We start from the raw sequence: 72,089 nt of genomic DNA, 5'->3' as shown, positions 1-72,089 counted from the left end.
GCATAAATCCCAATCATCACAGAGCCAGGAATGAAGAAACCAAACAAAAACAGAACAGTTCCCCATAGTTTGTTAAAAATGATTGGAGAAGAACTAGAGCACGCAACTGAGATCTCATAACCTTTGATGCCAGAAGCATATACTTAGGAGAAAACCACACCAAAAGCAAAAGAAGCTGGTACTGACCAACAAATGACAATCAATTGCCTAATCACAGGGATAGTAATTTTGCCAGAGTAATGAAGAGGATAGCAAATGGCATAGAAACGATCAACAGCAATGCAGCAAAGGTGGAAAACAGAAACCAAGCAGAGTATCAGGTCAAAGCTGTAGTGGATTTTGCAGAAGGTCATCCCAAAATACCAGCAGTTCTCCACAGATTTAACCATGCTATAGGGCATAATGAAAAAGCCAAGCATAAAGTCAGTTACTGCCATGGAAAGGATGAGGAAATTAGCTGGGGAGTGCAGCTGTCTGAAGTAGGAGATTGAAAGTATGATTGCCAAATTTCCAAAGACTGTGACAATGATCATTCCACTTATTGATATATACATGGCTCCCCGGACACTTGCTGGCTTAAGGTTCTCAGGACACGATCCATTTCCAAATTCGGAACAATCAATGACATCTTCAGAAGAGTTGAGAAAACCCATAATTCTTAAACTGAAAATAAGAACAGTTAGTCTTAGTTGCAGAAGCTAACATGACTGATGTTCTCAGTTATACTTATTTCACAGTAAGTGATAAAACAGTATTTCTAGAAATCTGTTTAAAGATTATGCATGATTCCAGGATTATTATTATTGTTGTTTATTATTGTTATTTGTATCCTACTCTTTCCCCAAATCTGGGACTGAGAGTGACTCAGAATATTAAAAGAACAGTACAATTAAAAGTATACAAAAGTGATTAAATGATACAAAAGTAATATCTGGGACTGATTCCCTTTTATAGAAGGAAATATTTTTTGGAGTACCAATCTGCTACTAGTCAAACACTATACACCTATTCTATTTCTTCTTCCTTAATATTCTTTCTGTTTTTTTGTGGATTTTCAAACTGTGTAGCCATGTTCTAGAATAAAGCCTTCGACTTCACATTCTTTCTGGTCTTTTTAAGTGCCAGTAGCAGTGAGACTTTTCCTGGGATTGCTTGAAACAGTGTTCCAAAACCAGATGGTTTTGCCATGGAAAATTTGCCTTGATTTCATCCAGTCTTGACCTCCTCTTTATTGATGTAGCAGCTGATGGGATTGACTCTTAAATCCATTAAATGTAATGGGCTTAGTTCTCTTGATTAAGCCACTTAAACTGATTTTCAGATCAGGCTGTATAGCTAACCTGGAGACTATGTTATATTTCACAAATAGCAATATGGAAACCATGCCTTATGAGGAGAGACTTAGGGAGCTGGGTATGGTCAGCCTGATGAAAAGAAGGTCCAGAGGTGATATGACAGGCCTGTATAAGTATTTGAAGGAGTGTCTTACTGAGGCTGTAGCAAGCTTATTTTTTTGCTGCTTTGGAGAACAGGATGTGGAGTAATGGATTCAAACTACAAGAAAAGAGATTCCATCTCAGCATTATGAAGATCCTCCTAACAGTAAGAGCTGTTGGGCAGTGGAACACACTCCCTTGGAGTGTGGTGGAGTCTCCTTATTTGGAGGTTTTTAAATGAAGGCTGGATGGGGGTGCTTTGATTGTGAGTTCCTGCATGGCAGGAGATTGTACTAAATAGCCATTGTGGTTCTCTCTTCCAACTCTATAATTTTGTGATTCTATGAATAACTTCCAGGATCATAAGAGTATAGAAGAGATGTTACATATGATGCCAAGAATCAAGCAGGACCAGTGTTAAGAGTCAATAACAGAAACAAAAAACTCTTTATTTTTTCTTTCATATATGAACTAGATGTGTGTGTGTGTATGTGTGTGTATAAAGAGAGAGATTTCATAAATCAGATGATTCTGATCAGGACACCAGCTTATACCTATATAAAATGAAACCTTTATATTATTATACTTTATATAATAATATCATTATATATAGTTTCAAAATTATTTTAATATTGCATTTTAAGTGGACTGTATCTAACAGTAGTTTTGCTCCATAAGGAAATACTTCCACTTGTAAAAATCAGAAGACCCTTTTAAACTGAAACCTGCTTAAACTGTGCCTCATTCTGTTTCAGAAGGCTCCCAGTCCTCAGCAGCAAATTTGTGGGGGAGACAGTGGGATCAAGTGTGCTGCAGAGACAGATAAAAAATTAATATGCCCTGATCTGTGGCACTGGAAATTACATAAAAGCAATGCCCCATTTGGAGACAATCCACTGACAACTGTTCAGAGGAAAAAAAGGGTTACTTATTAAATGAACATTCAGAAGGCTGTATACTCCAACTTCATATCATAAGAAACCTACGGTCTGAGTAGAAACCTCACCCTGCCATTTGGGGTGATATGCCCCCTAATATCATACGCATCCAGTGCATCGGGGGGGAGGGAGTGTCTTCAGAAAGATGGCCTAAATCCAAATGTAAACTCGATTACAGTAGACCTAATGAATCACTGGAATTTATATACGTGTTGATTTATCAAGTTCTGATTGATTCTGTGGGTCTACTACACTTGAGATTGGATTTAGGTCAGTGCTAGGATCATAAATGCTCTTTGAACAACTTTTATGACATTTGATTTCAACAGCTTTGCAAATGTCTTAATGTGTTAGCGGTCAACAAAAATAGCACATTATCCTCTAATCAGCCTTCATCCACATGGAGGACGAATTCACACAACCTGTGCAGGGTACAGGAAGAATCAGTTGCATGATAACCTCCAGCTTCTTCAGACTTTTTCAAACTCTATTTCTCATGGTAACACAAGCTGAATTCAGTCTGAATCACCTACTGAGATATTAGCTCCAACATTTAAAAGGCAAGGGAGAAGATAAATTTGAACTAAATTCAGCCACTTGCTCATGAACATCCTTCTGTTAGAGTAGGCTGAAGCAGCTGGAAGTCAGAAACATTTAGACACCATCGTTGCAGATGGCTATGTGGACTGAAAAGGGAGGGTTTCTATTCCTACTAGCTTTTACTGCCACAATTTTCATGTCACACTCCTTTATCTTGTGAGATAAAAGAGAACTATTAAATCAATATCATTAGAAGCCACTATTACCTTTTCCTCTTAGAGCCTCATTTTAAACAAATTGGAACCTGAACAAGACATGTTCCAGGTGATTGTACTCTTATATTTGATATGCTATCAAATCTTATTTTAGAAAGGTTCACTGAAAACATTTAAAGGAATTTTGCCCTAAAGCCCAAGAAGCATTTCATACATTGTGGTACTTCCACCCTTCTTACTTGTCCTACCTGATAAAAGCTATTTTCAGATATCCATTTACATATTGGTGTATGAATAAGGCATCAAGAATATCCAATCCTTGCTGCTCCCCTCTTCTCAAATAAACTGGGTTATTATAATTATGCTGTGCTTTTAAGAGACAGCAGTCAGGTCCCAAGATAATTTCAAGCACAACACAAATTTCAGTTTGTGTAGAAAGGAAGGAGGGAGCAGGGAGAGAAAAAGGCAAAGTTCTGGGAGAGACTGTGTCCTTGTGAAATCACTCTTGCTATCTTTTGCTATCTACAGTGTAGGACAGCAGGTGGCAGAATTTATGACCAAATAAAAGGTGAAGTTTTTAGGTTGTAACATGATTTTAAAATTAAAAATGGATTTATTGTATGATCATATTAAATATATTATAGAGAACTTGATGCTCTTTCATGTCAGTTTAGATTATATGACTTTCAGTTATCTGCATATAAGATATGAACATGGTTATTTTAAAAAAAAATCATTTTAGGGGAGGAATAACCAAGAATTGGACCATAGAATGCAGGACAACTTAAACTTCCCTTCAAATGTTAGATATTCTGTATAACCCCCCCTCCCCCCAAAAAAAGAGATTTTGTAGCTAAGGGAGGGAAACTCCTGTGAATCCCAATTGAATATTTAGTCTTGTCATTTTGGATATGAAATAAAGGCCCAGTACAGACTGCCAGTTTGTGGTGGCCTGGGGCCAAAATTAGGGCTCAGGGAGTGTAGAGTATCCGCATGCTCCCGAGCCGTAGTGCACAGCGGTGGCACCATCATGGCGGCTTCCCATCCACACAGGGGCTGCCATGATGTAAGTGTGGCACCGCGTCCACACATCATGGTGCCGTGCTTACATCATCAACGTGCGACTGTGCGTTAATGGCTTTTAGTGAGTTCTTTTTGATGTGGAAGGACGCTGCACGGTTTGGCTGCTGCAGTGTACCTCAAGGGCAAAAATGTGCATCTCCAGCCCACCCTTTCGTGATGGTCTGTCGAGCACCAAATTTATGCTTCTAAAGGCTCTACTGAAAATAAAAAGAAAAGTCAAGAAGAGACGAATTAAACAACTTCTGTTGCCTAGCTTTTTCCTTGAACAAGCCAAGTCTCTCTATACTTTAGGTTTAAAAACAGAAAGAATCAGAGAAATCACTTAATGTATTATTTGAGCTGGATAAAATGGATACAGTTCATTGGCCATCATCCCTCACTAAGTGGTGCAGTTCAGTCCTTTCATTCCTTCCCATTCCAAATTGGGTGCTCATGAACACCGCCCATTACATTTAGTGGGACACTCATGCACACCTCTTAGATACACAGCCAATCATCTTTTTCTTTTCTGCCAGCCAGTTATGATCTTGGTGAGACTGGATTCATTCCACAACTTTTTAACACTGGCAGGAATGTATTGACTTGGATTTGAGCACATTTCAGCTGTTATTCATGGAATGTGCTCAAAGACTGAGAGCAAATCACATGTTACACCATAGTGGCTTTTGTATTTAGACACCTGTATATTTTTTGTGAAGTGGCTTGACTGGCTGGGGTGTGTTTCTTTTTAAAGGTTTAATGCATATTTAAAAAAAATAACAAGCATAATAACAAAGCCTCCCTTTTGGCAAACTCATATAGAGACTTAAATCTTCTCCTGTTGCCTATAGATGAGCTACAGTGGGTGCCTCCAGGAATAGTGCAGATCTGTGAGTTTATCCATATGGATATGAAATTAATAAAGATACATTCTTTATGGTCCCTTTGTACAAAGGAATAGATAGAGGATTCAGGAGAAGAAACAAAAATATAAGTAATTGATTGGTGCTTTTCATATTTAATTGAAGAAACTATACCAAATTATTAGAAATTTGATGTTTCGTTGCAAATTCGTACACATGAGTGGCAAATGTCAGGAAGCCTTGGATCCAAGCATTAATATTAGGAGTGGCTTTTGATTTCTAGTTTTGCAGAATGATATATTTAGCCATTGATATAGCCCTAGGAAACTATTTTGTATATCCAGATGTTAGCCTTATGGCCCAGCAACCCAAAAAGACCTGGGTCAACATATCCTTGGGTCAGTATATAAATACTGCACCTTAACTGTTATCAAAAAAGTAACCACCCCTTCTCTGATTAAAGTGGCAAAAGGCTAGAACTTAGCTTAGCGCATTCTGGGAGAACGTAAAAAAAAAAGCATCAACCCCTTTTTTCTCTCTGCCACAGCACCACCTCTGGCCCTTTTGAATGCCTGGTGGTAAAATGGAACAGGGGCAGCTCTTTGATACTTTTCCTCAAAGGAATGTCAAGAGAGTAAAGGGGGCAACTTCTTTCAGGTTCTCCCAGGACATATTGAGCTCTCACCTTTCATCACTTTACTCAGGGAAGGGAATTCCAGCAATGAGGAATCAAGCTTTGAAAGATTTGAATAATTCATTTGTGTATGTTGGTCAGGTTTTCTGGGTTAAATTCAGACAGGCTATAATCACTGCTAACACACCATAGTTATCATTTTATTTGCTTTGTCTTTACATCCTTTTTGGCATGTGCATATTTTCTTAGACCCACTTGTGCCTGGTCAGTTTACCTACACATTGCACAGCCACCATTTACCATAATTCCCTCTTCATCCATTCAATCTTTAGTGTGAGCACAAATAGTTATGCCTGCGGGAATTTTGTAAGTTTTTTGCCATTGTTCCCCCCCCCTTTTTTTTTTTGTCCTTTAGATCTAATGTTAAAACATGTCCCTAAGTTTTACCCTCAACTTATCCATGGGTCATATCAAAATCCATAATTTTGGCCTCCAAACCTACCCTCAGTTGATGTGTGAGGTTCACTTATACTCAAGTAGATATGGTAGATATCTTCTGTAATTGGTGGTTCATTAAAAATGTCATTCCTGTCTTAAAATCTGTCCAAAAAGGGAATGCTAGCTTGACTTAGCATTATTTCTTCACACAGCACAGAATTAAACTGAAATTCACTGCCAGAAGATGTAGTTATTGAAGGCAATTTGAATGGTTTTAAAAAGAAATTGGATAAATGTATGGGGGATAACAATCACCTCATAGTTGATAAACCATCATGTATTATCATGTCTGAAGGCTGCCTGTATTTTAATGAAACTGAGATAGCACCCGCAATATAACTGAAGAAGGAAAAGAAAACTAGTGAGAGTTTTCTTTCTCTTTTTAGAGTTAATAGGTGCTGTTATTAGCTGGAATCCTGTTGGAAAGTTGTGAAACTGCAGTTACGCATTTATAACTGTGTGGTATTCATGTAGGGGCTGTGAAAGTATCCCAGTCAGCACTAACTAGGAAGCAGCTGCTGTGATCAATGGGAGTCTATTCCCCTGTCACTCAGGAAGCAGCTGACCTTCCAACCTCCCTTTTCATGAACAGTCTCTGACACAAGGGGGAATTGTGACAATGACCTCACTTTTGTGTGTTCCAACAGAGAAGGCTCATTGGAGAGGATGGGAACATCAGTCAACTGCTTCCTGAATGACAGGATCCAACACTAGAATCCAACAATGTTGGTTCCATCACTGGGAGCAAGATGGCATATGAATGCAATAAATAAATAAATAATGACAATTTTTGTTAGATTAATGACAGAGAAAGAAATGTTGCTTTACAATTTACCATAGACGCTCTTGCAGATTGTAGTTGCATGGACCAGCAGACACCATTTTAGAAAGCACAGCTTGCATGCTTCTCCTTCCCAGAGGCCCATGCAGCTTGCATAGTCTTTGAAAAGGAGCAGGAAATCCAGCAAATGAGGCCATTGGCTGGTGGGCAATACCAGATGAGGCAGGCCACAGATTTCACTCCAGATGACTGATCTATTTAAGCCAGCTTCCCAGTGTTTCAGCCTTTCTCATATCTTCATGCCCAGTCTCCCTCCTTCCTTCTGTTTTTCACAGTCATTGTTTGCAGTCAGTTTCTTTTCTTGTATTTTGTCACCACTTGTGTAGTGGTTTGTCATAGGATCTGGATGTACAGGAAAGAAGACAGGTCCTGCATATTCATGAGAAGTGGGATGGGGTGGTTCCACTTATAAAATCATAGAATTGTAGAGTTGGAAGAGACCAGTAGGGCCTTTCAATCTAACTCCCTGCCATACACAATCAAAGCACTCCTGGCAGATGGCCATCCAACCACTGTTTAAAAACCTCCAAAGGAGAAGACTCCCCCACACTCTGAGGCAGCATATTCCACTGTTGAACAGACAGTCAGGAAGTTCTTCCTAATATTTAGGTGAAATCTCTTTTCATGAATCCAGTTCTCCATGTCTCTGGAGCAGCAAAAATAACATCCTTTTACATATTTAAACATGGCTATCACACCACCTCTAAACATTCTCTTCCCCAGGCTAAACATACCCAACTCCCTAAGTCTCTCCTTATAAGGGATGGTTTCCAGAACTTTCACCATTTTGGCTGCCCTCCTCTGGACATGCTCCAGCTTGGCTGTGTCCTTCTTGAATTGTGGTGCCCAGAACTGGACACAGAATTGCAGGTGAGTTCTGACCTAAGTGTAATAAAGTAGTACTGTTACGTCCCTCAGTCTAGATACTATATTATTGATACAGCCTCGAATCATATTGGTTTTTTTGGTACTGTGGGCAGCAAAGGCTACATACAGCTCAGGGGTGCCTGACCTTGTGCCTCTCCCAGATGGCAGGGAACTCTGCAATGACATCCACCCATGGAAAAATTCAGTATCTGTCATTCTGGATAGATGTCTGAGAGGTGAGCCAATTGATGAACTAGCAAGTGAGTCAGATAGTGTCTGGATCCAGATCTATGAGAGTGCCAAGCCTATCTTTAGCTATAACCAATAAAGATGTGGCTTGTTTTTATTTCAACAGTTGCTATGGAACAACCAAGTGTTAACCCTCACATCCCATATGCTTCAGTTCTGACAAAAATCATGGTACCCCAAGTCCAGTATTATGTTTCTCCAATTGATATGATTGGTCATTGAGATGGGAAAAGCTGAAAGTTTTGGTTTTTCCTGCATTCCATTGTTTTTTAAAAAAACTTCAAGCTTCTACCTCAAATATGAAGAAATTTGCAAATTCTCCTCATTTTCAGCAGCTAAATTCAATAGGTACATGTGTACCTAGTATGACTTGGTTGTACCTGTAACTGCCAGCTTATATAGAGAGAGTTATAATCCAGCACTAGCCTGGTTGAATATGCACAGATTCAAACCCAGAATTTTAAGAGTTGGTCATCCAAGCCCTTGGTGGATGAAGCTGTTAACTCTGGTTTTTCCACATTCAAATTTTTAAAGGCGCATGTGAAGATTTTTAAAGGTTCTTGTGAAGATAAATTTGTATAAAAATGAACTGAAACAAAACTTGCAGCTGTCCCTAGTTACCATTGACATGCCTAACATCACCTGATCTAGTTTGGTCCTGAAACAATGGTTCACAAAGAAGAAGAGAAAGCTACATAGAAGAAAAAAAACCAATAAGACAACCATAGAAAGAACAGTAGAGTAATGCCAGAAAGAGAAGGCTATCATTGGGGATCTGAGAGGATGACTATGGTCAGCCACAATTCCATCTTTAGTTGCCTAGTTCACTACCAGAAATTTACCAAGGCCATTTTTTCTTACTAGCCATCTATACAACTTTTATGTTCTCAGGAGTGTTGAGCATATGAGGATCTATTTGAAAAACAAAAAGAGAAGGCAGCTGGCCTGTAGAGGCTGTTCAATGAAATGAGCAATTAGATGTATGGATAGCAAATGACAGAAAGCCTAATATGGCAAATAATGCTTTAAAAGGATGTTTGTTTACATTCTCAAAGGTTAACTTTCACCCTTAGTGGGACCAGCTGAAGGCCCAAGCCAGTTTTCTCATTATTATAGCTTCTAATTTACTATACTGCTGGGGCTTTAAACAGAAGCCAAGAGACCTTATTAATACATCTGTGTTATATGTCTTAATCATAATGAGGGACAACTACAGAATAGAGCTGATTAGGTCCTAATGATGGTAAATAATACAGGACTTTATAAAAACTTTATTTCCCTTAAGAGGTTACATATTTTCAAAACAGAACACTCCTTTGGAAACTGCAAACTTTGTCAAATCAAACACCACAGGAAGGAACTATTTCTGAATTAAGTGCACCTTCAGACATTATGTTAGCATTACCTTGTGTTCTTGAACATAAACAGAACATAAAAACAAGTCTGTTACAGAGGAACTGAAATATATTAAAAGATCAATACATTTCCCTGGCTGAAGTGAAGGCCAAGATGCATGAAGAACCGGATGGTGCCTATCCCATTAACAAAAACTAGCAGAGGTGACAACTAGCTAGACACACATTGTTTTATCAACAAATGTATTGAATTGTCACATGGTAAATGACACATCCTGGTCACTTTGGGTGTCTATACAGGTTAATTTAAGATTTATACAGAGCAAGACAGGTTTTGTTTACTGAATGAGAACTCCAAAATCCCAATGAACAAAGCTTTATGCTCTCTCAGATGGTTCTAGAGCTGTATCATCATAGCTGATATTCACTTTCACCATCAATTGAAGCAAGTCTTAGTTTGCAATGTTCACTCCAGAAATAATTTAATTCTGGATGAGTCCCGCTGAAAAACTTTTCCCAGTAAAATCATCTTCAAGGCCTTTCGAAACCACAAATAAAAATATGCATAAACAATTGGGTTAAATGTAGAATTCATGTAACCTAGCCAAACCATGGCATCAATGACAATGGGTGGTGTTGTATAATTCATAAAGGGATCTGTGGCTGTACAGAAGAAGAAGGGGAACCAGCAGATGAGGAAAACCCCAACTACAATGCCTAAGGTCTTTGCAGCTTTTCTTTCTCTGCTATGGGAAATAAGATGCCTCATTTCAAATCTTATCTGTGCTTGGCTCACAGCAACCTTAATGGATCTTGCCTGTCTTTTGGCTATAGCATATATCTTCCCATAGATGGATAACATGACAAGTCCAGGAATATAAAAAGAAACCATGGAGGCAACCACCCCAGAGGTTTCATTGAAGAAGACGAAGCAGCCTCCCACACAATAGATGAGTTTATAGAATGTTTCTTTGGCTCCTATCATGTTCAGCTGCAAAAAGATCAGTCCAAAGCCAAACATGGCAGGTAACATCCAACTTATGAAGATCATGATTAGTATGACACAAGTGTTGATCTTTGCTTTATATCGAAGTGGATTGCATACAGCATAGTAGCGATCAATAGAGATAAAGGAGAGATGGAAGATAGAAGATGTGCTCAGCATGATGTCAACACTTGTGTGGATTTTGCAGAAGAACTCTCCAAAGTACCAACAGTTCTCAACTGACCTTACCATGCTGTAAGGCATGACGAGAAATCCCAGGAGGAAGTCAGCAGTGGCCATAGAGAGGATAAGGAAATTGGTAGGTGTGTGAAGCTGCCTGAAATGTGCTATTGAGATAATAACTGTCAAATTGCCAGCTACAGTACCCAGGATCACACATAACATGAAGGCATACATAGAAATTCGAATGCTAATTGACCAGCTGCTCTTTATGCAGGAACCATTGATGGATTCACAGCAAAACTGCATCCTTCCTAAAGATTCAGATTCATGAAAGCACATATCAGGTCCCGGCTGATGTTTATTGTGAGTGCAGTTCTTGTTTTATAGCAAAACCAAAGATGACGGAGTTTTGGCATGAAGCAGAAGGGAAGGACCTGGCAAAAAATAAAAGCAAAACATTAATTGATACATTAATTGATACATGAGGTTGACTTATACTCAAGTAGATATGTCTTATTTAGGGTTGAGATACCATGTGCCCCTGCCCCAACTGCACAGCCTGCTTCACAAATTATGAACAAGAACACTGTTTAAATTACCTGCCAGTACAGTCCACTACTTCTTTTTATTTTCTTTTTATTATCAACACATCAGAATGTGATTAGGAAGCAATACCTTCAGTCTGATTTAGAATCAGATGCTGCCATGTAAAGCCAAATCACAATAGCTATGAAATACAGCCATAGACAGGAGGTAAAATGCAGAAAAGGGGGAGGGCCTTTATGAAAATGCCTGGTTCCCCCCCCCCCCCCCCCAGAAAGGGTTGTTTGTGAACTTTTTGGCTCAGCTTTTAGAAATGAGCCAAAATTTTGATGGCAAAAAAAGCAATTTCTTATGTTGTTTCCATTTAATATTGTGCCTAAATAGCATCTGCCTAGAGGTCAAATGGGGAAATTTATATTCCAGACTGCAGCTTCTCTTCTGTTTGTCCTATCTTCAGATTTTAACTAAAATTATTTTTTAAAAAAATAAAATAATTTCAAGGTGCATATACTTAGAGTCTACTAAGTATGTACTGAGTTTCAGGTGTTTAGTATCAGAATCTTGAAGTGATGTTTGCAACAAACAGAAAGAAACATGTATCTGTAGCAATGTGTCTTTCTAGGGAATTTTTAATTAGCTCAAATTAATTAATGGGTTGTGTTATGAGCGACCCTTTTGGGAAAGTTTCTCACCTGTATATGGAGAGAAAAGGAATAAAAAAGGCAGAATTCTCTAAATGAAGTATTTCTTTATTAAGGGAGAAAATCACACAGCAATCCACGTTCACTCACACATACATGCCAGGACTAAGGAAAGCAGGAGTTAGCTTGGAATAGTTGGAGGGTCAACTAACAGTGATACTTACACAAGACAGGTCTTGACTCCAGATCCAATTGTGAGGGGAATGGCATGGGATATGGCCATTTGGGTGAGTGGAGGGGCGAACGGATGTACCGGGACCTGTCAGAATTCACAGTGATAGAGTGTCCCCGTGCCTTCCAACTAGCCTACTAACCAAGGATTTGGGAGATCTTTAAGAGGCAAAAACTAGCCTAAAGGCAAAGGTGTTTCTCCTGCATCAAAGGAAATCAAATCTACATTGTAAAGGATTGCTTGGTCTGGCAATATCTGGGATGAGAATAAAGTTATAAATCAGCTTTATCCAGTTTGTCCAGCAAAACATCCTTCCTCAATCACCTGTCTTTCAGACTTTGGAGATGTTAAAGTTTCTCATTTGCAACTCCCAAACTATTCTGTTGGAAGTACATATGGAGTAGTTTGGACATGACCGCGTGCCTCAGAGATTATGGTTGCCCAGAGGACAGCATCTTTTTTGAATCACCACTCCACCAAGGAAACCTACTGGATGACCTTGCATAACTAACACAATCTCAGCCTCAGAGGAAGGCAATGGCAACCCCCACACACAGAAGTTTATCGCACGGGGCATAAACCGTTCCCCAGCGCGTTCTAACGGGGACGAGCGTGGGCGCGCATGGAGCGCGATGGGCACCGGATGGGGCCCAAAATGCGACTTTATCGCACGGGGGAACGCCGCCGCCACCGCCGCCGCGCGTTCCCATTGCGTCCCAATTCTGTTCCAGAGGGCGCCATTTCTGGGGACTGTTTCAAAGCGTCCCCAGAAATGGCGCCCTCTGGAACAGAATTGGGATGCAATGGGAACGCGCGGCGGTGGCGGCAGCGTTCCCCCGTGCGATAAAGTCGCGTTTTGGGCCCCATCCGGTGCCCATCGCGCTCCATGCGCGCCCACGCTCGTCCCCGTTAGAACGCGCTGGGGAACGGTTTATGCCCCGTGCGATAAACTTCACACACACACACACACACTGAACAAATCTTGCCAAGAAAACTTGGTGATAGTTTCACCTTAGAATTGTCATGAGTCAGAAATATCTTGAAGGGACACAACAACAACAACAACAACAACAACAACAACAACAACAAAAGCAGGCAGTAAATTACTGTGCTGGCTGTCAAAGAAAATGCCTGGTTGATAGTGTGAATGAATTTATTCCAAACAAGGATCAAGAAAATAAGTTTGGAAATGTACAGATATAATCATCTAGCAGTGTAAATATTCTCCTTGATAAACTCTTACTGGGAATTCAGCTCATGAGATTTTCATCTGTTATTCTTAGTTGTATTTTCACTTCCACACAGTGATTAAAATACTTTTCCAGATAGAGAATCTTTTAGTTACTAAGTCTACATTCTTGCATACCATTTTCATTGTTGTATAAAGTCATGCAGTGAGGCATACGTTTTAATTCTAACAGCAAGGTTGGACAGAAGCAGCCAGCTTCTCCAGCTGGAGATTGAAGAGTTGACTTTCCCATTCATGTGAAAGAAAATTCAGCCAATGTCTAGCTGGAAAGTGATGCTCATATAAAAGTTCATCTCCTTTGTTTTGCCTGGTTTTCCCACCTTATTGTGGAGCTATTTTGCTAGTACTATCCTAAACCACTCACTCAAAAGTCATGAGCTCAGTGAACAACTTCATTGGCCCAGTATAAATGTTTATCTCATCCATTCCAAAAAGCTAGGCAATTCTACAGCTAGTAGAATTGTAAATTTCCTTTCTCATAAAGCTAGCCCTTTCTGCTCTCTTTGCACCATCAGGCAAAAATCTTTTTTGTTTTTCCAGACTTTTGACTTAATTGTGCTGCAGAAAATCTTTCAGCTGGCATGTACTATATTTTTTATCATCACTATTACATTTTAAGTGCTTTGTAAATTCTTGCAAATTAACATTTTCAATGTAACTGTTTATTTAATTGTTTTTTTAAACTTTGCATTATGCCTTGGTTTAACTATATTCTGTTTTAGCTTATGCTGGCGATGGTATAATAGCCACCAACAGGGCCTCCCATGCCAGACAGGTCACAACCGAAGGGTCTGACCAAGAGCGCCAAAGGGCAGGATGGGCTCTCTAGCCTTATGGCAACCATCCTAGGAGATGGAAAACTCTAATCCCAAACCCGGGCAGATGGTGCTCGTCTAACCCTGTAAGGTCAACCATCTAAGAGAAGGAAACTCTAATCAAACCTACGACCCGAGGACCTCGCTGCCACCATCCATGCTTGTTAAGGCCTCAGCAGTCGAACCTCTGGTTTAAAGGGTGAGGCCAGTTCTGTGCATGCTGCACTCCACCAGAAAAATCCATTGCACAGGCTCGAAGGATACATCCAACATCATCAATGCGCTTGTAGAAAGCACGGATGAGTCCTTCCTGAATCTTCATTCATGAAGTAAAGCCAAGAAGAAGACGTTTTAGTTTAGAACACCTGATCTGCCTTAGTTACATCTCTTTTGGACTGCTGTTTACATACTCTGCAAAGGGCTTCCTTTGGATAGTGTTTGGACACTTCAGCAGGAGCAAAGAGTTGCAGTCACAGTGTTAACTGCTCCAACAGCTCCATTGTTTGCCAGCTATTTGGGGGCATAATTCAAATCGCTGCTTATGACCTATTGAGCCTAATATTGGCAGGATACAGACCGCCCAAAAAGGGCGGTCTGCTGGCGCCTCCTTTTCCACCAGCAGGAAGCCACAGCGGATAAACCGCATGGTTTCCTGCCGGCAAAAAAAAGAACCCGCAAAAAGTGGGTTCTTTTTGCGTTACGCTTGCGACGCCCGAGTGTGCCAATGGCATCACAAGCGTGATGTGTCGTGTGGATGCTATGCATCCGTCACATTGTAATGGCACCCATGTAGACAGGGCGTGGCCATTTTGACACCGCCAGTACGTACTAGGGTTAGAGAGCGTCTGCATGGTGCGTGCTCCCTAATCCTAGTACTGCCGCCGCCACGCCACATTTTTCCTGTCTGTAACAGGCCATTCTTAGATTCAGATATCTGGTACTGTATCTCCCCATATGCCTCCTTGGTAGGATACCTGCAAGAATTTGATAGGAAAACACAGGTTCAACCTAGACAATGAAGAAATAGAAACAGTAAAAGAATCCCCATATCTGGGATCAAACATTGATAGAAATAGGGCCTGCAGTCAGGAAATCAGGCACAGCTGGTGGGGATGTGAGAGAGGACCTACTTGGTGACTGCCCTAATTTCAGGGAGGCCCAAATAGCCCTCTCCTCATTGTCCAGATGAGAATCTTTTTATTCCAACAGGTTAAAGAGCAGCCTTTTAAGAGATATTGCATTGTTTAATTGAACTGTTTTTAATTGCTTTTTAAATCTATAAATGTATGTTTTAAATTAACATTGCAAATATTTAATTTTACTTTAATATTTGAATGTTTTAGTTGCATTGTGCTTATTTTAAATTGTAAGCTGACTTGAGTCCCACATATGAGAAAAAGACAGACTACTATAGTAGTAGTAATTTTATTGTAAGCTATATTGGGGAAAAGGTGAGAAACACACACACACACAACTAGCTTGGGTTCAGAAGCTTACTATGATTTTTCATGCCATTCTTAAACTTTACTAATAGGTCATAATAGCGGAAGTTCTGATTATTCCAAGATCCAGCCAGAATGTTTTATCCCCAATCCATGTATAAGTGCTTGCTAGCACAACACAGGTTTCCTCTCTGTCTCCAGTGATGAAAGGGCCTTTCAAGTTGATTCAATTAGTGCTTCACATTTCCTTATTTTCCTTTTCTCTCTGATGCTTCCTTAAAATTATATTTCTTTTTCCATCAAGGGTGATAAATAGATCTATTTCAAGACCCAGGTAATCAAATTTGACCTAAATGGACAGTTCTTTTTGTTCACCAGTGAGCTAAACACTCAGATAATTGCACTGAATAAATTTTCCCCAATTTCCTGTGGTGTGCTTGAATGAAAGCAAGGAAGAACAGAATTAAGGAAGGGAATAATTCTAGTGAAGAGGGGAACTTTCACCAGTTTTACACTGAGTGTAAACTGTTTAAACTAAGGTATAGGATATTGGGGTAGTGAATCCACTCGATTGTAATGTTATAGGGATCACTGCAGTGCCCAATTTAATCTGCAAAACAAATTCGACACCATCATGTTGAACACGTTTAAAGTTCAGCCTAAAAGTGAGTCAAAACATGACCCTACTGACATGGAATTCACCAAGTGCCACTGTGAGACATAGTACATAATTAGTGAACAAGATGATGTGTATCTTGCACAAATCTAAGTATTGTCCCTGGCAGAAGGATGTCTAAAACAAAGGTTCGTAACAGGCAGCTTTACTCTACTTTCACAAAATGCCTGACTGGTTGACCTTGTTCCTTTGGGAAGAGATGTTCAGTGATATGGTTCAATTTGGTTTGATCTGATTCACAATCCTTGAATGGATATGTTGATCAAGACACTTTGTTCTTCCAGCTCTGGACATTTCTGAATTTGGTGGTGCAGTTTTTAAAATACCAAAATGAATATAAATGTGTATTATACAGCAAAATAATTATAAAATGTGTATTTTATTGTAAATAAAATGAATATTTTGTAGTAAAATGCTTATAAAATTATACAATTGCTCTGTAGAAATGGGAGAGAATGGACTTCTGAATGAGCCCATTCAAAACTTGCAGATAGAAAATAGCCTGATCCACCCATCCCTCAGTTCCAGTTGGGACTCAGCCAGTGATGACTGGTTGCTTCCATGTCAGTTTGGTGGTGAATTTGTTATGGGAATTTGGCCAGACTTCCATGGGGTAATCTAAGGGCTTGTCTATGTGGATGATTTACCCAAATTCCAGCCAGGCTCACTGCGCCCTGTAGACATGATGCAGGACCAAAACCTCAAACTGGGTGCATATAGTCTTCATGACACCTGCATTCAGGGCTTCTTCCCCTTAATCTGCATTTAAATAATGCAACTTTTGCTGTAGGTTTTCAGCTCCCTTCGGAACTATGGCAGCTGCCTTTTCACATGTGGTCCCTGTGAGCTGCCTGCCACTAGCGCTGCAAGCACAAGTTGCTCTGAGGTCAGAACAAGCGTCCAGCATTGAGAGTGTGGTTGGGCACCTCATTCTGATCTCAACAGCAGAGCCAGGCTATAAATGGGGACAGTGTGGAAAGGCAGCTGCCTGTCCACTGCAAGAGCTGAAAACCCACAGCAAAAGGGACCACATAAGGGGTGGAATGGGGAGACATTTGAGACCAGAATACCTGGGAGGGGGGGAGCAGTCTGGAATATTCCGGCAAGCATAAATCCACTCTCAGATGTTGGATCACCACTGGACTCTAAGCACCAACCAAATGTATTTCACTCCTCTCCCTCTTTCCGATACAAAAAAAGAAGGAAGAGCACTGCCTTGTTACTGACCAGAGCAAATAATGGTATCTCGGCTCCAGCAATTCTTGAATTGATTTTCTAGATTCATTTCAATCTGACTTCACACTTAGTTTTGGAACAGAAAGAGCTCTGGTTACCTTGATAGATGATGTACACTGGGAAACAGACAAGAGGAGCAGACCATTTGATTTTGTCAGCCATGATATCTTTCTGGGCTGCCTCATGGGATGTATTGGAGCGGCTCCATTGTGTGATGGTTCTGGTGGGTGGTTTGAAGGGCACTGTTCTGATCTGGTTCTTCAAGTTGCAAATGGCTATGCTGGGAGAGCATTGCTCAGCATCCTGACCGTTGCTGTTGGGATCTGTGTTAAACAACTTAAAGATATCTGGCACCTTAGTATATTAGGAGTTTCTGGAAATTAACTCTTAGGGTTTTTGTTTTAAATTCTCCTTAGATTTCCAAAGGCATGCAATGTTTATTCAAACAGGGCATGAAAAATGGGATCCATGCCCATTTGGGAGGCATTTTACATGAATGGAGCTCCATGCACAGAAGATGAGAATTTTCAAGGACTCCCTCCTCCTCCCACTGCAGCCTATCCTATTTGGCACATTCCCCTAACACTCTTGTTTCCCTGACACCCAGGTTCTAAAAACAGTGACTAGCCAAACAAAATTCAATTATGGGGAGCAAGGAGAATAAGGCTGTTCCTTGATTACTTGTTTTCCCTTAAAACTATTAATGAACTAAATCTGTAAAAGTGTTAGATAACTTTCTTAATTTCCCATCACCATCACTTCACATTCTCCTCCAGAACTATTTTGCTTTTGGAGGTGTGAGATGTACCATTTGAAAGCTAGAAGGAGGGAATTGGCAGTGGTTCCAAATCTGTGGTGAAGAGATATAGAGCACGTTGATGTGGATTACCAGTCCACCTCCCTTCATTTTTTCCTGGTGAGGAACCAGTTTTGTACCAGATTGCCAACCCAGTTTGCTATCTGTTATCTCTCTTTAAACCCATGCTTTAGAATTATATATCTTTCTCTGTGTGTGATTAATACTTATAGCATATAATTTATGTAGATTGGTACTTGTTTCTCTTTTTTTCTGGTTCTAGACACTTTGACAAACTGTGAGGTTTGTTTTATAAAAGTGTGTAAATAATCCCATGTATTTCCAAACAGAGTGATTCAGAGATGTTTTTTGTGGGTTTTTCGGGCTATGTAGCCATGTTCTAGAAAAGTTTCTTGCTGACGTTTCACCAGCATCTGTGGCTGGCATCTTCAGAGCCACAGATGCTGGTGAAATGTCAGGAAGAAACTCTTCTAGAACATGGCCACATAGCCTGAAAAACCCACAAAAAACTATGGATGCCGGCCATGAAAGCCTTCGACTTCACATTGGATTCAGAGATGCATGCAATAAAAGAGTTCCCCTTGAAGAAGTTAATGCCTTCAAGGTCCTGACTCTGGATAAGAAGATTAATAGCTTTCATACTTGAAGATTACTACCAGTTTAACAGACCTGAATTATCTTATATAACCCTTCTTCCTTCCTGAGGTGACTGTTAGTCTTGACGGTGGAGTTGGATTCACACCGGCTTGTTGTGCTGGGAGATTTCAACTCATGCTGTGGCTACTCTGTTAGTACTTTATGTCCCCCATGTTGACCATGGGTGTGTCCTGTGTAGTATCTGGTGCCACCTGTGTTGCAAGACACACCCTTTCTGTGTTGGGTGGGAGGATGGTGATCTCCTGGTGGAGGAGATTTCTTATAGTTCTATTGTCATAGACAGAACACTTGGTATAGACTTACTGGGATTCAGAACCTCTACAGTAGTTAAATTGTCTGCCCCAGGAAGATTATGAATCTGCATGGATTCCTATTGGATCTTGGGGAGTTTCCTTTTGTCAAGGCAGATGATCTTATTGAATTCCTGGTTGATTTCTTTGGAAGAGGTCTCTATTGCCATTCCACCACCCTCCCAGACTTGAATGGTGTTAGCCATGGTGCGTTTTTCTAAAATTTTAGTGTGTGTGGTATTCCTCATGACCTCAAATGGACCCTGCCAGGCTGTCCGCCATTATCCCCAAAGTGGCAGGACATGTAGGCACTGAGGTGAGCCTCATGAGACTTCTTGAACCCTTGGACTTCCCCAACAGGTAGTTTGGGAGTCGCTAATGGGACTATCATCACCTCCAATAATCAGAAGAATGTGTGGTGATTGTCTAAGATCTCTCACCTGATGAGCCGGCTATCAATTTTGCTGCTTCCCCATTTCCCTTGATTGTTGCCAGACCAGATTGTGTCACCCAAACAATCAACGCCTTTGTCCAGACCATCAAACACATTTACCCCAGACTAGTTTTCACCCTTAAAAACTCCTGGAAATCTCCCCTCCATGTGCTAGTCTAGATTTCACGGGGATTCTAAATCACTGTGGTCTCTGGTTTAGCTCCGGAACTTCCGTTCAACCCATGCTCTCAGAACAGCTGTGTCTCACTCTCTTCTACTCAATTGGACCCCCGGAAACAAGGCTTGTCTATAGTAAGTATCACCTGTAGTACTGCCTCGAGCCTCTTCCATGGTAACCCCTGAATTCCTGAGCCTTGAATGACTGAGTGTGTATAGTGAATTAGTGAGTGTTTCCACCTTTTAAATAAAGAAATACTTTAATTGGAGAAGTTTGCCTCTGCAACATTTCTTAGATCCACGGTCCCTTAGTATACAAACAGGAAACGATTCGCTGGGTCCTTATAGTTGGCCCCCTCTCGATTTGAGCTAATTAAAAATTCCCCTACATAGAATTTTGGCTACAATGGTAAGAACACGAGAGAGAGAGCCTTCTTGGTGGCTGCTCCTAGGCTTTGGAACTCCTTTCAGGGTGTGTTTGATCTACCTACTCTCTGCTATCTTTTCACCGGCAGTCAAGACCTTGCTTAAACAGGCTTTCCAGCTTAACAGACCAGGATTGAGTGATATGAAATTAGGTGAGCTGTTTTGGCATGTAATGTGTATTTTCAGTGTTTTAATTCATGTAATTCCTAATGTCTTAAAAGTAGTGTTTTAATTGGATCTATGGTTTAATGCTTTTCTAACTTTTGTGCTCCATATTGCTCTGGAACTGTTCTGATTTATTGCATATGTAAGCTGCTTTGAGTCCCATTTGGGAGAAAACTACAATAATAAATATGAAAGTTTGCAGCTAAGGTCTCAGTTTGCTGTACTATTACACTCTGGTCCCACTCTGACAACCATGTAACTCCTATATACTGAGTGCCTCAATATTAGCTCAATCTGTGTAACTGAGAAAGATGAGTGAAATCCATAAAACTCATGCTAAAATAGACCAGTCAGTCTAAATTCCTTCCTTTCCCTCCCTTTCTGTTTAATGCTAAATACAGTATGTAGACTCTGCTTCAGGGTGGGAATCATATGACCCCTTCCAATGTTGCTGAACTGGAACTTCCAGCATTCTTCACCACTGACATATGCTGGCTAGGACATTCGGAATCAGCAGTTCTACCACACCACCTTCACCCTGGTCTGCTGATTAGAGGGATAACATTGGATCCTTATGCAGCAAAATCAGAAGCACCCATGCTCAAGAAAGCAGTATTAAAAGTAGATAAAAACATATTTAGGTGAGGGAATTAGGAAGGGAACCCAAAAATAGCTGAATGAGGGGGAGTAAGTGACCAGGGAGTTGAGAGTGGTTGCTTGGACTCTTAAATAGTATTACTGTGCCCTGCAACATTCAGTTGCAGTTCTACTTGTACATTAGCTGAACAATATTTAGCAAATGATTTAGCATCAGTAGCTTCTTTTACTAAGTTTAGAAAAGCATTTTAGCCTCAGCATATCCCACTCATATTATGTTTAGGTTAATCCTGAATTTTCCATGGTACATCTGTGGTTCATCATTCTGCCAAAACTCAGAAATGTTTAAAAGAGCTCTTTTCTCAGGCCTAGACAAATGATGGTTGGCAAGTTTTTTTAAAACACATCTCTTCCTCCCCCTTTCCCCCTAAAATCTAGGAGCATTCAGTATAAGTATATTTTATTCATTTGTTTCTAATTTGGCAGGCTTAAAAGGTTAAACAGAGGATGAAATGTCTTCAGCTGCTCTGCAAGTGGCATAAAGGATGGTGAGGCAGTTGGCCAGTTTCATGCCAGATGCTGTCAAAAATATTCAGCAAAGACAGTTACTGAATAGGGAGAGGGTGTTGGAATCATGTTCCCAGGAGTGTGCAATCTACATGCATCAACATCTCAATGGACTTCAGATCCTATTTTCCTCCACACAAGATATTAGCTTTATTTTATAAATCCAAATAGCTTGGGACCTCCATACATGTAACAGCCAACCCTGCTGAATTTAATAAGACTCACTTCCCAATAAGGAATCATGGAATTGCAGCTTGAGGAGATAGCCTATTTCCATCTGTCTCAAACAGGTTTCTGTCTCTTCCTCTTCTTCTTCTTCTTGAAGATGATAGGCAGAATTCTTTTAGTGGTTTATGCTCACATTTCTCTTTTAGGATGGGACACAGGGAGTTATTATATTGCACTTTGCACCCTGTTTGAATCCTCTCCTCAACAACTGTCAAACCCCAGAAGAGGCTTCTTACTGGTGGGGAGGCGAGAAGGCAATTCAGTGAAGGGAGAAGCAGGTGGTCTTTGTTCTGAGGGGAAGGAAAGGGATAATGCACTCCTAGGGTTGGGATGAGGACATGGAACTACACAGTGGAGCATCACACTTGGTCTAACTGATGTAGGATCTCGTCTATTATGTAGTATTACAGTGAATCTTGACTTCCTGGGAATCTTTATTTTATGTATTTATTAAATTTATATGTCATATATCTGTAAATTTAAAGTGGCTTTGCTGGCCATGTTTTGTTATCTATGTATTTGTTAGTTACATTGACATCCTATCTATCTTCCAGTGATTTCAAGGTGGCTCTTGCTCCAATTTTTATACTCACAACAACGGTGGGGCAGATTGGGCTAAGAAAGAGTAATTCTCTCAGGGGTACTTTATTAATTTCAAATATGGTTGCCAAATCATCAGCCTCCCTTTCCCTGAGATTGCAGGGCCAAAACCTGAAACCAGGAAGTAGGTCCCTTGTGATTTCATTGGGTGTTGATCCTTGTGAAATCACAGAGATGGAATAGGAATAGGCTTGCCATATCCCACCTGGGGGCGGGACTTTCCCAGTTTGGGGCGGGGCCACACGGTCCCGCCCCAGTTTGGCCCCTCCCTGGGACCTCCCCCCCCCCAGCAAGGCCCTGGAGGCAGCTCCAGCCCTCCCCATGGCTGTGGGCCACTCCCCACCTCCCTGCCTGACTTAAGCCTAAAGAGCAGGTCTTAAAGACATCTGCCACTCAGAGCTATTGCCAGCCCACTTGGTATATATACCCTGCAAGAGGCATTACTTTCAGGTTACAGTGAGCAAAGAAAAAAAGGCCATCAATCATTCCTGTTTCCCTGGGAGTCTAAATGCCTCATCTTTTAAATGTCTACCACTCAGTATTCTTGTAATTCTTTATCACAGGGTCGTTTTTGAGGCCCTAAACACCTTTCCTTGTAATATGCAAATTTCTCCCGAAGCTGACCAATGGGAAAGAAGCAATCAGCCCTCCCCTTGGGTTGGTTTTCAAGGGCTTGGAAGGAAGAGATTTTGCCTTGCAAGTTGCTGGTAAATAATAGAAGGCTTTGGGATAGCAAAGGCTGCAGAAATAGTTTGATCCCCCCCCCTTAAACATCCATGGCTCAGTGCTATGGGATTAGGGTTGCCATATCCCGCCGGGGGGCGGGACAATCCCGGTTTGGGAGGGGCCAACCCGGTCCCGGCCCGGTTTGGCGCCCAAACCGGGACGGCCCCGGCCACCGCGGCCACCTCAGCCCCCGCGGCGGCTCCAAGGCCTTGCTGAGGCCTGGGAAGGCTCTCCGCGGTTGGAGCTCCAGCCGCGGAGACGCTCCCTCCTGGGCCCCAGCGAGGCCTTGGAGGCGGCTCCGTGGTCGGAGCTCCGGCCGCGGGGTCCTCAAGGCCTCCACGAGGCCAGGGGGGAGGAGGAGGCCGCTTCCCACCGCGGCGATTGCCGCGATGAGGAGCGGCCCCTGCCTCTTTCCCGGCCTGGGAGCCTGCTGAGGTTTCCTCCCAGACCGGGAGGAGGAGCAGGCCGCTTCCCCTTGCGGCGATCGCCGCGATGAGGGGCGGCCCCCGCCTCCTTCCCGGCCTGGGAGCCGGCCTAGGCTCCCTCCCAAGCTGGGAGGAGGAGGAGGAAGCCTGGCACCGCGGAGATCGCCGCGATGCCAGGCTTCCCCTCGCCCTTCTCGGCCTGGGAGCCGGCCTAGGCTCCCTCCCAGGCCGAGAGGAGGAGGAGGAAGCCTGGCACCGCGGCGATCGCCGCGATGCCAGGCTTCCCCCCGCCCTTCTCGGCCTGGGAGCCGGCCTAGGCTCCCTCCCAGGCCGAGAGGAGGAGGAGGAAGCCTGGCACCGCGGCGATCGCCGCGATGCCAGGCTTCCCCTTGCCCTTCTCGGCCTGGGAGCCGGCCTAGGCTCCCTCCCAGGCCGAGAGGAGGAGGAGGAAGCCTGGCACCGCGGCGATCGCCGCGATGCCAGGCTTCCCCTCGCCCTTCTCGGCCTGGGAGCCGGCCTAGGCTCCCTCCCAGGCCGGGAGGAGGAGGAGGAGGACAAGGTTTAAAAATCTAGGACTTTTTTTTTTAATTTCCTAGCCAGGAAATTTTAAAAAAAATGTCCTACATTTTCAAACCTTGTCCTACATTTGTCCCGGTTTCGAGGTCCTCCATTATGGCAACCCTATATGGGATTCTGGGAATTGTAGTTTCTTGTGGCACCAGAGCTCTTTTGACAAAAGGAGACTGAATGGAGGCGTTGCCTGGCTGGGGGCAGAGCCTCTTGCCAGCAGTGAGAAGGCTGAGATGATGAGGAAAAGCAGGGGCTCCTCTGGTGGTCCTGGCCACTTCCCTTGGCTCCCTCCCTCCTCCTCCTCCTCCTCCTTCTCCTCCTCCTCCCAGAGCTCATTCACACTCCCTGGCTTTTCTCTCTCCCCCCCCCCCCCTCTGCACTTTGAGACCCCTTTAACTGCCAAAGCTCAATGCTCTGGAATTCTGGGGTCTGTGAGGCATTTGGCCTTCTCTGTCAGAGAGCTCTGGTGCCACAATAAACTACAATTCCCAGGATTCCATAGCACTGAGCCCTGGCAGTCCAAGCAGTGTGTTTTGGACACAGAGATCCTCCAAATGAATCCAGTCCCTAGCTTTTATATCTCTCACACACACTGCAGGAATAATAACCCACTTTGAGACTGCTTTAACTCAGTGCTAGGGAATCCTGGGAATGCGAGTGTTTGGGAGACATTGAGACTTCTCTGTCAGTCATGGCTCTGAGGCCACAATAGACTACAATTCCCAGGATTCCCCAGCACTGAGCAGTCTCAAACTGGACCATTTCCTCAGTGTGGATGCACCTGGTGAGGAATCCTGGGCACTGCAGTTCAACTACGTTTGGAGGGTTATGGGACTCCCTGTCAGAGATAGCTCTGGGGCCACAATGTACTACAATTCCCAGCATTCCCCAGCACTAACCCAGGACAGTTAAGTCACTCTCAAACTGGATTATTCCCTCAGTGTGGATGCAGCTTTGGTGAGGAACTCTGGGCATTTCAGTCCAGCATTGTTTTATTTCTGCAGTGTGTTTTGGACCAGAGACAAGGTGACCAGGCATCCTCCTCCTTTTCCAGGACATGTCCTCTTCTGTCAAATTTCAAAAGGTCCTCCATTTGGATCATGGCTAAGAAGCATGGATTTATAATTACATGGGTGATTTTAGCTTTTATTTTTGGCCATGTCCTACATTTTTTTGCTTGGGTGCCCTACATTTTGGGGTGAGGGCATTGGTCACCTTGGTCAGAGAGCTTTCCAGGGGTTAACTGCCATTCTGCTGTGGTGCTGGAACAAACCACCATTCCCAGAATTCCATAGCATTCAGGCAAGACAGTTAAAGTGGTCTCAAACCAGATTATTTCTCCAGTGTAGATGCAGCCCAAGCCTTTTGCCTCTCTTATGCCTGAGATTTCAAAGCCCAGCCTTGGCACCACAACAAACTACAAATCCCAGGATTCCATAGGATGGAGTGATGAGAGTGAAAGCAGTGTGGCAGCAGCCTAAGTGTGCTTAATGCAGTTCTTAACATGGTGCACCTCTTGCCTACAGAGTCTCACAAGACTTTTTTGTTTAACAACTTGTACCCATTAACTCCATTTCATGTCTTCTTTATTTAGTGGGGAGGAATACGGACAAAACAAGTCAAAATGAAGAAAAAACAAAGTCCCTTGACCAAAGGGTTTGGTTGTGGAATAAGCCTCTGAAATATGCAAGAGGCAATGTTAAAATAAAGCCATGTTCAATGCTCAAATGTGCTGTTTGGAATGGGGAGAGGGGGGTGGCCAGAAAGGGAAGTACATTTCCGTGATCTGTCTACAAATAATGTCAAAATGTCCTCCATTTTGATCATGCCTAAGAAACATGGATTTATATTAACATTTCTAAAAAAGCCTCAATTTTTTTGCGTGTCCTCCATTTTTTTAAAACGTGTCCTACATTTGAAAATGTTGTCCTGCATTTGTCCTACATTTGTCCCGGTTTGGAGGTCCTCACTTATGGCAACCCTAAATAGGAAAGGGTTGGCAGTGAGGGCAACAAATTCTGGGTAGCTGCTCATTGAAACAAGCACGAGCAAAATTTGTGTAAACAGCTACCACATTTGGATAAAACACAGCTATTCAGTTAATATGGCAACCGACAGCCAGGAAATAAATACCAAAGTACTTTTGGTATCCAGGCAGGTAGTAAAATGCACCCATTAGCTGGATTATGTGCCATCATTTCCTCAAGGACCCGCATCCCTCATGGCCTTACCTACATTAAACAATGCCTGGGGAATTACTCCAGGCCTCAGACTGCTGCTGTGCCTTGTGGAAGGCTCCTGGCCAGTCCTGGGGAAGCTTTTGCCCTGATTGCTGCTAACTTGGCTTCTACGAGAATATTTGTGAATTGCAGTGCCAGTATTCTACTCCCTTCCTTGCTCTAAATGGCTCACTGCTTCAAGAGGAAGTGCATACATCCACTATCTCTTTCTCCAGTCTATTCACCTTCCTTCTGAATTAACACAAATGTAGCACACATACAAAAGCTTTGCATTGAGCCAGAGCACTCTGATGCCAGCTGAGAATGAATTGGTGTCCAGGCTTAAAAGCAACCACACACAAAAATCATTTTTTTCCTTCCCCAATGCTGCTCACCTTGAGATTTGCTTCTACACCTGGAGACCCAGAATAGCATAGCAATCGCTAAAGACCTCAGCCAGTTCCTGGAGATCTGGCAGCCCAATTTCATTGCTCAGTAGATCTCGCAAAGCCCTTCTAAAACTTAAACCATTACACTATTACTAGTTTGATGCTTTCATTTAATACATTAAGAGGGAGATGTAGAACAAGATTCTAAATAGTTTTTATCTACCTACCTTCTGTGTTAAAGTGAAGGATCATTGGCTGCTGTATCCTCAGTCTGACTTTCTTAGAACCTGGTCTTTCCTTGTGTTGTAGGATGTCTTTCACTGAGAAGCAAGCTATCTTCTTCACCCCTGGAGTGACCGATGAAGGGAAGTATAACTCTTAAAAAAACCAAGCCTTGCCAGCAAAATCATTATTGTGCTTGTTCTGAGGGCATTAGTTATTGAAACTACATCTGTTCCTCAAGCCAATAAAACTAGGAAATAATGCTTGTAGAAACAGAGTACGAGACAAAAGACTTAAGTAAATGTCTTTACCACCCACCCATAAGGCAAACTACTCTTTAATGAAATATTACAGGCATATGTTCAACAAAAGGAGCCATGAGCACACAGTGTGGAATCTCCCTTGCGCAAGCATTTGAAAAGGAAAGAAAATATAGAGACAGTCCTTTGTCCTTCCTTACAAAGGGGCCACCAGAAAATCACACTCAGTGGTGCACCACTGCTTACTCTGCAAAGCAAACAAGCCTAATCCAACAGATATGTCTGTTAATATTTGTCAGGAAAACAGAACTCCTAGAGATATATGTGTAACATGCATGGTGACTGCCCATTACAAGAAGTGTTTAAGACCTGTTGATGAAGAAAACCCATTGCTTGCTCTACAACTGAATAAGGAAGCAAGCCCAGGGATTTTGAGAAAACTACATGGCCATTAGTCTGGACTATCTAGGGCACTCTAATATTGTCTAAAATGTAACTTGATAGCAGGCAGGCATTTGAAAAAAAATGTGTATCCATCCTTTCCTACAAATAGAGCCATTCAATGTGGTGTAAAATATAAAAGCCAATGTGGTGTAAAATATAAAAGGACAATAGCCTGCCAAATACGAAGATCCAGCAGGCATGGCCTGGGAGGACTAGCACATGTAGACAGGATAGGTCTTTTGAGGATGGAATCTACATAATCCTTTCACACATGTATGTGATAGAGGGCAGTGCACCAGGCACTTACCAAAAGGTTGGGAATCGAAGGGCCCTTCCCTCTACAGATGACACCCTTTTGTGTAAAACATCTAGGTTGATTACCCAGCCATTTCTCCAAACCGTGGCCATTCTTCCTCCTGGAATAATCCTCTTAAACTCCTGGGAAACTGTCTCAGGACCCATTTCTTGCTGTTAATATGCCTGTTTGGGGGCAATCTCAATTTAGTCTTGGATGAGTACAGACAGCCACTCTGTTCTCCCTTGACACCTTGACACGTGCAAACCCACTTAGGTCCAAGCTGTGTACTGAGCACAACCAACTGAATGAGTTTGGCCAGGAAATCTGATAGGCAGCGGGTTGGTTGGTATATTAACAGAATCCCTAGTCTATTCCTGGTTTTCAGGCTCAGATATATAGACTCAGTGTGGCTCAGCTCCCTGATAGGTACTCTGATCAGATTGAGGTGGTCTTTGTAGACCACAGTTACCTCACTCCACACCCACTTTCCCTCAACTGCTCACTAACACAGTATCCAGCTGGGAGTCCCTGTGCCCAAGTAAGTCAGCTTTGTCTTTCAACAAATGAGAGATGAAATCCACAAACAACCATGGATTCTGTATCTGGCAAGGATAAAAATAACCATCATCTTTGTTCATTTCTTGGCCAAAAAAAGGATTTCATGGCAATCAGGAAACACCACCAGGAAGCACAGAACAGCAGCAAGATTCTGCACACTTCACCAAGATTTTTAGGGCAATTCGTTTGCACAGAAATCTGCATCAAAATAATTCCCTGGAATAGTTTGCAAAATGTGAACACCATGCAACAGTATGAAAACTATGTGAAGTATTCCTCCTTGTATGTGAGGATAGATAAAGATTGACTTCCCCTGTCTCTGGTCTGATGGCCAGGGCACCTGCTGCACCTGGGATTATGTAGCATGTGAAAATCCTGAGATGTTTCACTGTTCCTCCTGCAAGTGGGAAGAATCAAGTCATACACATCAGCCTGCTACTCATCCATGGCAAACCAGGGTTCCCACACAGTAAACCTGCTCTCAAAAGGTTCTTGATGCATTCTGCCTTACTGTGCACAAAAATGTACTGCATCAGGTTTTCTGGATCAGATTATTGTGGTATTCATTTTGCCTTTCTTGAAGAAAGTTGTAAATTTGGGATCATGCTTGATGAAGATGAAATCAAGTTAACAACAGCCTGGATGCTGAGTAGCCCTTCTATTCATGCAATGGAGTGCAGCAAAATGGGAAAAGTCTTGTCTGTGGATGTAAATTTTGTCCCATTCTTAAAAAGGAATACATGATCCTTGCTCTTTTCCTTTCTAATAAAGAGGAGGTGGGTTTGAGGCAAGAGATTACATGGGGCTCTTTCACAGTTTTGCAGTTATAGTACACTGCAGTTCCACAGGATGGAACTGCCCTAGTTACATCCTGCAAAAAGCCTTCAAGTCAGCTTAACTTATGATGACCCATGGATTCCATAGGGTTTTCTTAGGCAAGGTTTTGCCAGTCCTTTTCTCTGAAATATAGCCCTTGCAACCTAGTATTTATTGGTCTCCTGTCCAAGTATTAACCAGGGCCAGCCCTGCAGTTTGGGCAGAGTAATTTAGATTTTTCAGCCACAGATTTCCTGTAGTGGCTATGATCAAACTACAAACCATAGGATTCCATAGGAGGCAGTCATAGCAGCTTAAGTGGGACCATAATGCTATAACTGGGTAGTGTGAAAGGGCTCCTGGGATAGCTGGTGACTTCATTGTCAGTGAAAGAGCAAATCTACTCCATATTCTAGGCCAGACTTTGAAGAAGCAGGGCAGTGTACCAAACCCAGTCTCCCAAAGAAATTCAGCACTTTGGACAGCCATTTTAAAATTCAGGTTAAAATCTGGGCAGGATTTATTGTTCCACTAATATTAAAGTAGTAAAGCTGCTTCCATCTACGGTAAATGACACAAGTATTGGTTGTGCCCCTCTTGCATTTTCCACACAGTGTCCTGTGGCATTACAGAGTTTGAAGAGGAGAAGGAGCTTTGATGGTGTCTGTGTAGCAAAGGTTGTCATGATAGATGGGGAAATGAAGGATGGGGGAAGTAAGGTAAGAGAGAAGAACTGACTTTCTTCCTTCCCGAAGTAAAATTTCTTAGACCTTTAGGTGGCTACCAGTCTTCCCATGTCTTCCTATAGAATTTAGAATTGTGTGTTAAAATACAGGAGTGAAATCTAAAAAACTAGATTTTTTTTGGCCTTGATTTCATTTGAGACTTCCTCTTACGAAATGATGTTTAGTGCCAACGACACTGCAGTAAATATGGGCACACCTCCTGATTTCAACAATGCCCCTTTCATGACTTTCCAAAAATACATCTTTACTCTGCTGCCCAAGCCGGTAAAGCCTATCTTTTTATAATATCAACAGTATAATGATTACAATGTTGATAAATTTTAACTTGTTTATCCTTGTTTCAAAAATAGAAATAGTTGAGAGTTATCTGTGTCTTCATTAATATTTTCAAGTGTAATTTAAATCTAACATTTACATAAATTAAAATCATTATTTAAAAATCCGTGTAGTTGTGTGTTGTCTGTAACCAGTGTCTTGTATTTGTCATAACTATATTGTAACAATGAAATTGTTAAAAGAGATAGAAATTTAATTCTCCCTTTAAAAAAACCCAAAACAAATGTTTCTGCTTAATTTAGTCCTTTTATTCTGTTCAGGCAGCAGGAGAGCTTTCAAGAGAAGACATAAGGTTTAATAATTGTTTTCAGTATATGAACATGCCTTTTATTCCTATTTTTCCAGCTGCTGTTTTGAACAGGGTTTTAATCTTTTCTTTTCTTTACAGAAATGGGTGAAATTATAGTTTGTTTTTTAAAAGAATCTGTTTGCTAATAAGGGCAGATTAGCTGGAAAGGTCTTTTGTTCCACATCTTTATAAAATTCCCAAATAAATTTCCTGATATGAAATGAACCTTACCTCAGATTAATGAACCAGGACAGTAGTTTTCCCCGGTCATCAAGCCATCAGAATAAAAATCCACAAAAACTACTTGGCATAGCAACCCTTTCAGATTCAAGTCACTGGAGTAGTGATCACCCACATCTGACTTTCTTTCACAGCCTGATGCAAAGTCCCAACCAGTCTTATGATGACGTAAATATTAAATCTTCAGACAAGATAAGCAGATGATAAATATTTGCCAGTGGCAGGGTTGCAGTATAGGGGCTTTTTGCCAAATTAGTGTTAGGGGTATAGAAATAAGTATGTCAAACAAAGACACAGTGACAACTAAATTTATATATTTTCCATCAGAAGGCACATTACTCTTGCATGTCACTTGATAACAGACAACAAAAAGTTTAGACATAGTCCTGTTCAGCTTCCAACTATCATTCTGTTAATTTTGTGTGTATAGCTTTTTAAAAAGATGATATTTAGAGTTGTTGGACAGTTGACCTTTCTGTGATTAAATATAAATCATCCTGAAAGTACGCAGAACAAGAGAGGTTTTTGATTTGGCCCCAATACAGCAAACATTCAGAAGTGCTCCTAGCACAATATTGGTATTATCACAATACCTCTGCAATTTGTAATCAGTTGTTGCTAAACGGTAAATCCTATCAAGGTAGTGATGATGATTCCTCAGTTGTGAGAGCTGCAATCCAAAATCATATTGAGAGGTACAAGTTGCCACTCTTAATGTAATTGTATGCAAGCAATTACAAAGCACCTCATTGTTACTGTATTTTACTCCAGGTATCAAAACCTTTCCAGGCTAGTAACGTTAAAAGTGTGTGGCCACATGTTGTAATGTTGACATTTCAGCATTAATTCAGATGTTTCAAGCTTAGCATCTAAACTTTAGTGTTTGCATGCAGGTTGTTAACGGCTTTATATTCTAATGCTGTTAAGAACCTTTTGAAACCACTATCCCTCTAGAAAAGCTGCAGCACTGTAGACAGGTGCTATTTGTTTATTTTGGCAAAACAGTAGGTTGTTAGGGAGGGATATTGACAAGAAAGAAGGTAATTTATTTCAGCCAGGAATAGGCCATCATAAATTATCCACCCATTTATTATTCATTCTAACTCTATGTGGATCTTCTTTTACGAGCTACACTAAGGTGAGGATATAGGATACATTTCAAGTTGATGTAAACCTGTCAGAGAAGAAATACTGCTATATGATGATGCTGATACTGATTTCACTTCTGCCTAGACAGAATTTTTGTGCATCTGTGTTTAGTCCTTTTTCATGTAAAATTGTCATTAAGTATATTTATCTGAAAAAGTGGATTTATAGAATTGGCTCTCCATCTGATCTTATAAAAGCCTCTTCCATTTGGGATATTATCATCCTGCTTTTGCAGTAACCTTATGGGGAATTCTGGGAGTTGTGGTCCCGCAAAGTAAATCCCAAGATCTAAGCATAGCAGCGGTGTGTGTGTGTGTATCCCATTATTTGTATAGATCTTGATATTTCTCTTGACAATACGAAGCCTGACGGGACCAAAGGTTAATCAGGAGTGTAGCTATATGTGTGTGGGTATTTGCTATATGGAATATTTGCCCCACTAAGTATTTTGCCCCTCACTTTTCCTTTACAACTGAAATTACTAGCATTGCAGTAATTTAAAAATAGAATTTAAAAAACAACTTCTGGGTAGTCAGAGAAAAAGAAGGAAAAGGGAGGGGGTTGGGTTAGAATGAATACTTTGTAAATAGGAGCTTCTTCATCAGAGGCTTTGCTAACTGAGGTTTGCTGGTACTTCTAGAAATTGATCGCTGTACTCCACCATGAAATCATTGTTGTCATCACCATGCTGTTTGCTGTTGTAACTTGCCAACATGTCAGATACATTTTGAAAGGAAAAGCTCTCCCTCCATTCCAGCTGCCATTGCTCTTATCTCTGATGGAGAGAACAGCAGTCAGCATTTGCTGGACTTAGCGGCTAAACAGACTGCCTCGATAGAGCGGCGTCTTGCCGCCCCTTTCAGTGCCGGATCAGAGCCATGGCAACTGCATGCCACAGCCCTGATCTGGTGCTTTGCTGGCGCTAAAAGAAATGCCAAATTGTGGCTCCTCTTATAGTTGGCAAAAAGCCACCCTTCCTTCCATGGTGGCACCTTTTGGCATGTGTCATATAAATGTTATGCCAAAGGATTGCTGTGATGTTTCCCGCCATGTGTTCAGGCAGGTGGTGTCACACTGGCATGGGGTGGCATCAGGGCATGCATTGTCCAAACACCACACCCCATGCCGTCCCCACGCCAGTCCTTCAAGACGGACTGTACAGCCCCTTAATCCCCTCCTCCATTGCTATCCTCCTGGCCATTCCTTGTGGTTTGTGTCTTTTTAGTTTGTAAGCCTGAGGGCAAGGAATTGTCAAATTAACAATTTGTGAACCATTCCGAGAGTCTTTTTGGCTGGAAGGCAGCATATAAATGTTCCAAATACCGTATTGTCCGGCGTATAAGACGACTGGGCGTATAAGACAACCCCCAACTTTTCCAGTTAAAATATAGAGTTTGGGATATACTCGCCGTCTAAGACTACCACTCTTCCAATGCAAACTAAATAAAAATAAAAAAAAACCATCAGATTTAATTTCAATATGGTAATTTTAATTCAAATGCTTATGACATACAGGTACTTAGCAGGAAAACTTGCTGTATACGAAGCCTGCTTGGATTGGTCAGCTCTCCCTGCCTACCCAGCCCTCCCTGTCTCCAAGACTATCAGAGTGGTATTGCAAACACGGCTCTTTTTTCCATACCCTGGGTGTTCCGGATGCCTGAAGCTTGCTCTGCCCTTCAGTTACATATGTGGAGACTGCAGATTCTCCAGTCCGGCTCGGAAATTTCAGCACCTGCTCTATAAGATGACACCCAGCGTATAAGATGACCCCCGACTTTTGAGAAGATTTTCCTGGGTTAAAAAGTAGTCTTATACACCAGAAAATACAGTAAATAATTTATGACAACCCTTTGAATGTGAGACCTCTGTGAGTCTTGGCTGTCAATAGTCCTGCTTAGGGCTAGCAAACTCAAGATGCCAGCTTCCTTGATTGAATCGATCCCTTTGCAATGTATCCTCCTCTTTTCCTACTGCCTTAAAGTTTTCCCCACATTATGATCTTTTCCAGTGAGTCATGCCATCTTATATGTCCATAGTACAACAACCCCAGTTTAGTTATTTTGATTTCTAGTGAGACTTCATGCTTGATTTGCTTTTTTGCAGTCTATGGTATCTGTAGGATTCTCCTGCAGCACCACAATCAAATGAGTTTATTTTCTTCCTGTTTAATTTCTTCAGTGTCTATCTTTCACATTCATACAGAGAAACTGGAATACTATGACATGGATGATCCTGACTTTGCAATCCTGGCTTTATTAAAAGACATTATTACACGAGGGCCAATTCAACAATAATCACGGCAATGAAAGCCAACACAACAGTAGCAATATAGTGCTTGATATTTTCTCAGTCACATAAATTGAACGCTTATTGTGACATTACCATATAATATCACAATCGCATTTCTCACACATCCATGAATGAATTGTTAGTGCATTGGAATTGCTCGTTTTGCACATGCACTGTTTTGTCACTATGGTGCATGTCTTGAAATCATGTTTCCATCCCACAGAGAATAAAAGACAATAAAATAAAATGTATTACTTCACCACATTGTTTTAATCCAGTGTAAAAAAACCTGTGCTCCATATCTCAAAAGACTGAAATCCACTGCAAAACTGATCCTGGCAAAGAGAATGGATTGCCTCCACTGCAATGCATTCGGAGTATCCCTGGTTAGTTCTGCAATAATGCAAATGAAGTGTAATTAATATTTGCACTTTCGCAATCGCACTTCATTTGCACTATTGATAAGCGATTCACAGGACTTCCCTGTGGTTTGTTGCAAGACCATACCAGGTTCTTCACAAGATAAGTCCTGGATGAATGCGATGTCATCTTAAAATATTTAGTGCAATCACACAATTATGCTGGAATTATGTTTTTTACTCCCGGCTCCCCCCCCCCCCCATTGATAATCTCCATATTCAGCCAAGAGACAACTAATGTTTCAAGGTGATACACTATTTATTGATCAAATCAAAGTGATAGCAGAAATGAAATTATATTTCAAAGCAGCATATTTAACATGGATAAAGGAATGAATTATCTTGGCTAATAAATGGGATCTAGAATTGGAAGGATGTGATCTGAGAATGGATTGGCATGAGTTTGGTTTGGTTTCTCAGCAATTATGTGACAAACCTTCTGATAGAAGTCTACAATTATGCATATTTGAGGTTTGTGCTAAATTTTATTTGCCCTGTCCTGCTTAGACACTGCTTAGGCGGTATGAAGCGGTATATAAATGAAGCTTGTTTGTTTGTTTGTAAAATAATTCAATAGAAACACTGAGAAAACACAGGATCCATTTATAAAATATATTAATAAAAAAAGAAGAGATATCAGTAGTGCTGGATGTGATGTGTATGTTATATTGGTTCCCCCCTCCCTCACATTTTTATTTGTAGTTAAGAGAGGATTGTCATGGGTTTTGTTAATAAAATTAGGAATAGATAAATGAAGATTAAAAGAAGAATAGAGAAGAGAATTTAGTTTATTAATTTAAAAAGCAGAGAGAATTGTGAGGTTAAATTTTAGTTTTTATGTTAATAATAATAGGATTTATTTATTTATTATTTTCTTTGTTCTTTGGTTTTTAAGACTATTTGGGGGTGAGTTAGGGTTTATATATGTACATATATTTTGTTTATTTGTTCTATGTTTATGTGTTTTAATACTGAATAAAGATTATAAATCAAAAAAGCAAAGTGATAAGAAAGAAAAAGGAAATATCAAGAATGTACAGTACAACTCATTTTTTATAGTGGCATAATCAGAATATTTCAGAGAATGATACTGTGGGTATGTGGAATTGGAGGATCCTTTTCATACCACCTTCCAAAAAGGGTCACAGTTAAAAGTGGCTGCGATGTACGATTCTGACTAATCAGGCGCCCATCACTTAAAACCTGAAAAAAAATGAGAGAGAGACTTGGTCATGATGCAATGATGGCTCGGGGTACATTTTGGCACTCTTAAATTCCCAAATCTACAATTTACAAACCTACAAATCCATTTAAGATCACTCAGTAGCTTCTAATCTATGACTAACCCATACAATACAGTAACAATTCCAAGTCAAAGGTTTATTAGTAGTAGTAACTATCTTTTCACACAACATGCAACACACTACATTACAATAAAAATTCCATGGGCAAAATCCCTGCACCCAGAGCTAAGTAAATTTACTTTGCCGGACTCAAGTTCTACAGTCCCCTGTCAGTGGCCTGCTGGCTGGGGATTCTGGGTGCTATCATCCAAAAGGTAACTCTCTAAAGTTCTGGGAGCTGGACAATTTATTCAACAGCACATGGCTTTCACACAAACACAGAGATCACCCTGTGTCAATGATGGCATGGCAGAGGTTGCATGCATTTTCTCAGAAACTCACTCTTGCCTTAAAACAGCTTGTAAGCTACCTTACCTTTCTGATTATTACTGAATACACAGAGAGGTCCCATTCTATTCTGCTCCCATTTAGGAATAGTGTGTTCTTCTTCCATACTAGCAGTTTGTAAGCATCAGTTAGAAAAACTACCCTACCTGGAACTCTCCAGGTGCCAACCGAACACCACTGAGCAGGACTTCTGGAAAGACATAGTTTGTACTAAATGTGCCACTGAGAGAAAAGGAATCAAAATGGGTGTGAGCAGTTGTCACTGATTCACCACATGTTTGTAAGTCCGTGCTTCCACACTTCAACAATGTGCAGATCTAAAAAAGGAAGAAAGATAGTAACTTAACATGAAGGGACCAGATGTAAACTGTTATAAGAATAGCGCCTGGTCTGTTATCACTGTAGTGTTTTCAAAATGTACAGGATGAGTATCCCTTATCCAAAATGTTCGCAACTAGAAGTGTTTCGTATTTTGGATTTTAGAATATCTGTATCTATGGTGCTGGGAGTGGGGGGGGGGTAAGTTCAACACCTTGGAGAGATCCTTTAAAGCAGTGGTTCCCAAATTTTGGCCCTCCAGACATTTTGGACTTCAATTTCTTAATTTCTGACTGCTGGCCAAACTGGCTAGGGCTTCTGGGAACTGAAATCCAAAACACCTGAAGGACCAAAGTTTGGGGATCACTGCTTTAAACTATATACTATGTCAGTGATATGGGAGTCACCAGTCATCTCTAAGTAGAACTCCCTTCCTCATAATAATAAATGAATGATTCTTCATTTATAGCATGCAAAGACTGAACCAAGAGGTAAATTCTTAAGAAGAGGTAATGAGTGCTAGAGAATTCAATTGTGCTTAAGTCTCCTGTTTTGTGTAACCTTAAAGACTAACACTTTTTTTATACCATGAGCTTTTGAGGGGGAGAGAGGCCTGGCCTGAAAGACTAAGAGCCCTCCTTCTGACCACCATCTTGAGGGGGAGAGACGCCTGTTATGTTTTCTTTTGACTATGTATTGTACTTGCTGTTGTACACCGCTTTGATCTAATAAGGAAAAGCGGTATATAAATAAACATTATTATTATTATTATTATTATTATTATTATTATTATTATTGTGGACTACAGTCTAGTAGGATACATGGTTAAAAGTGGTTAACTTTGGCCAGACTGTGCTCCATATTTCTCTCATGACATTTAAATGTCCTTTTTTCCCCATCCCTGTCCCACATGATGAATAAAGAAGAGATCCCACTTCTCCACATAATAATAAAAGAGAGACCTGTAAGTAATATTCTCCTTCGACCACATGAAGGCCATCAAATGCACCAAGCACATAACGTTCATCTTCTCTCCTTTCTGTCATCCTGTAGTTTAAATGGCAGCAAAGATCTTTCTGACACACCGTAATATTGGCAGCTTCATTGGTGAGCTCAGAGAAAGTGTATTCATCAAAGAAAATGAATCCTGTGAAATTATGACTCTGAGTGAACATTTCCATAGTTGTAGCATACAAGCTCCAGTTAAGAGAGGGAAGATAGCTGGGAGAGTGAGATGGATGGGAATCAAGTTTTGCAATCAGAAGATGTCCATTCATTGATTCAAGATCATAATAGTATGCTCGGGATCCATCTGGTGCATAAATGCCACTACCTATAAATGACAATGACATAACAAGTCATTTCAGACTCCTTGTATATTGGTCCTACACAGACATAGGCCATTGTTTACAAATACACAAATATTACCTAAACCTTTTTCAACCAGGTAGCCATTATGGAAAGGTAACTTACTTTTTTGTCCTTCCTCCCTCCACATCCCTTACTTCTTCTGTATATTGGCATATATTTCCCATATTGTCATTGCAGGAGGAAAAACTAATTAAAGATTTCAAGCTTACTTCAGTTACTGTATGTACTTGACTATAGGCTGATCTCATGTATAAGTCAAGGACAAGTTTTGGGGCCAAGTTATGGACTTTGGTATGACCCATGGATAAGTCGAGAGTAAAACTTTGAGGCTTCTCAGGTCCACGGTGGCTCTTCAGCATTTCCCAGGCAGTAGACAGAGGCTGTTTCTCTGCTGCAGTGAGGAAGCACCAAAGGGCCCCGGTTGCAGCCATTTTTTACTTGGGGGAATTAAACAGTCCCAGGTGCCATCTGCCCCTTAAATTCCACCAAGGAACTTACTTTTACATTCTCCCAGGAATGGAAGCTCTTTACTGTTGGCCCATCCACAGTTGTCTGCAGCAGCTGGCTTATCTTCTCACAAAGGGTGAGCAGAAGACGGGGGTGAAGAGTCAAATGTAAAAGGAGCTAAGACAGGGAGGGAGAAAGTGTGTATGGGTGTGCATGTATGCATGCATGCATGCAAGCATGCTGGATTAGGGAAAGTGGGGAGGAAGGTATGTGTATGCTTGTGACTGGATCAGCTGTTGCTCCCATAGAAATAAAAATTGTTCTGCGCTCTCTGCTTCCAGCAGCCCATTTCCAGGCACAGAGGGAAAATAGAGGGACGGTGTATGTGTGTTTGCATGTCATTGAATGAACTGTCATCATCGGCATTACCATATTGACCCATATATAAGTCCACCTAGGATTTGGGGAGTCAATTTTGGGGCCTAAATTTCTTGACTTATAGACGAGTATATACAGTAACATAACATTTTACATAAGAAGACAGCTGAAAATGTTTGGTGTTTGACAGTCAAGAAGTTGCAAACTGGAAATAACATAAAAGAGAGGTCCCAAATGATTTATTAACTAACCAACTAAATAACTAACTAATTAATTAAAAGCTGAGGTATCTAAAACTTATTTCAGGGAAATTTTGAGATGGCAGCCCTACATTTAACTCAAAGACAAATGCTAGATCAAGAAGCTGGCAAATGATGCCAAGGTAAAATATAGTTCAGCCAAACATACTGGGCAAGCAGAGCAAAAGCTTGTTGGTGACAAATGCAAATACACAAATATAAGTCACAGAGTAAGATGTCAATATAGAAGCACCATGAAAAGATAAGAAAATGGGATTAGCAAACTCCTTTACTGTCAAAATTATCAAATAATAACAGCCAAGCAAATGCCTGCTGCACAGGACATAAAGCCTATGCTATTAGATTTGGTAAGACTAAGAGGAGCTATTGTATTTACATGAAATCATGTTATGCATGTAACTCTGCTTATTCTTGAGTTATCTTTGAATGTCTGTCTTTTGAACTGCGGGTCATATTTTGTTTTACATTACAAGATATTTTGTAGTAAAAAATATAACGAACTGTGGTCTGTAGAGTGAGCTCAGTTTAAAAAGTAATTTACTGTATGCCAATCCTGTGACAGATCATAGCATGTGTCCCAGAGGGACATCTGGTGGTGGGAATTTCCAACATGCCAATTTAACCACACTGCTTAGTGCTGGCAAAAAATAAAAGCCATGTTTGGAGGAAAGCATATGGTAAGCTTATCAGACTCTTAAGTGCAGATTGTGAGCCTGAAAGCAGAGACAGGGATGGTGGCTAACCTTGTAACGTACCTTGGGACTGGGAGGCTTTCTGCCTGACGAGAGGGATATAAATGATTTAAACAGACAGACAGATGCGGGGGGGGGGGGGGGGGACAGACACAAGCTGAGATTCTGTATGGCATTTGTTGCTAATTACAGTTGAGCTGACTTCAAACCATGGTGGTCCTATCAAAGACCTCCAAGCCACCCTGTTCTCAACAGCCCTGCTCAGGTTTTGCAAACTCAGGATGGTAGCCTCCTTGATGTACCTGTACTGTCTTCCTCTTTCCCTACTGTCTTCCACCTTTCTAAGTATTAACGTATTTTCTAATGACTTGTCTTCTCATGATATGGTCAAAGTACAACAGCTTCAGTTTAGTTATTTTTGCTTCTATGGAGAGGCCAGGCTTGATTAGATCTAGGATCCATTTATTTGTCTTTTTAGCAGTCCACCATACTCTGCAGAACTCTTCTCCAGCATCATATTTCAAATGAGTTGATTTTCTCCCTGTCAGCTTTCTTCACTGCCCATATTTCACAGCCTTACTGTTCATGGGCAAATGCTGGTCCATGAGCTATTGTCTGACAGTTTGTGGTGAATTTCCAGAAAAAAAAGAAATAGCTGTAGTGAATGAGCACAAAGTCCCTGGCGCATTGGGGTGTGTGTGTGTGTGTGTGTGTGTGTGAACCCTTTGCTAGTCCATGACCTCAGATAGCTTTAGAAGCATTGTTCTGTATATAATCAGACAGGACTTCAGTATACAGTAGTTATGGCAAAGACTGACCTTTAGGACGCTTCAAACACTTGTGACTCCAGATTCCACACGTGTACACCCAATTTAATTTTGGTGAGTACACCTTAAGGAAAGCCTCAAGTATGTTAATCCACAACTGACTAGAAGATGCAGATATGGAACTTAATTATAAATCATTTTACATAAACTGTAGATTACCTGTCATATTTCGGCTAGGAAGATGAATATTAGATGCCAGAAAATTGATACGCATGCCCATAGCCCAGGCAGAATGGAATTCAACAGCAGTTAAATGTGGAAGGACATTAATCCAGGCAGTAGGGAAGAGGACAGTGTCTACATGGAGCTTGCTCACCAGGGTCACAGCAGGATCATGAAATAGGACATCAAAGCATGTGAATAGACCAAATTTGCCAAAGGAAGTTGTGAAGGTCACAGGTTCAGGCTCTTTAGGGGAATCATACTGCAGTTTCTCTATCATAAAGAGATTGAACTGTTAAAAGACAGCAAGGTTAGAATTTAAGGTAGGGGAATTGGTATAGTGTTATAACCAGTATCTGGGGGATTCTACGACTTGTACCCTCTCAAAACAAACGAAAATGCTTTCAAAAACATGGGGAAAAAGTGAAATCATGCTGCAAAGTCATCTGCAACTTGTTTAATTTCATTAACATTTTAAATTAAGGAACAAAATTTTTATATGTTAAACCAAGCCATTGTAACTGTATATTGCTAGGTATGCTAATTTATCCTGTCTTTTGGCCATGCTGGTTAGGGAGTTCTTGCATTTTTATCTCCCAAATTATCTTTTCTCAATTCTATCTTAGCATTTTCAAACAAAAATTAACTTCCCTAAAGGATATGCTTATAATTGTGTGCTAAAAATGAATGCTGAAGACACCCATTAAATTCTTACCTTGTGGTAACGTGCCACCAGTTTTCCATCTGAGTCAAATACAACATCTGTGTTATACTGGTAATGACCATCGCTAGGGCACTTAGGATCAGTGGAATTGCAGGGTTTCTTATCCCCAATGTTGGCAACCACATAGATCGAGTTGTGCCTTGCCAGGCAGCTCAGCCTTTTCTGTACTGGGGAAGACCCAAACCTAGAATGTAGAGCATCACAATGAAGGATGTAAAGCAAGATAAGGGATCTGTCAGTAGATCATATATAAACTACTGTAGAAAAAAAAATTACAGCAAGCCAGCCTAACTTCTTCCATCCTGTAGGAGATAATGCAGAACTATGGTAGCAAATAGACTCAGGACTAAAGGAGGTCTTACATGAACAATGAATATAGCTAATTCCTAGCCTCTACCACCCTTTTTATATGGCAGCCATAGGAGGTTTCCAGTTTGACCAGAGAGGTAGCAGTAGGATGGCCATTTGTCCCGGAAAATCCTGACTGAAGGGACTAAAAAATGTCCCAACTAGTTAGATCAGTTGAAGCAGTAAAAATGTCCCATTTGAAGCATCGCAGGCCAATGGATAGATTAAAATGTGGCAGTGGTGATAAAGCAGGAAACCATGCAAGAAAACTGGTGCTGGCGGGAGCCTCATCCTGACCTGCAGGCTCTAGTTACTATTGTGCAGGCATAGCATTGCCACCTTAGTCTTCTATTCCCTATCCCCTTCTCCCAAGAGGCCTAGATGTCAGAAGAAAAGGAGGCAAGCAGAGACAGCTTTGTGTTGTATGGTGTGTCAGCTGCTTGAGGCTAGGATAAGCAGTATGATGGAACTTTGCTACCAGCCTTAAGAGAATAATGGGAGTCCCTTTACTCTCTTCAGGCTGCTTGGAAATGTCCCTGTCTTCACACCAGCTAATGGGGGGAAAGAAGGGGGGGGGGAGAGAGCTCTTAAATTGGTACTGAGGTTGGAACATAATGATAGAAAAAGTGCAATGGTTAATATGTTGAATTTCCATAATCAAATTGCAAATTAATAATATGCATAATTATAATAATATGCATGGTTATAATAATATGCGCAATATGCAAAGTAGATGCAGATATGAGGGACTGCAACATGGCACATCTAGACAGTAGGGGAAAGTGCTACTTAATTCTTTACCCTCAAACAGCAGATGCTTCTGTGCTGATGGGGTAGTCAGCTTTTAGTTTAAACTTAGTACTGAATTCTATCCCCAAAATAGATCCAACACCTTAAATAGAATCTTTAAAGTTTGAATTAAGCCCCCAGAGTGGATTCACCAATCCATTGACATGGGAACCACAATTTGCCACTGCTCTCAAACCTTTATTCCATCACAAATTGGTTCACCCAAGCTGCTTTCCCACTTTTGGATTAAAGTCACAACTATCTGTAACTTTCCTCATATTAGTTTTCACCAGTTAGGCTTGGGAAATGGTTAAATGCACCTTCTCCGTACTCAAACTGCAACGTTCCTATGGATGCTCATCTTTTTAAAATATCTGGAATAGTTTTGTGTTCTATTTGTAACATCTATATTTGTTCCTCAAATGGTTCAAACTCAATGCATGTAACCAACATACAGTGGAACCTCGGGATACGAAATACCCGGGTTACGAATTTTTCGGGACCCGAAAAAATCCAATTGGAAATTATTGATCCGGGTTACGAACGTTTTTTCGGGTCCCGAAAAAACTTTTGGTGCTTTTCGCCGCGATTTTACACCAAATCGCGGCTTTTCCCCATTAGCGGCTATGGGGATTCGGCTTGCGAAAGCCGTTCGGGTTACGAAAGCGGCCGCGGAACGGATTATTTTCGTAACCCGAGGCTCCACTGTATATTGTCTTTCTGTTTAAGATGCTCCAAGAATGGGTGACTGAAAAAAAAAAGAAGCAGTGGGAGCGGGAATGCCAAATCCCTAACCCACTTTGACTTTAGTTTGTTCCCTTCTCCAAGCAATTTTGCCTGAGTGGTGTTTTGAATACATGCATCCAGTAAAATCCTGGAGGAGAGTATAATGCCCTGCAGTGTGGGAGTGCACCCTCACAACCATTTAGCGAATGGATATGGAAGCGGGTGGAGAACAACATCCAGCTAGCTTTGCATCACTACTCTCCAGTGAATGCATGCAAGAGTTATTTCTTCTCTCATACTGCAGTTATAAAACTGTATCCAGATGTTTTGGGGGTGTTCCCACTCTTCCTGACCACTAAATGAGTGTGGAGATATGCTCACATGCTACTAGGGTAGCCAGGTATCCATTATCATAAGGGATGTTCCTTCTTAGATTGTACGCCATGGGCAGGTTTATTCTTCTCTATTTTATTGTTTGTATGTACAGCGCTGTGCAAATCAATAGCGCTATATAAGTAAAGCATAATAATAATTATCTGAGGGTTATTCATTTTATTCTTTTATTTTTATTAATTTCATTTCTATGCCACCTTTCTCCCAGAAAGGGACCCAAGGTGTCTCACAGATAAAATTGTTTAAAAGATTTTACAATAAAAATTTGAATACAATTAAAATCAACTAGCTAAAAAAGTATAAAATGACATAAAAATATAAAAAACATTTTTTAAAAAAACCATGTGTACAAAGCTTCTCTGACATGATTATACATTAAAAGCCTGCTTGAAAAAAATTGCTTGCTAGCAAAAGGGAAGCAGAAGGTGGAGCCAGCCTAGCCTTCCATGGAAGGAAGTTCCAGAGGGTGGGAGCAACCATAGAGAAGGTTCTCTTTCATGTCTTCACCAAGCAATCTTGTGATGGTGGTGGAATCAAGAGAAAGCTTTCATCTGTGGATCCTAGGGCTCTGGCAGGTTAGAAAGCTTTTCCTATTATATTAACTAAACATGATGCCAAAAATCCCATATTCTTTGGATGTGGGCCCTTCATAAAGACAGAAATGTAAAATTTATGGTAATTTTACAGAGAAGCACATGGCTAAGTAAACTGAAATCAAACTTGTTAATAGCTTCTTCCTGACTGTCAATCCTGAAAGTCATGGATTTTGACTTTTACTGCCTCTTACTGTTACTTTGAAAACATGGCAACATTACATGCTACAGATGCTGCTTCCTCTTGGACAGGGCATTGCGTGAGGAGGTAGTTAATACCTCTCTGTACAACATCCCTAAATTTACATATAACGGAGCAACCATATCTAATGCCAACATGTGTCAGCCTAGGAGTCTGCCCAAAATCTGTTAAGTTTATTATTGTGCTGTATTTATTTAACATAACAGCCCAAACAAGCTATTCTATACAAATAAGAAAAGTGCTCCATCTAGTTTCCTGAACAACTATGTATGGTTTCAAAAACTCATTCATTAAGGAATCAACATTCTGAAACTAAGTAATGTATATTTAAATTTCACAACAAATAATATTTTTAAGTTGCTTATTACATCAAACTATGCAGATAAAAGAGAAAAGGTTCATTGTAGTAATTAAAATTTTCCACATAATTTTCATCTTATGTGATATTTGCTACCTCTTGTTCCAGTTCATACATTCCCACACTGAATTGCAAAATCAGATTGTTAAAAGTAAAAGTAAAAACAAGAAACAACATGAATTAAAACTTGGGAAAAGTGTGTTGAAGCGGGTGAGGAAAAAGAGAAAAAAGTGTATAAAGACCTTAAATATGGACAATCAAAAGAAAGAGTTCATACATTCCAGCCTAATTGAAAATACTTTCTTATAAAATCGATCACTGAAAATAATTTATTTCTAATCCATTTCAAGCTCAGATCGTTAAATATGATATACATCACAAAACAAACTTTAAAAAGAAAGTACCTTCCTGTTTTGTTCTCTCAGTTGTGATGTCTGGTCTTACAAAATCTATAATAACAAATTACTTTTGAATGGTTGAAGCTCTTTGTTTTCCATGGCTAATAGTAACACATCACACAATTATTTGTAAAATATTGTTTGAAAGGGTTGGGGGAGGATCACTTGGCTGGGATGGAAAAGTAATTTTTAATGTTTGGTTTGGACCATATGGTTCTCATTTCAGGGCTCAGAAGCACATTTCTACAGCTTGTTCCTAATCAGGTCTGAGTACATCATAGAAACTGATTGATTGATTCCTTTCTTACCCCTTTCTCTTTTTTTGCTTTCTGGCTCCTGTGTATTTGGAGATAAAATGCAGCTTATTTCTGATTCTAAACCTTTTCCTTATTATAAAAATATAGTCCTGATTCTAACACAACATTCATTCCCACCTGGAACAGTCCCAGATCTTTCCATCACCTGAAGATTACAACTTCAGACTCAGTTCTAACCCTAAACCATTAAAAATAACCTGGCTTTTCTCTTTACCTTTGTGTGTGCTGTTTCACACTCCAAGATAAAATCAGGATTGACCATTTTTTTATTTTATGCATCATTTCCCTGCACATATTTGCACATTGATACAGCTTCCTGCCTATTTCTTGCTCATGTTAATGTGTGCACACATATATTCCTCTATGCCACATAGAATACTGGGAAATAATGGCAGTGTGGCTTTTAACAAAGGATGTTGCCCAGAAGGAAAATAAAATCAAGACATTGTGGACTATTGAGGGGACCAAATGGAAAACTACAGCCATAGCCAAGTAGCCAAAATTAGAGCGTTATAAGATGGTGATCTATGGTGAAAAGCTTCAGTAAAGCAAACTCTATCACAAAGCACAACACTCTGTGGTTGGCATACTGTTGGTGACACAGGCAGCCATAAATCTACCATACACCTCTTGCAGTGGCTGGCATTCTCTTTTAGTTTTCACAACAAACCCCACCACCACCACCATTTAGCCCTTCTTGATCATTCAGTGGCTGATGGAGAGTTGTGGGGACTGGAAAAGTGTCTGGCTATTACTCTGTAGCCAGAGGCAAACAGATCACATCCCAGAAGCTTCTCTGGAAGATCCAAACACTTCTCCAATCCTCAATCCACCCATCCCCAGCTCTCCACCAGCCATGGAATGTCTGGGAGGGGAATGTAATTCTAACCAGTGGTTGGGGGTGGAAATTGAGATAAGAGATATAGTGAAGTTCTGCTTGAAGAACTATTACACTACTCTGTGCCATACAGAATCTCAGCCTATCTATGTAACTGGAGACTGGCCTTACTGTATATCTTCATATCCACTAATAAGAACTCCTGTGCTTGATCACATATTTGTCTAATACTGGGACTATAGAATAAGTTCTTATTTTCTGAATGTTTCTAATGGGAGGCAGTGTGCAGCTGAAAAGATGGTAATATGAAAATGGTAAGGAGATGGTGGCATTAAAAAAAAGGAGTCCTGGTGGCGCAGTGGTTAAATGCCTGTACTGCAGCCACAAGGTTGTGAGTTCTATGATTCTAGTTAAATCCCAGGGGCTCCAAGGTCTACTCAGCCTTGCATCCTTCTGTAGGTCTCTAAAATGAGTACCCAGCTTGTTGGGGCAATTGGCTTACACACTGTAAGTGCTTAGTTTACTGATAAGCTGTATAGAAATGTACTTGCTATTGCTATTGCTATTAAAGTGATGGGCCAGGTAGAATCCCAAGTGACCACTGATCAGGGGAAAGATACTATGTACATATATAGCTGGAATTGGATTTGCCTCAGAATGAGAAGCTGCATGGCTTTCAGTACCAGTCTTGGTATAGAGTGAAACAAAGAAAAGCAAAAATAGTTAAAAATTAAGCCAGGATAGGCCACTAGGACACCATTACAGGTTACTGTCCTGCACTCAGGAATTTAGGGCATGGAGCTGACATGTAGGTCAAAAATATTGATATTATTTCAGAAATCTGATCACGTGTTATCTGAAACATAAAAGGAAATGTCTCTCTCTCTCTCTCTCTCCCCTCTCTCTTTTATTTTCCATTTTCTCTTTTCTCCTTTACTTAGCATCCTTTATTTAGCTGATTCTAACTAAATGGAATAAACAAATATGGTGTGCTAGTTAAAATGCTGAAGCAAGACTTGGGCCCAAAACACACTGCAAAAATAATCCAGTTTGAGACTGCTTTAACTGCCCTGGCTCAGTGCTAGGGGATTCTGGGAACTGTAGTTTTATGAGACATTTAGCCTTCTCTGTCAGAGAGCTCTGGTGCCACAACAAACTAAATTCTCAGGATTCCCTAGCACTGAGCTACGGCAGCTAAAGTAGTCTTAAACTTGATTATTTTTGCAGTGTGTTTTGGACTTGCTAATCTCTATGTAAGCATTTTAACTAGCACACCATATTTCCTTATTTCATTCAGTGTTTTGGACCTCGAGTTCAGATCCCCACTCATGATCTTGGCGTAGTGATCATTTTTCAGCCTAAACTACCTCACAGGGTTGTCGTGAAATACTAGGACTGACTACATATGCTAGTTCCCTGAGCTTAAAAAGAACCTACTTTTCCTTCCAAACTTTTTCTGTACTTTAAGTTGCATATTGTAGTGCTGAGCTGAAACAGAAGTGTGAAAGAAAGTTGTCATACTGATGTGGTTCTAATGGTTTTTAAATACTATATGTGGAAAAAACTACCATCACCTCTACAATAACAACACAGAAAGCCTCTGCAGTGTATGGTTTGACTGAGTTTTGGAGTAAAAACCTTAGAGTTGAAGGTTCAAGTTCCAGCTGGGACATGGAAGACACTGGGTAAATTTGGGTAGGTAGTCTGACCTATCTCACAAGGCTTTCCTCTTGCTGTTGTGATGATAAACAGGCAAGAGGAAAACCCCATACATATATAAGGCAGGATATAAACATACCAAAAATAAGTAAACACAGATTTATTTTTTTAGGAAAAAGCCACACCTTTCTGGGTCAATACATGGAATCCAGTTGACCTGTGGATCTGGAATGTCCTCCAAGTAGGGATAAAGTGTTTCTCTCGTGAAGCCAAAGCCATATATACCACCTTCAGGAGTTACAATGATGTGTGCGCCCTGTCAAAAGATGTAGAGTTATACAACTTCCCTACAAACAAACATAGGCTGGCATCAAATAATACTGGGTACCTGTTTTGCTGCTGATTTGATGGCCTCTTCCAAGACATCCATATTTCTGTTCATCAGTTTTAAGGCTTCTTCAGATGAAACAGGCTCCAAGGGATTTTTTGCCAGTATAACAGCATGCTCATATACAGCTGCAGTGTATGTGTCCATGGCAAAGGCTCTTGTGCCCATCACAAGAATGAAAACAAACATATGCCATGAAGATCGAAAAGAGATCATTGCTATGGTTCTTGTCTACTATAACAGACAGAAAAAAGCATTAATGGGTTAAAGAAAGTGAGACAGAATGCTGGCAGAGTCCAAACTTACATTGGCTGGCCCTGAATATGCATTTCTTATTTGGGAATGAACAGTGTTTCACAAGATCAATAATCACAGAACTGTACTTTGATCCCTTTATGCACTGGAACAGCCAAGTTAATTAACTCCAGCTTAAAATGGAGGAGAGAAAAAAATGGAATACTTCACTAAAAAATCTCTATAGTGGGATTTGTGTGTCCATGTCCCTTCAAGTCAACTTCCAATTTATGGTGACCCCATAAATTTCTTAGGTTTTGCATAGAATCATAGAGTTGGAAAAGACCACAAGGGCCATCCAGCCCAACCCCTGCCATGCAGGAACTCTCAATCACAGCATCCCCCACAGATTGCCATCCAACCTCTGTTTAAAGTCCTCCAAGGAAGGAAACTCCACCACACTCCGAGGGAGTGTGTTCCACTGTCAAACAGCCCTTACTGTCAAGGAGGTTCCTTCTAATGTTGAGGTGGAATCTTTTCCTGTAGCTTGCATCCATTGCTCTGGGTCCTAGTCTTTGGAGCAGCAGAAAACAAGCTTACTCCCTCCTTAATATGACATCCCTTCAAATATTTAAACAGGGCAAGGAATACGGTACTCAGGCATGGTTTTCTTAGGCAAGGAATACTCAGGCATGTTTTTCCCTTCTGACATATAGCCTACATTACCTAACTGGAGTAGGCAGGATATAAATAAAGTTGTTGTTACAGCACCTGAAAAGCATTGGCCACTGAGGTTGAACTTTGGGAGATGAAGAACATATAAAAGGAAGCACGTCTTCATATTTAAATAGTTAAACTGTGGAATTCATGACCACATGAGGAGGTAATTGCTGACAACTTCAACAGCTTTAAAAACTGATAAGAAAGATTCATGGAACACGGAGGTATCATTGGCTACTTGTCATGACATATATATATTATTCTCCCTAGGATTAAAGAGAAACTTTTATCTGTATATTGGCTGCCAAAACTTTCCCTACCCACCTATAACCAACAGATGTTTCCCTGGAAAGGCAGATAATTTTAAATGCTTTTTCCTATATCCCCTTTTACTGAACAAACTCTCAAGACTGCATTAAGCGTAATACAACATATTAAAAAAAGATTAACTTTGCCTGAACAAGTGAAGTCTATGAAGAAATGGCGTAGAGCGTTTCATATGTCATGTACACACCCCTCCACTGAAAGACGAATTTGCCCATAGCTACCAGATAAAGAACTCAGGTATGTGCAAAATTGGAGGGGAAAGGTAAAAGGAATTAACCCTATAGCATCTGCCTAGCATTCTGCTAAACTGTTATTAAGAATATTCAAAACCAAACTTTCCTGATTTTCCTTTGCCTCTGGAGCAATTCTGTACCTTTGCCAATAGATTACTAAACTTTTCATCTATCTGGGGTTTGGTGACACATCAGCAGAATGCAATAAAAGCTAATTGCCTTGTATTTAACCTTCTTCTACACCCCCTTAAATTTTTCAGCAACATCTGTGTCCTCTCTTTTTATATGAATGAAAGGCAAATTCTCTTTAAAGATCTTTTGAGAAAGATACCACAGTCATATTCCAACCCTTAAGAATCAATTTACCTTTAGATTACTCAGTTGTAACCACAGGGAACTTCAGAGTTTGGATGTTTCCCTGGCTACACATGCCATTTTGACACTGCTATTAATTTGTTTGTGTTTCTCTCTAGATCTCTCATGCACAAAAGCGGCTCTCTGTTTGTCTTTTCCACATCGTGACTGTTTCTTCCAAACCATTTTTTTTTATCTTGTCTCTCTTTTTCTATCTTAAATGAGTTCAGGAATGTTGTGATACCACAGTAAACAACAAATGCATGTTGACAATCAGAGGGATTGTTTAGCAACTGATACTCCACAATTTAGTAATATTTTTACCACTTACCTTGGTGCAGTTCAAAACTCCAAAACAAATGTTTTAGCAGGACTGAAAGATCAGACAGCCAGAAAAGTGTAAGTACTGTTTTTTACAGATCTCTTTTCCTGCACCAGCTCCTGGGTTTCTGCTCCACCTACTGTCTTAGGTTTCTGGCTGGACCTTACGGAAGATCAGGGGCTGTCTGAGATGTTGCCTTGACAATTTGCTAAACGGTACTGTATTGTAATCCCTCTGAGAGTGAGTATGGAGTTATGCCAGATTTTAACTTGAGATAAATTGTCATTTTTGTTATGTCAGGCACCGAAAGAAAGGAGTTGAATGGACATGGCAAATGACTAAATGTCTTTACAACAACAAGATATGTCTAGTCTGTTTCTGCGTAAGAGAAAGGCTGCATATTGTTTCATTGTATGGCTAGCTGCAATAAATAACTGGTGCATAAATGGGGAGATAGATCTGGAGAAGGAGAGCTGAAGTTCCCTAGTAAGTAATATCCAAGAAAGAAGAGAAATATGTGGACAGGTGACATGTCAAAATCAGATAACATTCTAGTCCTTTCACCAACCCATCCTTCAGTGGGTCATGAATCTGCTGTTAGGTCTGTTCTCAAGAAAACATATACAGTGGACCCTTGTTATACGCTGGGGTTTGGTTCCAAGATCCCCTGTGGATAACAAAATCCGTGTATGCTCAAGTCCCATTAAATATAAGGACATAGCAAAATGGTGCCCCTTATAAAAATTGGAAAATCAAGGTTTGATATTTGAAATTTATACTTTTTTGAACATTTTCAAACTGTGGATGCTTGAATCAGTGTATTAAAAAATCTATGTATAAGAAGGGCCAACTGTACAGTGTGTCCTTGATATCTTCTGAGGTTTGGTTCCAGGACACACACACACACACCATGGATATCAAAATCCATGGATGCCCAAGGCCCTTTAAATACAGCGGCATAGTAAAATGGTGTTCCATATATAAAATGGCAAAATCAGGGTTTCCTTTTTGGAATTTATATATATTTTAAATATTTCCAAACCATGGATGCTTGAACCCATGGAAAAAAACATCCATGGATATGGAGGGCTGACTGCAAGCCATTAATTGATTCTTGATGAGGTACCCCATCAAGAGCCCTTTCACAGTACACAATTGTGGTGCTATGATTCTCCTTTAACTGAAATGTCTGTATCCAGTGTAATCCTGGGATTTATAGTCTGGTCAAAGGCACTAGACCACTCTGGCTGAGAATTCTAAATGACCCTCCCTAGGATGGAACCATGGAAGTTAAAGGGGGATCATACTGGTATAACTGTGTGGTGTTAAAGGACCCCTGGTGTGTGCAGCAGTCATGGTTCAGTGATGCTTAGAAACCAAATTAGAAAGCACTTGTTCCTAACTAAGTTCTCTACTCACATGGAAGAATTGGCTAGTAGATCCAGAGGGGAGATGGTCACCTCCTCGAATCAATACTCTGTTCAAGAGGTAGTTTTTATTTAGTAAATGTACTTTGTACTTGATAACTGGCAATTGTGTTGATATATCAGACTTCAGTGCTGTCTGTTCTGGGTCACGAATGCCATGGATAGATGCATGGATGGTGGAGTATAGCCATATAGTGGATCAAATACTGAACTGGAAAATTCAAATTCAACACCCCACCACCACCAAAAAAAAAAAAAAAAAAAAAAAAAGCTATGGGGTGACTTTCTCATCTTGAGAAGAAGTTCCAAGAAGGCTACAGTGAGCACACTGGATGGAAGGTAAGATATATATGGATCTAATGAATAAAGATTGGCGGGATATAGACCACCCCTTTGGGGCGGCCTGCACCCACCCCTTTCCCCAACGGATTGGGCCCTGAGCTGCCACAGCGGCAGCCCAGGAGGCCCCGATCCGCTGCTTTTCCAGGCCTTAGGGAAGCGGCAACATGCCGCTTCCCCGTGGTCTGGAAAGGGGTGTCCTTGGGGCTTCATTCCCCGACAGCGGCAAGGAGACAGAGAAAGGGGCCACTTGGCCTCTTTCTCTTTAGAATTGCTGGCGTGGCCGTGTAAAGGCCGTGTCAGCGATACGCGGTGCAAAATGAGCTCCGTTTTGGAGCTCCTTTGGGCGCTGCTGAAAGAGCACCAGGACGTAATGGCTGCGCCGCACTGTTTAGACGCGACACAGCCGGCACGTCAAAATGGCACCGCCCGCGTGTATAGGGTGTCGCCATTTTGACGCCCCCATCACGTGCTAGGGGTGAGGCCTGTATGGACGCTGCATCCTCAGCCAACCCCTAGCACGTGACAGGGCGCACTATCTGCCGGTATGTACAGCGCCATAGAGAATATAATTATCTAAGGGCTCATTCCCACTTAGTATTTAATTTGATCAGTGATGCACTTTTGCTTTGAATTATGGAATCAATTTGCTTGATGAGTAGTCCCCACTATGAAAGTGGATCCTTTTATTAGCCCCTTCTAATCGCTTCTTCTTTTTTTTTGCCCTAGGTTGTTGTCCCCACTAGCTGTGCCGCTTCAAATTGGCCGCCAATCATCTGTGTGTCATCAATGACACAAGCGGCAACTCAGGCAGCCCAGCTTAGGAATTGTTTTTGCTGGATTTTGTTTGGGGGGGGATTTCCTCAGAGGAGGTTTGCCCTTCTCTTCCCCTGAGGTTAAGAGAGTGTGACCCTCCCAAGCTCGCTTAAGTTTCCATGGGATTTGCAAGGAATTTGGTCTCTCAGAATGCTCTGGACCTGGCAGGAGCAGCCCTCGTGGCCTGGAGGTGGGAAAAGCCTCCCCCCCAGCTGCCCAAACCTTACACCCATCCCCTCGGGCATCCCCCGGCCTCTGCATCCCTTTCCCACAGCTACTCTGGAGGGACAACTATGTGCCAGATCAGGTGGCAGAAGGGACCTGCGAGGAGGGAGCTGCGATTGGGTGGCAGAAGGGACCTGGGAGGGAGCGGAGGATGGGAAGACAGAGCATTTTTTTAAAGCACCCTTTGGCGGGTTCCACACCGCCAAAAAGTACATGCTCGGCATGTACTAGGGTTAGGAAGGGGCATCCTTTCTGGACGCCTCTAACCCTAGTACATGCCGAGCATGTACAAAATGGTGACGCCCATTCTACATGGACACCGCCATTTTGACGTAGTGGCCGCTTAGCGTCCGCATGTCTTGGCACCATTATGACACTGCAAGTGCGCCAATGGCACTTTGTAGCATCATAATGGCACCGCAAAAAGAAGCCGCTGTTTGCAGCTTCTTTTTGATGTGCAGAGGAGCTGTGCGGTTTGTCCGCTGTGGCTCCTTCATGCAGCAAACACCGGCAGTGGGAGACCGCCCTTTTGGGCAGTCTGTAAAGCGCCTTAGGTAAACCCCATGCACTGACATCTCCACACCCCTCTACCATTATTCCCTCCCCTCCAAATGAATCAATTACGAAACGTGGTTCCCACTTATTGAACTCGTTTCACACTCGATTCTTTTTTTTTTTTTTTTTAAACTCTTGCAAGGTGCACTTTGAGAAAACCGATTTTTTTCCATTTGCCTCAGTTCAGCGCAATTGCAATCAATCACTCCAGGATCAGAACCAATTTCAGATGGGAACAATGGACATTTGATTTGATTGGTGATTCGATATATTTTGTAGTGGGAATGAGCCCTAGGTAAGATTACGCTTTTATTAGCTTTTATTAGCTTAATAGAGATGATAGGTCTATTAGGATCACCCAGCACTGATTTGGTGAAGATCATGATGGTTTCTTAATTGCTCCAAGGCAGCACCTGCCAGATACTCTAAAGGTATTTCTGTTTTGTGGATTTTGGATGTTATTGTACTTTGCTATACAGCCAACACAGCTATCCCTGAATATATTTTAAGAAAAGTCAAATAAACAGTCAAACACAACTGAAAATCTTTTATTGATTAAAAATATGTGAGGCCACTCAAAATGTCTGAGGCCATTCAAAATGAACATTCAGTGGGAGTTTCCAAAACACATCTTCAAGTTTCCAGGTGATGAGTCAATTCCCCACTCAGCCATGGAAATGCACTGGGTGACCTTGGACAGACCACACTCTATCAGTCTTAGAGAAAGGTAAAGCCAAACTTCCCCTGAGCAATTTTTTCCAAAAATACCCCATGATATGATTGCCATAAGTTAGAAATAACATAAAGGCACACAACAACAATAGCTAGAAATTGTATTAATTCTATAATAGCCTAGCTCTTAAAACAATCAGCTTGGTTTGCCCTGTAGTTAAATATTTGGTGTGTTGTTTTTAATTCATCTATTTGTTGATTTTTAACACTAACTATTTAGTATACTACCAAACTAAAATGATATACATTCAGAAAATATATACAGACAATAAAGAAACAAAGAGAAAAAAATAAAATAAGGAAAAAATAAGTAACTGGAACACAGTAGGACTCTGACTCCCCAATCCTAACTGCAATGAAAATGAAAATAAACAAAGATTTAAAAGATATTATTTCATTATTACCAATCCAGCTAAATAATTCTAATAAAATTACTAATAACCTTTACCAAAGATTATTCATTGTTAGATTTCTTATTGTTCAAAAATTCCATAAACTGTTCCCAATCTTTTTTTTTAAGTCAGTTGGCTTATCCTTTAGAACCCACATTAATTTGGCAATTTGGGTTAACTCAGCAACCTTAACAATCTATTCTTCCATCACTGGTGCTTTAGTCTGTTTCCAAGTTTGTGTAAACAATAATGTTGCTGCTGTTATCATGTATTGAAGAAGTAATCTGTATTAATTATCCAATTCTTGATCCATAATGCCCAACAGAAACATTTCTGGTAACATTACAAAATCTACCTTTAGAATTTTTTGAATTATCATATAAATCTCAGACTAATAGCTTTCCACCTTCTTACAAGTCCACCACATATGAAAGAAGGAACTCTCCTGGTTTTGACATCCAGGTTTGAAACATTAAGTACTATCTATGCATCATCTTATGCAGGTTTTCTTTTAAATTGGTGCTCAAAGTAAATTTTATATCTGTAGACCACATTTTCCCCATACATCCATTTGAATATTATGCCCCAAATTTTGGAGCCACCTTACTCTTTTACAGATTCATCTTTTGCCTCTAATTTCAAAAGCCATTTATCCCCTTTTAAAATTACATGTTCCTCACCTTTATTGTTGTTGTTGTGTGCCTTTAAGTTGTTTCTTATGGTGACTCTAAGGCAAACCTTTCATGGGGTTTTCTTGGCAAGATTTGTTCAGAGGAGGTTTGCCATTGCCTTCCCCTGAGGCTGAGAGCATCCCTTGTCTTTACACAACTCTAAATAAAATTCATTTTTTCCAGTCCTTATTGCTGGATTTCTCTCATTTTGATTAAATTTATGTGTAAGTTGTATGTAAGCAAACCAATTAACATCTTTGCCTTCCTTAAGTAACATCTCTCTTGATTTAAACTTCCAGCTGTCTTGTTCAAGGTACAGAAGATCCTTGAAGGCAACAATACTCAATACTCAGAAATTGTATTAATTCTATAATACCTGACAACCGCTCCTAAAACAATCAGTCCGCTTTGTCCTCCAGTCAAACATTCAGTATTGATGCTGTTAATTTCAGACTTTGCTCTGCAGCTACTATCTCCCAAAATGCAGGAAGAGAGACATAACTATATGGATTGGGTGAGAGAGTTCTGATTGGGTAAAAAAAGAAGCAAAGTAACAAAGGACAAGCTCATTATGATGTGTACAGTGGATGCGGAGAGTCTTTTTCATACCATCTTCCAAAAAGAGCCACAGATAAGAGTGGCTTTGATATTTTCTTGTTACTAATGAGACGCCCATCAGTCAATACCTGTAGGAAAAACAGTGTACAGAGAGAACCATGTTTGTATACAACTGTGTTATGAATGAAGACAAAAAATAATTACTGATATCTAGGGGTGCACTTAAAAGGTAAATGTAAATGATTGTCAAAGACCTTATAAAACTGCAAATCCCAGGATTCCGTAGGATGGAACTACAGCACTTAAAGTGACGTCAAACTGCATTATTTCTACAGTGCCACTGTACCCTAACATGGCAATCTCTTTCAAAAATGTTTCTAATCATTTTATTTTTTAAAAAAAACAAAACCTTGATAATGTATGAAGCAACTTTATCTCATCCCTTACCTGAAATTCTCCTGGGGCCAGTTGAGTCTCAGTGAGCAAGACTTCTGGAAAGATGTAACTAGTGTTAAATGTGCCACTGAGGGAAAAGGAGTCAAATCTTGTCTGGGCCATATCTACTCGCTGCCCACATGATTTCACGTCTGTGCTATTACACTTCAGAAGTGTACATATCTATGGAAAGAGAGAGGAGAGGAATATTCATGGGCTTAAGTCAGCCACAGAAACAGGAAAAACATTTCATGCTCATGGAATGGGAAAAATGCATATGTTGGCAGCACTGGGATTTGGAATAGTCCTACACTATGATTATATGGTTATCTATTGATTGATAAACAATTTTATCCTGATTTTGACCCCCAAAAATATCTTGCTGTGTTGTTTCCAGGATTAATCCCACAGGATTAAACAGAAAAACTGGCCAAAGTGGCCCCAAATTCCCCCAAATGATGAACAAAAAAGTTTCACCAAAAGCCTAATGACATCAGGAGCTTTCACATTCTTTCACAAAGTAACATCATTTCACCATTGTTTCCCAAACCAGAAAATATCATTATTTGTGATGTGTCACTTTCAGGTTCTATAGAGGAATTGTGGTAGAGTGGTTAAAATTCAGAATTTTAGTTACGTTCAGGAATCAAAAATTATAGTACTGAAATGAACTGAGGGCAAAGTTTGTCAGAATGAAGGCTTCAGGTCTTGTCAAATTCTCTGCTTTGGAATGTAAACAATTTGGAAATGGCTCCAGATTTTAAGTTGCTAGCCCAAATAAAAGAAAGTACTGCAAGAGACAGTTTAGGGACAGTGAAACAAAACATATAGATAAAAGATTGATGGCTAAGCCATGTGAGATAGAGACGTATGTTAGGACATCCAATGAATATACAGGGGTGTAAATGTTTAATTCAATGTAACCAATGAAAATGTGATTTGTAGTTTCCTATGTTCAAATACTATAACAACTTGGTTCATTTTAGAATCGTGGTCCCAGAATTTGGAATATGAATTTCCTCTGGGAAAAATGCTGCAGCTGAAAATAAACATGTTTCCTTTCCGATCAAGCTCCTTGATCTCCCTACTGATTTCTGGTTAAAATTCTGGTTTTAAAATAATCAATAATCTATAACAGAATGATGTTCCACACAACTCCTTTACCTGCAAATAATATTCTCCTTCGATCACATGAAGCCCATCAAACGCACCCACTGCATAAATTTCATCCTCTCGTTTTTCAGTCATTTTGTAGCTCAAGTGACAGCAGAGGCCCTTGTGGCAGACGGTATAGTTTCCTGCTTGTTGGGATAGTTCAGCAAAAGTGAAATTATCAAAATAGATGCTTCCAGTGAACACCTGGGTCTCTGGTACAAAGTGCTTAACACTTGAAGCATATAAACTCCAATTAACAGGAGGAGGGTATGTGGGTGAAAGGCGGGGGTGTATATCAAGTTGGGCAAGCAGGAGTTTGCCATTCTGTGTTTCCATGTCGAAATGATACACTTTGGGGCCATCAGGTGCAAAGATACCACTCCCTGTGGGTGACAAAACAGACTGAGAAGAAACTGGGTTTTGCTACTTATTTCTCTAGGGTGGGGTGATTAGATTTGCAGTCCAACACATCTGGAGAGCCACGTGTTCCCCACTTCTGACCTGAGATTGGACAAGACGCATTTCTGGACTGCAGTGCCCAGAATTCCCCAACCTGCATGGCCCCTGGCCATATTGACTGAGGCATTCTGGTAACTCTAATTCAAAGTAGTAATGTTTCCAAACTTTGTTCCTGCCCTAGAGGAAGAGTGGAATATAGGTGAAATGAGAAACAAGTAAATACAGGGCACATTCATGCTACACAATTGTAGTACTGTGTTCCAGTTTTAATTGCCATGATTCCATCCCATGGAAACTTGGGTCTTGCAGTTTAGGGAGGGATATTTAAAATTTTCACCAAGCTACAAAACCCAAGATTCCATAGGGCTGAACCAGGACAATTAAAAGTGGAATAATAGCACTATAATTATGTAGTCTGAATGAGCCCCTAGGAATGCTATCCACATGTTGGCTTTCTCCACTAACCTGAACCCAAAGAGAGCAGGCGTGCCAGAAGAAGGGCTTATGAAATAAATATGGAGCAATTCTTCCAGACTACGTGGTTAACTGCATGATGTAGGGAAAAGAAAGATCACCATAGAAACAAGTCATATGGTATAAACAGCACTATTCATCATTTGGTCATTCACTAAGCACACTGAATGTGGACAGTAGCAGTCATATTTTGTCCTATTATTTTCATCACATTATATAGGACAGGAACTTTGTTTTTCTTCTGGTTATGGCATCATGAACTCTTTGTTGTCCCACATTAGTTAGTCCCTATGAGATATTTTTTTAAAAAATGGGAAGATGGGCAGGATTTTCCTGTCCTTGAAAAGCCGCAGGATAAGCCTGGGTTGCATAAGGGCTGCAGATACCTGGCCACAGGAGAATGCAGTAAGATCTGTTATTGACAGTTAAATGTGTGTGTATCTCTTTGGGGAAAAGACAGGCTAAGACATATGCAATAATCTCCTAGGTATCAAGTTTTGATGCCGAAACCTCAAGGCTTGGGATAGTCCCACCCTGCAAACCTAAATACACAAAAATATGTTGCTTGAAAAGTCATCTCATGCGTATTGCATGACTTGAAAGAATAATAAAAAATATATAATAAAAATTTATTTTTATCCCATACCTCTGTATATCACAACCGGGGTGGCTTACAAGATTAAAAGATACATATCCCTGTCCCACAATCCCTTCCCCCCATAAAATACAATTAAACAATTATTATTAAAACATAACTTAAAATATAGATAACAAGTCTATATTGCACCAGTCATAACTATTGTACCAGTCACAACTATAGCACTGAACGTATTTTGAAAGGAGTAGCCATATGTTGAGGGATGCTGTGGCTCAGTAGTTAAGATGCTGTTGTGACGACTGCAAGATCGACAGGTTGGTAATTTGAGGCCCACGTGCTGCATGACAAAGTAAGCTCCTGTCCTGTCACTAGTCCCAGCTCCTGACAACCTAGCAGTTTGAAAGCATGTAAAAGTGCAAGTAGATAAATAGGTAACACTGGTGGGAAGGTAACAGCATTCTGTGCAGTCATGCTGGCCACATGATCACAGAGTTGTCTTTGACAATGCTGGCTCCCTCAGCTTAGTAACAGAGATGAGCGCTGCCCTCTACAGTTGGACTTGACTTGACAATCAGGTCACAGGGGAATACCTTTACTTTTAGCCATATGTTATTTTGTTGTAGCAAATTTAAATCAAACCACAGTATTGAAACTTCATTGTGAAACAAATTTTAAGATGCCATTGAATTCTGTTGCATCTTTCAGTGTGATTCTTTTCTCAGGTTGATTTCTGAATAAAATCACAGCTGGAATACAAAGTTTTCATTAGAAATTCATAAATTAATCTAATTTCCATCAGTGCCCTTCTGTCTCCACAAGCGTTCTAGCCTTGCTTGAAATTACCAGAATAAATGGAGGTTGCAATTACCAGTAATATCAAATTGAGGCTTGTGAATATTAGCTGCCAGGAGGTTGACACGCATTCCCATAGCCCAGGCTGAGTAGTACTGAACAGCAGACAGAAGTGGAAGAGTGTTCATCCAAGCAGTAGGGAAGAGGACAGTGTCCACGTTGAACTTTTCCACAAGCGATACAGCAGGTTCATGAAAATTAAGCATGTCAGCGCAAGTGAAAACACCAAGCTTCCCAAAGGGAGTGTCAAAGTTAACAAACTGTGGATCCTTCGCATAATTAAAGTAGACCTCAGATGCAAAAAGGTTGTACTGTTCGTAAGAGGAAAGAAAGGAGACAATTGGAAGAAAATTATGCATCAAAGACAGGATACATAGTTTTTGGTGTTATCTTCTCTCTGTGTTAATTTTCATAGAGTATTATATGTTTTTCTTTAAATGGCCATAAAGTAAAGTGTTAATTTACAGATAAAATAACTGAAACAAATATAAGGTCTGGGTAACATTTTATATTCACATTTTTCAAAGTGAGAGATTATTATCTACCATGGTTTGTCTTGCCAGCAACTCTTAGTGCAGTCAGAAAGCAGCATAGAATGGAATGCAAGAGCAGGAAGCATGTGTACTACCAATAGATGGAGGCAAGAGTAGACTTTTCTTCAAGTTCAAATAGAGCAATGTGAATTTACACCCCCATGCTTATTTAGAGCAGTGGTTCTCTAGATGCTGTAGAACCACAGCCCCCGGAATCCATTATCAGGAGTCATGCTGGCAGGAGCTTACGGGAACTGACGGCCAACAGCCTCAAACTTCAGGTGAACTATGAGTGGAAACCACTGATTTCGAGGAATCAAAGAGAAAATAGCATGCTTCCCAACTATTTAAATTTGGCAGGGGCAGTCCTTATTAATCCTCTTGTGTCACACTTTCCCAGCTGCTTTTACAATGTTCCAGTTTCTCTTTCTCCCACTTCCCTCCTTTGCCCTCAGCTTACTTCACTTGTTGCAAACTGAGTTCAAAGTGCAAAAGTAGTTTGTACTCAATTAGCTTAACAGTGGGTAGAGGAGAGCAGGAAGCAGAATCTTGCCCTTCCTAGTAGACTCAGACAAAAGCAAACTGCTTTAGCCTTTCCTAGCTTGTAGGTTCTTCCCCATTAACAACTTTTGCCATCTTGACCACACTTTGATGTTACTTGGCCACATGTGTCCTGATTTTCATGTGTGAAATGTTGGAATGTATGATGGAATTGTTACCTTGTGATAACGTGCCACAAATTTTCCTTCTGAATCATAAACAACATTTGTGTTGTATTGATAACGACCATCACTGGGGCATTGGGGATCACTAGAGTTACATGTTTTTTTGTCCCCCATGTTAGCAACCACAAAGATGGAGTAGTTTCTTGCCATACAGCTGAGTCTCTCCTGTACTGGGGTTGATCCATATCTAATGTTGAGAAGAAAAAAAACAATAATAATAATTTAGTGAAAGGGGGGGCAAAGGAATTGTGACTTGTTTGAATCTATTAACTGAGAATCTGGTAGCTTAAAGAAGATTGCATAGTTACTGCCAGGCTGGGAATAGGAAGAAAGAAATGAAAGACAGAAAAGATGGAAAAGCTGGTTGATTCAGCAGTACCGAAGACTTCAGAGAGATTATTTTTAGAGATGGTGATTTCACGAATGGGAAGAAATCTTGAAGTAACCAGAGAAAATGGTTTGGTGGAAACCCTGCAGCAACAATAAAGCTTTATCACATTATAGCAGCCATAATGAACATAAAATCAAATAAGGTGAAAATAATCTATCGTAATAGTTCACACTGTGGTCCAAAGTGCCATTTACTCTGTGTCAGGGATGGGCAACCTCTGGCCTAGAGATTAGAATCAGCAGCCCATGCTAGCTTCCCAGTAATTCTACAGAAGTTCCTTCCCAACTCTCCATTTTCCAGCCATTTCCCCTCTTCTAATACCATTTGGCATCTAGAAGAGGAATCACTGTTTCACAGCTATGATCCATGGGTTACAAGTGCATGGGTGCCTTCAAGTCATCTGTCATCCTATAAATTTTACAGGGTTTTTCTAGGTGGTTCTGCCCATCCTTTTCTCTGAAATATAGCCTACAGCACACAGACAGTCTCCAAATACAGTGGGCCCTTGGTATCTGCTGGGGCTTAGTTCCAGGATTCCCTGTGGATACAAAAATCTATAGATGCTGAACTCCCATTATATACAGTGGTGTAGTCAAATTGTGCCCCTTATATAAAATGGCAAAATCAAGGTTTGCTTTTTGGAAATATATATATATATATATATATATATATATATGGAATATTTTCAAGTCTTGGATGGTTGAAATTGTGGATAAAAAAATCTGTGTATATGCAGGGCCAACTGTAGTAACTAGAGCTGACCCTGCTTAGCTTTCAAGATCAGATGGGATCTGGTGCCTTTAACATACTTAGATCACAAGGTTTAAACATAAAATACAAGACCAACAAAGGTTACAAGACGCAGGGCCTTTTCACACTGCACAGTTATAGTGCTATCATTCTACTTTATCTTCTATGGCAGCATTCTATGGAATCCTGGGTTTGTAACTTAAGGTGGGACGTTTAGGATTCTCAGGTAAAGAGCTCTAGAGATTCACCATAATACAATCCCAAGAGTCCCGAAAATTCAGCCATGGCAGTTAAAGGGAATTACAGTGCTATAATTGTGTAATGTGAAAGGGTCCTTGACTGTGTGGTATAAACTAATGCCTATCAGTAATGCAGGGATGTCATTTTGGGGGTGTTGGTTACTGTCTGACTTTCCTTGCTAATAAGGCAAATGTCATTCTGACATGGGTTGCCTAGACCAGTGTGTGATAACAGGAAAGTTTACTTGCTTAGGAAATTTTGCAGTTCACTGTCCAGAATATGTGAAGAACACAGAAATAATCAGTCCTACTATGGGATCAAAATCTTACCAAAAAGCAGACTTCTTTTCAACTTTTAATACACTACACAGGCAATAGGGCTTTCTCTGCTTTGGCCCCGCAGACTTGGAACTCTCTCCCTGACGAGCTCCGCTCAGCCCCCTCCCTGGAGTCGTTTAAGAAAAACCTCAAGACTTACCTCTTTCGCCAAGCTTTCCCCCACGTGTCCTAATGTCATCTCGGCCTCAGAGGGAGCCATCAGGCAGACCCAGCAACATCTTGGACTGCCTGAAGGAAGAGGCCCCTCCCTCCTCAACTGTCATCTCGGCCTCAGAGGGAGCCATCAGGCAGACCCAGCAACATCTTGGACTGCCTGAAGGAAGAGGCCCCTCCCTCCTCAACTGTCATCTCGGCCTCAGAGGGAGTCATCAGGCAGACCCAGCAACATCTTGGACTGCCTGAAGGACGAGACTTCTCCCTCCTTTAACTGTATTTTTATTGTATTAACGATTTTACTGTACACCGCTATGATCATCGCGGAATAGCGGTCTATAAATAAAACATATTATTATTATTATTATTAATGCCATCCTTCTCCTTGTGTATTGTAATGGTTGGAACTGCCTCCACTGTGTTTTTACTGGTTTTTAATTATTAGGATTGAATGATGGATTTTATAATTTTGTATTGTATTGTTTTAATATGGGGGGACTTTGATTGTGTAATTTTGTATTTTTATTATTCTGTAAACCGCCATGATCGAAGGAATTGTGGTATATAAATAAAATCTCATTCATTCATTCATTCAATAAAATTACCTATCCACTGCCTACATGTTCATCAAACAACTATTACATAAACCTTGTTATCTTTACTAATAAAAGGATTACAATGAGAACAAATGATGCAAGGACTGGAAGAGCTGAAAAACTAACTACTGATGTACTCATTCTGATTAAGATTTCTAATGCAAACATTTGCATCACTTCAGCAAAAATTAAACCATGCCACCTGTTATTTTAAAGGCAGTTGAGAAACACCGTTTAGCAATAATTGTACTTTTTAATACAGGGGTGGGTAAAGTGTGGCCCATGGGCAGCATGTAGCTCCCAGGGCCGTTTTTGTGGTCATAAGGGTCACTAAGGGGTCATAAACCTTTTGGCCTCAAATCCCCTCTGGAGTGTGTGTGTGTGGGGGGGGGGCATTTTTGCCATATTTTGGATCCCCCCCCAGGTCATTTAGGATCAGAAAATACTTTTTTAAAAATTGGAAGTGATGTCTGGCCATTTCCTATTTTGAAAAAAGGGCTCTCCTGGCTGAGAGGGGCTGACAACATGGCAAAAATGTCCCTCACAGCCTCTAGAGGGTATTGGGGCATTCATGCGCAAAGAATTAGAGGGGGGGGGGGTTCAGTGGGGGTGGAGTGTGACCTCTTAGGTCTGCAAGGGAGCTAATGCAGCCCCCTAGTGTCCCACAGTTGCCTACTCCAATTTAATATCTGCTTTCCCAAGCTTAGTTTTATTTGTTTTTTATGGCCTTTCAGCAGATTATATTAATGGTTTTTATTTATTTATTTAGACTCATTCTTCCCTTCCTAAAGGGCTGAACAATGGTCAGCCCCCCCTCCCCATATGTAGTTGGACTATAACTCCGTCCTATCTGCCTTAGCCAGCAAGCATAGTGGTGAGGTATGTTGAGCACTGTAATCTATCATCATCTGAAAGACTGCACTTTTTCGACACCTATCATAGAGGGATGTGGTGGCTCAGGGGTTAAGACACTGACTCTATTGGTTCCAAGATTGGCAGGTTGGGAGATCAAGATCCAAGCACGCCGCAACAGGACGAGCTTCCATCACTAGTCCCAGCTTCTGCCAACCTAGCAGTTCGAAAGCATGTAAAAGTGCAAGTAGATAAATAAGTACCACTTTGGTGGGAAGGTACCAGCATTCAGTGCAATCATGCTGGCCACATCACCATCAGAGACGGCTTAGTAACAGAGATGAACACTGCACCCTGCAGAACATGACCCAACTTGACAACCTTGTCAAAGGGGAAACTTTTACGATAGAGGAAGCATTCTTGCCTGAGTTTAGATGATCCATGGTGATGTCCCTGCTGTTAACAATCCTATGCTCATTTGTAATCTTTCTCCTGCATCCTAATTTTCCAACTTCTTTTATATTGCCACACTGCAGCATGTGCAATTTGTTGAAACTGAGAATAGTCTCCTATTCTGACTTTACTATCTCATACTAACATGGACCCTTGGGCAAGGGCAGAAGGTTGGGGACCCAATTTCCCACAAGGCTAGGCTGAGGGGGCAGACCCACACTCCTGAAATAATCAGGCAAAATTGGATCACCAAGATTTCTGTGCAATGCCTTCTCAGGCATTAGCAATCAGAAATGTGCTAAATGATCAAGCACAGAGAAGGTAAGGAACCAATGGTTATTGAGCCCTCCCAGGTATAGTAAAGGCTGCTTGCAATCTCTCTTACAGTCGGCCCTTCTTATACACGGATTTTTTATACACGGATTCAAGCATCCACAGTTTGAAAATGTTCAAAAAAAGTATAAATTTCAAATATCAAACCTTGATTTTCCATTTTTTATAAGGGACACCATTTTGCTATGTCATTATATTTAATGGGACTTGAGCATATATGGATTTTGTTATCCACGGGGGATTTTGGAACCAAACACATTTACTTGGGAGTAAACTAAACTGAACCCATGGAGGCAGGGTGACCAGATGTTCCTCTTTTCCAGGACATGTCCTACATTTCAGCCATCTATACAGGAGAAATTCCAAAATGTCCTCCATGTTCAGCATGACTACATTTATTTTTAGCTATTATTTGGTAATTTCCTCCATTTCCCTGGCATGCCCTACATTTTGTGGTGCTTTGTCTTCATTTGCAGTTAGGACTTCAGGTCACTCTGCATGGAGGACATTTCTAAGAGTACATCATGCTTGTAAGAGTCTTCATAGTAAATGATATGACACTGATAGATGGAGAAAGAAATCTCCTTTCAAGTATTTGCAAGTAGAAAAAATTAATGACAACTAGTAATGTTGAGGGACCAGGTTCTTAAGTCCCTGAAAGCTAAAAACCTAAAAGGTAATTAATATCTTGTCTGCAGTTTTGCACACAGGGTGCTGCAATCCATGTGTGATTCTAGGTTTTGTTTTTATTTTGAAGAAAGATTGCAGCTAATGATAAAAGATTTTGCAACTGGCTTTAAGAGGGTAAGAATTCATCTACTTATTTCTAAGTAGATACACTTAGAATTACACTAGGACACAAATTTGTGAAACAAACAATGTATATCAATATACAATATGATCTGGTTCAGAAATATCTGTCCTAGAGTAATCCTATGCATATCTACTTTGAAATAAATCCAAAATGAATTCAGGGGTGCTCGTTTCCAAGGAAATGTATGTGGGATCACAACTTAAATTGTTATCCTCCCGAAACATGAAAACAGTTTAACTTCCTAAAAGTAGCTGTGTTGACCTGTAAAAAAACAACTTTTACAAGCAATATTTTGTGGATGTCAGGGAAACATTTATACAGTGACAGGTGTTGTGCTTGTTTCTTTAGCAATATTATTTAATTTCATGGGGCTATATCACATTACATGAATATTACTGGCTAGAAAATCTGGCTTTTACAGATTTCTAGATTTTCAGAAAGCAGCCATGTGGCCTGTGGAAAATGTGTGTTTCTACTGCCACCTACTGGGAAAAATTGAGGCGATCAAGCAGGCATGTACTGCAAAGCCCATCTGCTGCTCAGGCAGAGGCAAAAAAGAAAAAAATAGTTAAAAATGGTGTTCAATGGGTCTCCTCACACATCGGTCTATGAATGTGGAACAGAGGGGAGGTTGCAGAGGGAGTAATGTGTTTACTGCATGTGGAGCGCAATGTAGCACGATCGCCTTACCCTGCTTCCCAATCCACTGGGGCAAAGGCTGTATGAACGGAAGAAAATGGCGCCTGCAATGCAGGAAAGAGAACAAGTGGGTGACAGCCCCAGGCCAGCCCCTTGAGCACTGCTCCTCCCATCCCCGTTCCCGAATGAGACACCCTTTTGTTCTCATTCTTATGCTGTGAATCAGACTCCGGAGGCACAGGAAAACTTGCTAAAAAGCCACTGTTTTTTAAAACCAGTTTATCGACCAATAATTCAGGTTTTTTCAGGATAAATCGGTTCAAATTCAAATTCCAATGGAAATGATATCGGAGCAATGCAGGTCGAATGCACACTGAAATGGAAACAATGCACCCATGATTCGCATCCTGATCCGTGTTATAAGCCAGTGGGAATGGGGCCAAAGGCTTTCATGTCCGACATCCATAGTTTTTTGTGGGTTTTTCGGGCTATGTGGCCATGTTCTGGAAAAGTTCATTCCTCATGTTTTGCCAGCATCTTTGGCTGGCATCATCAGAGAATGCTGGCATGAAAGTGAGTGACAGACATAGCCTCCAAAGGAGTCACAGACATAGCTGTGACGAACAACCTTTCTGTTGAGGCAAGCACTTGGGACTTTTGTTATCCCACTGCTGCCACCAATTTATGTGAAGGTCTCTGCCCACCCTTCACCTTGACCCTGCTCCCACCTAATTTATGTGAAGGGCCCCAAGATACTCTCCTATGATGGCCCCACACCCCTGCATTTCCAAAGATCAGTAGCGTGGTTTGATTTCAAAACACAGGCCAAGTGGATATTCAAACAAGAATAAAAGTTTATTTTAAAACAGAATGGAAAAAGGTAACTCGACATGAAGTTGTTACTGTGTCTTTCTCGGTTACATATATACAGGTTTGTTCTTAAATCCCAATTAATAACTCAGCCACACAGGCTATAATATCCCCTAGGAAATTATGTAAACGAAACCCCTCTTTCAGAGTCTGGCTACACTGAGTCTCTCTTCTCTAGACTCCCAAACTAATACTGTCCCTCTCTGGACCTATCAGACCCTTTCTTGGTCTATGATCAACACCCCACTCTAACAAAATGCTGCTCCCTCAGGAACTCCTGGAACACAGTCCTCTCTTGGACTCTACTGTTCCCCAACTGAACACCAGCTTCCTCTCTTAGGGTTCCAAACCCTAACTGACTGAAACCAACTGCCAAGAGGAATCTTCAAACTCCTCAGCCAGCACCTGATTGGCTTAGGGTCTCTGGCTTCTGATTGGCTGGTTTGTGAGTCAGTTCATCACAATAGCCTCCAAATGATCTACAAACCCACCAAGAAAAATCCAGGAAATGCTGTATTCAGCGAAGGACAGAAGGACCCTCTCATGGCTGCATGAGTTTACCGCATACCGTGCAGCTGTCGACAAGTCTACAAAGCGACCACCAAACACAGTGTTCAAACATGAATCAAAGAGACACTGCAGCCTGGGTCAGACAGAAAAATCAGCAGTAGCAGAACACGTTATAAACTATCCTGGGCATAAAATGCTATTTGAAAACATTGAAATTCTGGACCATGCCAACACCTATCAGGTCAGAATGTACAGGAAAGCCACTGAAATCCACAAACACCTAGACAACTTCAACAAGAAAGAATAAACCCTTAAAGTAAACAAATTTTGGCTACCAGTCCTGAAAAACACCAAAATCAAGACCCAACAAATGTAGATAAAAACCACTCAGGGTCAGCGGGGTTTCCCAGGAGATAATAGATCACTAATTAAATAGACATTCTGTCAATGAAGTATGGCAAGATACTTTTCTCATAACTATTTAATAAAATTTGATAAATATTTTTTATAAACAATGTGTTTATAATGAAGGTAGAGACACCAAACTTCACAGCAAATTGCTCAGAAGTATCATCTACCATATTCATTTCAATATCAAAGGGCTTCCTAACTGCAATCCCACTCAAATAAAATACAAGAAAGCACTCACAAAATTGTTTGTTTATTTTGACAAGATATCAGGCCAACAGCATTGTCCATTTTTTTCTTAACTAAAAAGAAGCAAACACCACTATATATTTACAGAAGGAATAAAAAACACTATGCAGTCAAAGAAGGAGCAAACACCACCATGTATTCACAATGACTATTGCATACTGGAATCTAGCCACCTTGGATACTGGAATCTAGCCCCAGAAGATAGGCAGCATATAAATTCAATCAATCAGTGAGTCAATCAATGTCTGCATTTTGTATTTCCATTGAAAACTAGCAAAAAAATGCACAATTATTTCACCCTGGGTGGTTCCAGACATGGCTGTTTCAGTAGATGCAATTACTTTGTATCATTTGAGGCATTTTACAGTAGATCCACTTCTAGCTACCCCATGTTTTCCCATTGTTTCTTCCATCTTTTTTTCTTTCCACAAAAAAAAAAAAAAAAAAATGTTTTAAAAAGAAAAGACAGAAAAAAAGTGGACAAACTCTTTTAATTAGTAGTACTATAAAATTCATGGGCTTGCCGTATGTTGAGAGGCAACTTGGAGGCACATGCACAGATGCACACACACAAAACTCTTTCTCCAGAATGCATTCCACCACCATGAAGAAATGTTAAAGAACAGTGCAGTCAAAATTACATGTGCTTGAAATTGCCCATTTCTGTTTTGTTTTGACGAAGAAATCAAGAAGGAAAAATACCTTTCAGGCTCGATGCATGGAATCCAGTTGACTTGAGGATTTGGTATATCCTCAAGATAAGGATAAATTGTGTCTCGTGTGAAGACCCAGCCATAAATGCCATCTTCAGGTGTCACAATGATTTGGGCTCCCTAGAAAAAGATATCTGTTTAAATATATTCACCTCCAGGGTGAATACTGTTGTTTAAAGGGCATCATGTTAAGTGAAGGAGTAGTACTTGCTCAGCAGCTGTTTTGATGGCTTCTTCTAAGATGTCTAAATTTTTGTTCATTAGCTTCAAGGCATCTTCTGGAGTGACAAGTTCTGGGGTATCTCCTGAGAGTATAACAGCATGCTCATAGACAGCAGCTATGTAGGTATCTAAGGCAGAGGTCTGAAGCACAATTCCAGTCAGAAACAGAGCATAAATAGAAAACTGGAAAGTAACCATGCTGGCCAAGTCTGTCTGTTACTTGAAATGAGAAAAACCAGGAGGTTGTCACTAGCAATAAAAGGGATAAGAAGCGATTTGGTTACTAAAGTTGAAGGGGAACTCCCATTTCATAACAAGCTCCAAGTATGAGAAACCAATATTGTGAAATGTGCAAATGGTTGCCACATAGGGGAAACTATACATTTTGTACTCAGCTTTGTACTGAGTAACTACACTCTTTGTGCTCAGTAATAGGTTTACACATGGGAAGGCTGGCACATTCCTCTTACAGTGCTGTCCTTGGACATAAAAGAAAACATATCAAAGTTAAACACACACATATAGGATGTATTTATTTATTGGCCATGACAAAACCCAGCAAATGCTTAAGCTGAGCAGAATGAGGTGTGTTTGAATAGGTAAACGACACTGGATAAAGTTCAGTTCCTGAAAAAGTGGCTGGACTTGTTTGGCTAGTATATGAGTGACAGAATGCCTGGGAACACCCTGAATGTGGAAATAAATTCAAGGTCCAAACAGTTAAAAGACCTGAGGATAAGGACAGCAAATAAATTACTCCACTTCTAAACCAGAACAAAATCATTAACTGTCTCCTCTTCCACATGCACACACACATACTCTGGAGTCAACACTAAGGTTGTTGTAAGAAGTACTGTACATTGTTTGTCTTTATAGCCCAGAGAAGCATCAACAAAAATATGGGGCCGGTTCAGCTCCCCCACCATTGTGTCTCAAGGATCACCTGGTCCTTTGCCTCATACAAGTAACTGCCTGCTATTCATTCTTATTGGAGAGAGTGAAGCTGCCTCATTCATTCCAACAGCTGTTTACTGCCTTCACCTCTTGGTAGGCAGGTCTTCTTAGAAATCACTACAATTTATGGGCCATTTTCTTCCTCTCCTCCTCCCATCCACCCATCCATCTATCCATTCAAATAATTTCCAGGAGAAATAACTACAATAGTGGTTGTTTTGCTAGTTAATAATGATGCTGTACCATCTTACAAAATTAATTACAAAAAAAATGATACTTAGAACCTGCCACTTTAGCTGATGAGAAGGCAGTGAAGAAGACCAATGGTGGCTCTTTCCTTTTGATTATCTCCACTTCTCTCTGCCTGGTGAGCAGCAAGGAGACCACCTATAACCATATTCTGTGCATGACAGGACTGATACATTTAGGGAAACTCAAACCTGATTGCTCTTTAGAACAGTGAACAACTTAGTGATGTCTAGTAGGCCTATTTTCTGTCCCTGGGACCCTCTGGGTGCCACATGGACCAACAAAAATGCCAAAACAAAGCCCTAGAAGTGATCAGTTATCCACTTCTTATCTTAAAATATGTGGGGAGGGCTATCACCTGTTCAAAAGGTAAGTTACCAGTCCAGGAGGCTCCTAGGAGAAATAATTCACCCTCTTGTTTTGCCAAAAGCATCATCTGGAAGACATTGGGCCAACTGGGCACCACTTGCAGTCCTGGGGCCACA

At 40.7% G+C, this 72,089-nt stretch overlaps 4 protein-coding genes across 4 annotated transcripts in view; all 4 read right to left on the bottom strand.

Moving 5' to 3' along the window:
- The window catches only part of TAAR2 (trace amine associated receptor 2), a 933-nt gene extending 379 nt beyond the window's left edge, over positions 1 to 554 (bottom strand). The window contains 1 exon segment of the mRNA XM_089529480.1: positions 1 to 554. This exon segment is cut by the window's left edge and continues 379 nt beyond it. Coding sequence (XP_089385606.1) covers positions 1 to 554 — 554 coding nt within the window.
- Positions 555 to 9,941: 9,387 nt separating this feature from the next.
- Positions 9,942 to 11,005, bottom strand: TAAR1 (trace amine associated receptor 1). Its single transcript, XM_089528472.1, has one exon. The coding sequence runs from the start codon at positions 11,003 to 11,005 to the stop codon at positions 9,965 to 9,967; it is 1,041 nt and encodes a 346-aa protein (XP_089384598.1). The 3' UTR covers positions 9,942 to 9,964.
- A 22,630-nt stretch (positions 11,006 to 33,635) lies between these two features.
- On the bottom strand, positions 33,636 to 56,591 carry VNN1 (vanin 1). The gene is made up of 8 exons (XM_089530350.1): positions 56,458 to 56,591; positions 48,735 to 48,968; positions 48,532 to 48,662; positions 41,717 to 41,909; positions 40,999 to 41,293; positions 37,827 to 38,197; positions 36,693 to 36,863; positions 33,636 to 36,058 (listed from the first exon to the last, which is right to left on the bottom strand). Exons 2-8 carry the CDS (start codon positions 48,948 to 48,950, stop codon positions 35,933 to 35,935), a joined length of 1,503 nt encoding a protein of 500 aa, XP_089386476.1. The 5' UTR covers positions 48,951 to 48,968; positions 56,458 to 56,591; the 3' UTR covers positions 33,636 to 35,932.
- Positions 56,592 to 56,614: 23 nt separating this feature from the next.
- LOC149311100 (pantetheinase-like) lies at positions 56,615 to 70,609 on the bottom strand. Its single transcript, XM_089530352.1, has 7 exons — positions 70,387 to 70,609; positions 70,169 to 70,299; positions 61,865 to 62,057; positions 60,629 to 60,923; positions 58,239 to 58,612; positions 57,087 to 57,257; positions 56,615 to 56,767 (listed from the first exon to the last, which is right to left on the bottom strand). The coding sequence occupies exons 1-7, from the start codon at positions 70,597 to 70,599 to the stop codon at positions 56,651 to 56,653; spliced, it is 1,494 nt and encodes a 497-aa protein (XP_089386478.1). The 5' UTR covers positions 70,600 to 70,609; the 3' UTR covers positions 56,615 to 56,650.
- Positions 70,610 to 72,089: the final 1,480 nt, after the last annotated feature.

Source organism: Sceloporus occidentalis, unplaced genomic scaffold, assembly GCF_023333645.1.
Source record: "Sceloporus occidentalis isolate IW3139 unplaced genomic scaffold, rSceOcc1.0.p SCAF_6, whole genome shotgun sequence".
In the NCBI taxonomy this organism is placed as follows: Eukaryota; Metazoa; Chordata; class Lepidosauria; order Squamata; family Phrynosomatidae; genus Sceloporus; species Sceloporus occidentalis.
This window is presented reverse-complemented; position numbering and strand designations above follow the sequence as displayed.

Excerpts from the sequence above, each read along its gene's own strand:
- TAAR1 (XM_089528472.1), bottom strand. The coding sequence starts at position 11,005 with ATGTGCTTTCATGAATCTGAATCTTTAGGAAGGATGCAGTTTTGCTGT.
- VNN1 (XM_089530350.1), bottom strand. The coding sequence starts at position 48,950 with ATGATCTCTTTTCGATCTTCATGGCATATGTTTGTTTTCATTCTTGTG. Across the intron at positions 41,294-41,716 it reads TGGTGGCACGTTACCACAAG|TTCAATCTCTTTATGATAGA; the intron begins GTAAGAATTTAA and ends GTCTTTTAACAG. Across the intron at positions 38,198-40,998 it reads TCCTAGCCGAAATATGACAG|GTAGTGGCATTTATGCACCA; the intron begins GTAATCTACAGT and ends TGTCATTTATAG.
- LOC149311100 (XM_089530352.1), bottom strand. The coding sequence starts at position 70,599 with ATGGTTACTTTCCAGTTTTCTATTTATGCTCTGTTTCTGACTGGAATT. Across the intron at positions 60,924-61,864 it reads TTGTGGCACGTTATCACAAG|TACAACCTTTTTGCATCTGA; the intron begins GTAACAATTCCA and ends TCTTACGAACAG. Across the intron at positions 56,768-57,086 it reads TGGCCCCAGGAGAATTTCAG|GTATTGACTGATGGGCGTCT; the intron begins GTAAGGGATGAG and ends TTTTTCCTACAG.